Source organism: Gossypium hirsutum, chromosome D03, assembly GCF_007990345.1.
Source record: "Gossypium hirsutum isolate 1008001.06 chromosome D03, Gossypium_hirsutum_v2.1, whole genome shotgun sequence".
NCBI lineage: Eukaryota > Viridiplantae > Streptophyta > Magnoliopsida > Malvales > Malvaceae > Gossypium > Gossypium hirsutum.
In genome coordinates this window covers 16,768,028-16,840,116 of record NC_053439.1, presented here as the reverse complement: position 1 = coordinate 16,840,116, position 72,089 = coordinate 16,768,028, and the positions used below count along the sequence as shown (strand labels likewise).

Below are 72,089 nucleotides of genomic sequence, written 5' to 3'. Positions count from 1 at the left end.
CGCACAATGTGACTATCATACGGGAATTTCAGGACACTCAGTAGAGAATCATACTACTTTCAAGAAGGTAGTAGAAGGACTTATCAAATTGGGTGTTGTCAAATTTGATGACTCACCTAGCACAGAAAGTCCGTTGCCCAATCATGATGATAAATGAGTGAATATGTTGAGTGAAGGTACAAGGGAAGAAGTCAAGACTGACATTGCTGAAGTAAAAACTCTATTGAAATGGGTCTGGAAAGAGATGGCAAAAAGAGGGTTAGTTATTTCAGGTTTTGAGGAAGGGTATGAGATGGGAAATTATTGTGAATTCCACCATAAAACAGGGCACGAAATCCAAAAATGTGAAGGATTCAGGGCTTTGGTTCAAAGCATGATGGATAACAAGGAGATAAGGTTCTATGAAGATGCAGAAAAAAGGAGGAGTATATGTGCGACAGAGTCAGGAACAGGGACTCTGAAAATAAATCATCCTATGGTTATTATCTCACGCCCTAAGAGTAATGAGGCTAGGGTTCATGTAACACCAAAAATTGTAATCACAAAACCGTCAAGTTTCACATATAAGGATGACAAAATGGTCTTGTGGAATTATAGATGTAATGTGACAATCCCAGGAAAAGAAGTTGAGGGCAATATGGTAAAAGAATATCAGGAAAGGGGTTCTTATACACGTAATGGGAAGCATTATGACATTCAAGCAGAATTGCCAAGAGAAAAGACTCCGATGGTATAACAGAGGAAAGGGAAGGCAACGGAATCTGAGCCATTGGTTAATGAACCAATAAAAGAAGAAGAAGCAAAGGAATTCTTGAAGTTCTTGAAACATATTGAATACAGTATTGTGGAGCAACTGCACAAACAGCCAACCCGTATTTCAGTTTTAGCTTTGCTCTTAAGCTCAGAAGTACATCGAAATGCACTGATGAAGATACTAAATGAAACATATGTGGTCAATGACATTTCAGTCAATAAGTTGGATCGGTTGATCAATAATATAAGTGCTGACAATTTTATTTTCTTCAATGATGATGAAATACCGTTTGGAGGTAGGGGTTCTACTAAAGCTTTATACATTACTACCCGATGTCGGGGGGACACATTACCGAGGGTTTTGATCGATAATGGATCCGCATTGAACGTATTGCCTTTGTCCACTCTTAATCGACTACCTGTGGACAGTTCACATATGAAAGCTTGCCAGAATATAGTAAGGACATTTGATGGAACAGAAAGAGGGGTTATAGGAAGAATTGAAATACCACTAAGGATTGGCCCAACTACTTATGAGGTGGACTTTCTAGTAATGGATATTAAGTCATCCTACAACTGTTTATTGGGGAGACCGTGGATACACTCAGCAGGGCAGTACCTTTATCGTTACATCAGAAGGTGAAGCTAATATCAGAGGGTCGATTGGTAACAATAAATGCGGAGGAGGATATCATTGCGATGGTAACGGGTGATGCACCTTATGTAGAGACCAATGATGAGGCAGTGGAATGTTCTTTCCGGTCTTTGGAATTTGTGAACGCAACGTTTATCACTGAGGGAAACAGAATTTCGGTACCAAATATATCCAAAACTACTGAGAAGGATCTACAGTTGATGGTAGGAAGAGGAGCTTCGCCAGGGAAAGGGTTGGGAAAGTACCTTCAAGGAAGGATTGAAGCACCCATGCTGAAGGGAAGACTGTGGTGTATCTCTGGACTTCTTGAGAATGGTGGAACAAGAGGATAAACAAATCCTACCTCATAAGGAATCATTAGAAATTGTGAGCCTAGAGGAAGGAAAAGAGGTGAAAATTGGGACTGACACCACCACAAAGACAAAACATGACCTCATTGAATTTCTCCGAGAGTTCAAAGATGTTTTCGCATGGTCATACCAGGATATGCCAGGGCTAAATACTAGCATTGTGATACATCGTTTACCTATAAAAGAAGACTGTAAACCTGTTCAACAGAAGCTCAGAAGAATGAGACCTGATGTTGTGTTGAAAATAAAAGAAGAGGTCAAATAGCAGTTTGATGCTGGGTTCTTACAAGAGGCCAAGTATTCAGAATGGGTAGCAAACATCGTCCCTGTTCCCAAAAAGGATGGAAAGGTATGAATGTGCGTGGATTATAGGGACTTGAATAAGGCTAGCCCAAAAGACAATTTTCCGTTGCCACACATTGACACTTTGGTAGATAACACAGCTGGCTACTCATTATTTTCTTTCATGGACGGCTTTTTTGGATACAGTCAAATAAAGATGCATCCTGAAGATATGAGGAAAACTACATTCATTACCCTATGGGGAACATTTTGTTACAAAGTAATGCCCTTTGGATTGAAGAATGAGGGAGCAACGTATCAAAGGGCAATGGCCACCCTGTTTCACGACATGATGCATAAAGAGATTGAGATCTATGTTGATGATATGATTGCAAAATCTAGAACTGAAGAATATCATCTCCGAGTATTGAGGAAATTATTCCTAAGATTGAGAAAATTTCAGCTCAAGCTCAACCCAGCAAAATGCATATTTGGAGCCAGATTAGGAAAGTTGTTGGGCTTCATAGTCAGTAGGAGGGGGATTGAGATTGACCCATATAAAGTTAAAGCAATACGAGATCTGCCTCCGCCAAGCACTTAGAAAGAGGTCCGAGGTTTCCTAGGAAGGTTGAACTACATTGCTCGGTACATTTCACAATTGACTGAGAAATGCGATCCAGTATTTCGTCTTCTGACGAAACATAATCCGGAAGAATGGGAAGAGGAATGTCAAAAAGCTTTTGACAAGATAAACCAATACTTGGCTAATGCTCCAATACTATCACCGCCTAGTCCAAATAGGCCATTAATATTGTATCTAACGGTGTTTGACAATTCCATGAGATGCGTCTTGGGCCAACATGACGAAACGGGAAAGAAAGAAAGGGCAATATACTATCTCAGCAAGAAATTCACTAGTTATGAAATGAGATACTCATCAATTGAGAAATTGTGTTGTGCTTTAATTTGGGCAACACGAAGACTAAGGCAGTATATGTTGTATCATACGACTTGGCTGATTTCAAAGTTGGATTCTTTAAAATATATGATGGAATTAACTGCTTTAAACGGGAGAATGGCTAGATGGCAGATCCTGTTCTCTGAATTTGACATAGTATATGTAAGTCAGAAGGCCATAAAAGGGAGTGCAATAGTTGATTTCCTGGCTAGTAGAGCGTTGGAGGACTATGAGCCTTTAAACTTCAATTTTCCAAACGATGACTTGATGTATATGGCAAACACTGAAGAAAATACTCAAAGGGATCACGTGTGGAGATTAAATTTTGACGGAGCTTCAAATGCTACGGGTAATGGAATTGGGGCAGTCTTGGTATCCCCGAGTGGAGATCATTACCCTGTGGCTAGCAAGTTGGACTTTGATTGCACAAATAATATGGAAAAGTATGAAGCATGTATTATGGGCATTCGTGCAGCTATTGAATAGAACATCAAAATGCTAAGAGTGTGTGGGGATTCCGCATTTGTGATATACCAACTCAAAGGGGAATGGGAAACTAGAGACCCTAAGTTAATCAGTTATAGAAAGCTAGTCCTCGAACTGGTTGATGAGTTTGACGATATCACCTTCTGTTATCTCCCACGAGAGGAGAACCAAATGGCTGATACATTAGCTACTCTAGCTTCGTTGATTCAGGTAAACAGATTAGAAGTAATAAGGCCTATTCAGATGAGTGTCCTACAGTATGTGAAGAATCGGGAGTACCCTAGTCAAGCAACGGAGAATGACTAGAGAACTCTGAGAAGAATAGCCATTGAATATATCTTAGATGGGGAAGCGTTGTACAAGAGAGGAAAAGATTAGGTGCTGTTAATATGTGTAGATGTCGTGGAGGCTAGAAAGATCCTAGAAGAAGTCCATGAGGGCATTTGCAGATGTTATTAGGCATTTGTGGATGTGTAGATGCTCTTAAGATACATGTACCTCCTTACCTCTACACGTTATGACTACTCCGTGGCCGTTCTCCATGTGGGCATGGATGTTATTGGGCCAATATTACCGACAGCTTCGAATGGGTGAAAGCTGCTTCATATGAAAATGTCACGAAATTGGCAGTTAGTAAATTCTTGAAAAAGGATATCATTTTTCAATATGGGATGCCTGAAAGAATCATATCCGACAATGCGTTGAATTTGAATAATAACACAATAGCGGAGGTTTGTAGTCAGTTCAAGATCAGTCACCATAACTCGTCGCCATATCGCCCAAAAATGAATGGTGCAGTGGAGGCAGCCAATAAGAATATTAAGAGAATTGTGGGGAAAATGACTGAAACCTATAAGGATTGGCATGAAAAGCTATCATTTGCTCTCTTAGCTTACCGAACATCTGTTAGGACCTTTACTGGGGCAACACCATTTTCTCTAGTTTATGGGATAGAAGTCATTTTACCCATTGAAGTGGAGATTCCTTCTCTTCGGGTATTAGCTGAATTAAAATTGGATGAAGCAGAATGGGTTCAGTCTCGATACGACCAGTTGAACTTAATAAAAGGGAAAAGGTTAAAAGCCATCCAACATGGTCATATGTATCAAAAACGGATGATGCGAGCCTATAACAAAAATGTTCGCCCCAGGGAATTCCACGAAGGGGATCTGGTGTTGAAGAAAATTCTTCCTATATAAAAAGACTTTAGAGGAAAATGGATGCCAAATTGGGAAGGTCCTTATGTCGTAAAGAATGCATTTTCTGGTGGAGCTTTGATTCTAAGTGTGATGGATGGAAAAAACTTGCCAAATCCTGTAAACTCAGATTCAGTCAAGAAATACTTCACTTGAAGGAAAGGGACCAAAGTGAAAACCCGCAAAGGGCGCTTTGAAACCAAAGGGGATTTGAGTTGAAAACCTGAAAAGGGCGGCTCAAATATTGATCAGAATGGGGCATGAGGTGATCAGAGCAGTTTAAATTTTGATCAGATTGGGGTATGTAAAGATCTTGCTATACCTGAATCAACAGGAAAGGGTTTGCGACATCTTGGAGCATTGACAGAGTATTGTAGATCTCCTAAATACATGTCAAACTCATAATGGTCTTCAGAAAGTTTGTACAGAGAAGTTCAAGCTGCGATATCTGGGGCATCTAGTTTTTATACTATTCATATTTGCTTCTTTGGAATACTTCATTCTTTTTCAAGATACAAGTCAATTCCTCTTTTATTCTCAATATCCTTGATATTTTATTCATTGCTAGTTATGCTCTAAAATCAAGTCTATTTCTATCCATTGTTGTGTTCTCTTTGCGAGCATGTTGCATTAGAATAAAAGATTAATGGACTAATAAAACTTTCACAAAGGAAGTTCTGCATATTACTCGAAAAAGTTTCTAAATAATATAGTAACCTGAAACAGAACTTTTGTTTAGAACGAACCAAGTTTAAAGGTCAGAAATCTAAGAAGGAAAAGTCTGAATCAAGACAATCCTTTTGGATTTTGTTGACAAAACATTGATTGAACAAAATAATCATGAGTTAGTAAGAAAAGATCTCTTTGGTAGAAAATTCTTTATGCATAAAGTTTTGATGTGGCACTTTGAGAGTGGTACAAAGACCAAAGAATTACACGTTTGGCATCCTTAAATGGCGATGGGAAAGGATTGAGAAAAGACCAGATCTCCTTATTTTGTAGTTACATCTTGTGAATGAAGATACAACTTTTTGCGACCCAGAGGATTGAACTTGTAGGTTACAGTGGGGGCAATTTAATTAAATGTTTCATTGAAGACACCGGCCAAGAAGGAACGTGTTGAAGCATGGTCGTACAAAGCCTTAATAAACTTTGAGCAATGATAACCTAAGTGATAAAGAAGGATCATTCTCGAAAAAAAATTCTGCATTCATGCAAACACCATTCACACATGTCTAGTTAGGAGCATTTGATTCATTTTGATAATGCAATCCCAATCATTAGGCATAATTAGGTTCATTATACAGGTCATGTTCCCCAGAGAATAGATCAGTGAAGATAATAGATATTGTCTTCCTACATCGACAGCGAAGCAGATCGAAGATGGCGGATCTTATCTCCCTAAGATTACAGTGGAGCAGATTGAAGCCAGTAATCCTATTTCCCTGAGATCATAGTGGAACGGATTAAAAAAGTGATCTTATCTCTCTGAAGTTACAGTAGAGTAGATCGCATCAGGTCTTATCTCCCTGAGATTACAGTGGAATAGACCGAAGAATTACAGATCTTATCTCCCTGAGATTACAGCGGAAAAGATTGAAGCCAGTAATCCTATTTCCCTGAGATTACAGTGGAGCGGATTAAAATAAAAGATCTTATCTCTTTGAAATTACAGTAGAGTAGATCGCATCAGGTCTTATCTCCCTGAGGTTACAATGGAATAGACCGAAGAATTACAGATCTTATCTCCCTAAGATTACAGCGGAGCAGATTGAAGCCAGTAATCCTATTTCCCTGAGATTACAGTGGAACAGATTAAAATAAAGGATCTTATCTCTCTAAAGTTACAGTTGAGTAGATCGCATCAGGTCTTATCTCACTGAGATTACAGCGGAGCAGATTAAAGCTAGTAATCCTATCTCCCTGAGATTACAGTGGAGCGAGTTAAAATAAAGGATCTTATCTCTGAAGTTACAGTAGAGTAGATCGTATCAGGTCTTATCTCCCTGAGATTACAGTGGAATAAACTGAAGAATTTCAGACCTTATCTCTTAGATAATGTAGTGGAGTAGATTAAAGTCACAACGGCGAATCTTGCTTCCCTGACATTACAGTCAAGAAGATTAAAGCAACAACAGTGAATCTTACTTCCCAGATAATGCAGCGGAACAAATTAAAGCTATAATGGTGAATCTTGCTTCCCCGACATCACAGTTACGAGTTACAAATCTGATCTCCCTGACATTGCAGTGGAGTGGATCGAGGCATCGATTTCTATACCCCTAAAGATACAGTAGGATGGAATGAGGCAACTCGAAGTAGAAGAGCACCAAGGTCCAACATGACCAGGCAAAATTGGCTATTTTCTAGAGTCTTTGCTCCGTTCTCGTTACACGATAACAAGCAAAGAAGGGCAGCTGTAATACCCAAATTTTGCCCGACCCGAACCCAAGTAGTAAAACCCAAATATAAAATATATATAAAATAAATATAATAAAAGTCCAATACTGTCTAGTATTACAAATTTAAATCCAAGCTCGGATTACATTAAGCCTCAAACCCACTAAACACCAGTCTGAAAATTATCCCAAACAATTAAGGTCCAACATCTAATACCCAACCCAATCAGCCAAATACCGAATCTAACCCTAATCAGGAAACCCTAGACAGAAACAACTTCATGCGCCGTAGCCAAGCCTTCCGCGCGTGACCAGCCTCCGTACACCCCAGCCACGCACGCCTCCGTACGGTCGCCTCTGTACCTTCAGCTTGGCCAAATACCTGCAAAAAATGCACAAAAATAGCAGCAAATAGGAAAATAATAGAATAGGGGGAACCTTTTATTTATTTTTTATTTTTCTGTAAATTGGGCTATAAGAAGGTCATTCGAACACTGTAAACGGATTACGCATTCAGAATACAAAAATCAAATACCAAAAGGTGATTTCCGAGTTTTTTTTTCATTTTTCATTCTGCTAGTATCAGTTTTCTTTTTTCTCTTTTCTGTGTTCAATAGTCATTAGTTAAGAGAGAAAACAATAAAGAGGAAGGGGAAAGACGTACCTGGTGAGGAGATCCTGGCCCTCTCTCCATTGTCATCAGAGTCTGGGTTGGGTTCGAAAACCGTTCATATGCCGTTAGTACAAAACGACGCAAAACTCATCTGATGCTAGTTAGGTTTTGACAAAATGAAATAGATTTTTAGGGTTTTGGCATTTAAGTACAAAGATGAAACGCGGCCGTTTGGAGTCAATGCGAAGGCTCTAAAATAATGTCGTTTTGAAGACCCGATCCGAATGGTGACCCGACCCGGGAAGGATCCGCGCATTATGGATCGTTTGGTTTATTTATCCAATAGGTACCTCTGTGTTTAAGGGGTTGCAATTTGATTTCCTTTAATGATTTGAATTTGTACCTCATATTTACTTCTGTTTTCATTTAGATCCCTGCTTAAACGGTGCCGTTTCTGTGATTGATTTGGATTATCCCAATGTTAGCGTTGAATTGCTGATTTGGTCCTTCAGTTTTGAACTAAATTTTAATTTAATACAAATGTGGTTTTCTTTCTTAAAATTCAAAAATATTTTTTAATTATAATAAATCCTACTTTCATATATTATAGTATTTAATATTATTTGTAATATTTATTTTTAATAGTGTTTAAATTTATTATTATAGTTTAAAATGTAATAAATTATTATTTTCGTTTGTATTTTATTTTTTAAATTCATTATACACCAATATTTTGAGTCAATTGTATTTTAGTTTTGTTTTCATTTATTATTATTCTAATTTTATTTAAGCGTCGATTTAAAATTTTGTTGATTATTGTTCTCAATTTCAAAAAAAATAAAATATTTTTCATATTTAATTTTGATTTCAAATTTTTTTAGATAAATTGATTCTTATATTCATTGTTTTTAACATTATTTTAAGATTTGTCTAATATTGTTTTCAAACTTATTATTAATATAATTCTAAGATATAATATATTATTCTTTGAAGTTATTATCAATATGTTTTAAATTCATTAAGTATTATTTTAAATTTTTATACTTTTATTTCTCAATTTGATATATTATTATAAAATTCATCATTTATTAATACACATTTTAATAGATTAGACATAATTTATATATTTTGATGTTGTATAATGTGAGTAAAATTATCGTTGCTACTTTATTTGTATTTATTTATTGCATATTTGGCTACACCTTAGTTCAAGTTTGAATTATTATTCATCGTTTTACATTACCTCCTCCTTTTAAAATTTTGTACTTTTATCATTCTATTTCATATTAAAAAGACCTAGCATTTATAATTCTCGAGAGAATTGTGCTCTAACTTACTGGGTTCCAATTTTTCTCGATGTGTTTAAATAGCCATGTGCTTATTTTATTCAAACCATACAATTTTAAAATAAAGCTTTTGAGACTTCAAAATGTTGGATCCTAACTCACAGGATACGGCATTTTGTTATCTAGATTTTTAAAATAAAGGCGATGTTTGATGTTTAGGAATTTCGAGAAATTGAACCCTAACTTACTGGATTCTAATTTCTCGTTTGACTTAAATGACCAAATAACCTTCTCAAAATACATGAATTTTAAATTTTAAAAATTTGAAAAATAAACTTGATTTCAATGATTAAAATGTTTCACCCTAACTCACTGAGTGTGACAATTTATTTCTTTGAAATGAGTATGTCTTATCATCCAATTCGTTTATTCAAATTTTCTTTTCACATGATCGTATTTTAAAATATTTTCAAAATTTCGACACTAAGACATTAAACAATCAATTCGGTACCAATTTTGGGCGTCACGAGGGTGCTAATCCTTCCTCGTGTGTAACCGACTCCCGAACCAATTTTCTCAAAATTCGTAGACCTAAAATCGTTTTCAAGGTGATCCGATCACACCTCATTAAAGATCGGTGGCGACTCCATTTTAATTTTTTAAAGTCGATCCCCATTATTATTTTTTAAATGAAAAAAAGGTTTTGACAAAACTCAATCTCCTTGTCCTTCTACAAGAGATTACAAAGTGGTTGTGCAATTTTTGAAAAGTCTTTAATGAACCGCCTGTAGAAACCTGCATGACCAAGGAAGGAAGGAATCTCCCTCACAGTTGTGGGGTATGGCAGTGAGTTAATGATGTCAATTTTTGCTTTATCGACAGAAATTCCCTCAGCAGAAATGATATGTCCTAAAACTAATCATTTATCTACCATAAAATGACATTTCTCATAATTTAGAACAATATTAAATTCTAAGCATCTTTCAAAATTTTTTGCAAGATTTGACAAACACACCTTAAAAGACTCGCCATACACAGTAAAGTCGTCCATGAACACCTCAATTATTTTCTCGATGTAGTCTGAAAATATATTTACCATACACCTCTAAAACGTGGCTGGTGCGTTACAAAGTCCAAACGGCATCCATCTGTAAGCGAACGTGCCAAATGGACACGTAAATGTCGTCTTCTCTTGATCCTTTGGTGCCACTGAAATCTAGAAAAACCCTAAGTAACTATCAAGACAATAATAATGTCACTTCCCAGCTAAACGTTCTAACATCTGGTCAATAAAAGGAAGTGGAAAATGATTTTTACAAGTTAAGGAATTCAACTTCCTATAATCGATGCAGACTCTCCACCCATTTTGGACCCGGGTGAGAACTATTTCTCCTGTCGAATTCTCAATTAGGGTCACGCTAGTTTTTCTGTACTACATGGGCTGGGCTGACCCAATTACTGTAAAAAATCGGATAGATCATCCCAACATCAAGTAACTTTTGAATCTCTTTCCTTACCACTTCCATCATGGGCGGATTGAGACACCTTTGAGCCTCTTTTTTGGGAATAACATTATCCACAAATTGAATTTTGTGCATGCAATTCGAGGGGCTCAATCCCTTAATGTCAGCTATTGTCCATCCAATTACCTCTTTATAGTCTCTAAGAACTTGTACCAAGTTTTCCTCTTCTATCTTCGAGAGTTTACTAGAGATTATTACCGGTAAGGTATTTCCTTTACCGAGAAAAGCGTACTTCAAATGGTCCGAAAATGGTTTTAGTTCCAACTCTGAAGCCTGAAAAAAAATGGTACAAGCTTATTTTGTGAAGGAGATAATTCAAAAAATTTACCTGGATTTTTTCGTAATTGCGATGCCTCCATATGAGCCACTATTTCATGAACAGACTCTTCAAAGGTTATCCACTCCTCTAGTTTTTCCATGGCATCAAAGTCTAGACTTCTGCAAAGAACAGTTCATAATTCATCCTTGTCATGATATTCTAAATGTAATTCAGTTAAAGGATTGATTATATCAATATTAGAAACATTAGAAATCATGCTAGGGCAATTCATGGCCTCATAGACATTGAATTTCACCACTTCCCCATCGAACTCCATCGTGAGTATCCCACTTCGCACGTCAATTTTTGTTTGTACGGTACTCAAGAATGGCCTCCCAAGAAGTATGTCTGATGAATTAGCCAAATTGTCATCCTTCATATCGATAATGTAGAAGTCTGCAGGAAATATTAGCTCGTTTACCTTGACAAGAACGTCCTCAACACTCCCTCCGGATGCACCACGGATCTATCTGCAAGCTGAATAATTACACCTGTTTCCTTCAAAGGACACGCGTTAAGTAGTTTATAAATTGACAAAGGCATAACATTAATTGATGCGCCTAAGTCACATATTGCTTTTTAATACCGACGCTACCTATTTTACAAGATATGAAAAACATACCTTGGTCCTTACATTTGGGTGGTATTTTCCTTTGTAGAATGGCGAAGAAATGATCTCCAACACTTACCTTTTCATTGCCCAGGAGTTTTATTTTACTTATGCATAATTCTTTTAAGAATTTTGCGTATCATGGAATCTGCTTAATCGCATCGAGAAGAGGTATGTTGATTTCTACCTTTTAAAAGGTGTCAATAATCTCCTTCTCCTCTCGCTCCTTCTTGCAGTGGACAAGTCTTCCAAGAAATTGAAAACACGAAAATTTACACATTTTTACATACCCTTTTTAACTTAAAATCATACAGTTTAGATAAAATTCTTGTCGAAAAAATAATTAATTTTTACAAAATAATTAAAGTGCACTTAAAATATGAACATTTTGAATTTTAGTTAGTTTTATAATTAATTTTGATGAATTTTGGTTATTTTCAACAGATTTGCACAAAAGGAGAAAAATAGCTCGGCAGACACTGTTAGAAGTATAAAACCGAGAACTAAATTTAAATTATCGAGGCAAACTAAATTTCATCCTAAGATAGTCCAAAATTATATGTATTAATTCATAATATAATTAATATTATATTATATCCAATTTAATTTGGGTTAATAAATTATTATTAATTAATTATGAAAAAGTGGTCCAATTGAACTGAACCGAGTGAACCGAACCGACCAAGAAATGGACAGCCCAAAAACCGTCCCAAGAGCTGACCCAAATCAGCTTCTTAGCTGATTATTTAAGCTTGCAAAGAGGCCCTTGAAGACTTGTTCAAGTTGCATTCAAACCCCTCCACAATTGGTGGCTTTATAGATTTGCCCCAAGCCTAAATTAGCAAAGTTGAAACTATCAACCTTGCCACATGTGTGAGTGGCCAAGGGAGGGCTCTTTGGCTGATAATTTTAGCTATTTTTAGCAGCCTTCCTCAGCTATAAAAACCCCCTTAGGCTGGTCATTTGAAAAACACACCTCAAGCATTCACATCTTTCCTCTCTTCTCTCCACTTTCTCTCTTCTTTTCCATTCCAAAATTCCCTTGCTTTCTTATCGATTTCTCCTCTTGGGAAAGGGGAATTCATCAGCTATTTGGAGTAGCAATTAAGTGTTCATAGCAGCCTTGGTCGACGAGGACAACAGAGAAGGAAGAACGAAGCAACTAGTCAAGCCATGGAAAAACACCGGATTTGATTCTTGTTCCCTATCTTTTTAATTTTTGTTGTTGTTAGCTTAACATATATATGAATATTTATGTTGTTGGAATGGTTGATTTAATCAATTTAGCTTGAATTTAATTCGTGTTAGGTTGATTGCATTTCGTTTGTTAAAATTATTAAAATTGTGTTATGTTGTTGTAGGCCTCGGTAAGATGCTTGATTAAGTAAAACCATGAATAAGTTATTCTTGCATTACAATTGTTAGGTAACTAATGAATTAATTATTTAAACGGATTGAAATTGTAATTAATGGACATAGTACTTAATCAGTGTATGTTTAATCATCTAAGGTAGCTGAGGGTTAGATTAGCAACAGTATCTGATGATACATTTGCCTTGCATAACTTGCAAGATTATTGTGATTAAACTATTTCAAGGTAAGGATACTTTGTTACCTCACATAGTCTTTTATGTGCCTATTAAATCGAGTTAATTGTTTGAATTGACATAGGGATATGTACAAGAGATTATTTCAATTTAATAAGTATGTATGTGCAATAACATATTTTCCTATTAAGATTTGTTTAATCGGTTGAATTGACATAGGGATATAGTCAAGAGATAAATGGATTTTAGTAGGTGAGTATGTTCATAAGTTAGCAAATTACCGAGTTGCCGTGAACTTATTTGTAACAATATAAACATGATTTTAATAATTCTAAGTTAAGAAATGTAATTAATCTCACACAATTATGTCATCTTGATTAAAATTGTATTTTGAAATAGTGCATTTGAGATTTATTTATTTAGTTCACTTAGTTTAAAATCTTAGTTTTTAATCACCCTCTTCAAACAAAATATTTTTCTTCACCAAAGTGTTTTAAATAGCATTCATAAATAATTCTTTTCACAGTCCCTGTGGGTACAATAACTTGACATTTACTTGTCACTTTATTACTTGTTGCGATTGTATACACTTGAACATTTCTGTCGTTCCAAGTTTTTAGCGCCGTTGCTGGGGATTGCGTTTTAAAAAAATCATTATTTATGAAGTTGTTAGTTTTGCATTTTGGTTTATTTTCTGTTTAAATTTTATAAATACTGCAAGAGTGACTGTTCAGTCAGTCTATGTTGTGGGCAACTTGCACACAACTCTTTGTATCACTCTTAGTAATCGTAGAGCGATTTAGTCTCTTTCTGATGCATTCCCACGATGTCTCTCCGTAGTTCGACCGCTCGAGTTGCAGGGAAGAACCTGTCAAGAAACAAATGAGACATGTCAGACCATGTGTTGACAGATCCTGAAAGTAAATAAAATGGCCACTCTCTAGCAGAGTCGGCTAATGAGAAAGGAAAAGCACGAAGTTTGATTTGGTCTTTGGTTACTCCCTAAGGCTCTATGCTTGTACACACCATATGGAACTCTTTAAGGTGGGTGTGCGGATTTTTGTTCTATAGTCCACAGAAAGTGGGTAGTAAATGAATCAAACTCGACTTTAACTCGAACGGTGTTTCTCCTGCCGGATAGGTTATACATAAGGGTTGTTATTCATCCGGTGCCACTGCGAGCTGGCGTATCGTCTGTTCGACCATCTCGTTTGGTTTGTCGAACGAGAAAATTTCCTCAGTGTAAGATATGGTTTTGAATCTTGGATTTCATCATTTACCACGTCGAATGGCTTTTTTCCGCAGTTGTCGAGCCAGTTTCTCAATTTCTAGTTCAGACTCTAAAGTTCCCAATTCTGATCTGGTCATAAGGTAAACAAACAAAAATTAGAAAAATATATCTAATCCCTAGCAACGACGCCAAAATTTGATGGGCGTCAAAACCACAAAAAATAATTCCTACAAAAATAACTCTAAATAGTAGTAAAAGGTGGTAGTAGGGTCGATTCCATGGGGATTGGTGTTATAATCAACTTTCGCGTTTAACTTGTGATCAGAGTTTTTGACGTGTTGATAGTCGTGGCTACAGCCGTGCCCACGACTCCAAATGGACCTATTAAAAACTAAATAAATAAGTCAGGGGAGTTTTGAAATGAGGAGTTTTCAAATGTTTAGAAACTAAATAATTGAAACAGCAAAAATAAATAATTAAATAAATTAGAAATTAAATTGAAAATTAAATTCAGATTTTTTAATCAAAGATAATAAGCCTTAGCCCTAACTCGGTAGACTTCGGATTAAGAATCGATCCTCAAAAATCAATCTTCTCCTCCAAACGATAAGCTGGTTATAGTAGTTAAGAACGTTCTAACCACCAATTCTTTCTCTCGTAGCTAGTCCCCGTACGACCTGCAAACCAACCCTTACCAGTTATCTAACCGAGATACACGTGCTCCCGATTCAAGATTCCGACAGCCTTGCGCTTTGAAGAACCCAACTCGAATTAACAGCCTCAACTGCTTGGGTCATTTAAATTCGATCACTTCTTCCTTGATTTTTTCTTAGAGATCTAAATACAGCACCGCAGACTCATTTCTCCAACTGTCAGCAAACACGACTCCAACCCAACATGCACTTTTTGACTTGAAATCGAGTTAAATTTAAGGGATGAGTTGTCAATCCCTATACTTAGGAAAAATGTGAATACCAATTGGAAAGATTTTTAGCTCGAATACTTATCTCACGATTCCCGACTGGAAAGAACACCAGCCTAAAGCTAAGATGGAATTTAGTGAATCATGAAATTATTCATGCTTTGTAGACTGTGAAAGGTGATTTGATGATGATTGTGAAGAATGGGAAAGAAAGGTACTTGGAAAGCAATTAGACCAATTTTGTAAAAACAAGGAAATGTAAATGAAAGTAGCAGTATGCTCACGCCAAATTGAAAGAAAAAGAAAATATTCTATTCAATTCCAAATTGAAGTCAGAATGTAGAATTAAGTGTGTCCTTCCTAAGTGCATTAAGGCCCTATTTATATACGTGGAATTTACTAATTTTGGCCTTAACCACTTTAAAATAAAATCAAATAAAAATAAATAAATAAAAAAGATTTTTTTTCCTATTTTTGGCTTTTACAAAGTCAAAAAATCTAATGAGTCTTTGACTTTCTCCACATTTTTTATTTGACCCATTTTATTGATTGTGTTTTAATTTGGTCCTTTCTGCTCGTTTTTGTCTCTTAGCATCCCAATTGCATCCCTGACAAGATTAAAACATAAAAGCACTAATTTAGCAGGGATCAATTTAGAAATAAACCGAATTAAACACAAAATGTCATGCAAATTAACATGTTATCACCCATTTAAATTGTGCCCTCTATAAATCCAAAATCCATGCTAAGATCAAAATTTTTTTTTCATCATCCAAAGCAACGGACTGTAGTGTCCATCTTGGTGTTGAGCCTCTTAGTGTATACTCAAACCTTCCATTCGGAGTAATACTCTTTTACCAACTTTAATAAGAAGTAAAAAAAGTTAAATAATCTCAAATTAATTTAACTTAATTGAAATTAATCTATATATAAAACACTAAATAAATAAAAACTTCCTACAAAGAGTTGCAAACAGTAGCATACGAAAGGCAACAAGTAATGGAGAACTAGGGAAGTAAGCATTCAATTTGAACAACAACCAACAACAATAAATAATCATTTGAAGAAGCAAAGGAGCCAACGAAACAGAAAATAAGAGTAATTTTAGTGGTCGGAGGCTGAATTCTGGTATTATGGATGAGGCTTAATGGTTATCAAAGTTCTCGCTAATTTAATCCACAACTAAGATAATTAAAAAAGAATCGTGTTGATAATGTGTTATAAAATAAATAGGCAGAAAGTAAAGAACAAAAAGAATGAGAGAGTAAAGAGAAAGCGTATTTTATTGATCAATAACAATATTTACAAAGCTTCTCTAAAGTCTTTATTTATAGACATAAGAAGTATAAATGAAGTAGAGATTTACTTCTAATGACTATTAGAATTTAAAGTACATCAAAACTTATCTTGATCTTGATGGACATCCACTTAATAAAATATTCATATCAAAGATTTTATTTTATCTTTTTAAATGCGATAATTGTTAGATAAAAATTAAAATTATGATTTTTTTAGTTTTCAAATATAATATTGTTTTAAATAGATAATTATGTGTTTTACAATATTTTAGATTTCAAGTAAACTAAAAATTGATAAATTAAAACTAACTAATAAATTTAAAATTTCTTGTTCTTTTTGGTAAACAAAGTCTCATAAAAAATGTTCTTGAAATTAATAGCATGAGAAAGTTAAAAAAAATTGGTTAAAATAATAAATAATTGATAATTTTTTTTTCTAAAATTTTAATCTTGATAAGTTAATTTGTAATATATTTGTATTTATAGTATCTTCATGATAATATAAATTTTCTTATTTATAATTAATGAATATATAAATAAAAAATTAAAAGAAAAATGTATTAAATTACAACCACATTTTAAGATAATCAATAATACTTGAACATTAATTTCAAAAAATGCGAAAGTAAAAGATGTTTAAAAATAATAATACATGTTTTCATGATTAATTAAAATATTTATTTTGGTGCTCATGTTAAAATAAAAGTTTAAATCGTAATTTTAACAAATATTCAAGTAAATAATTAGTTTTATTATAAACAAATAAGAGTGAAAGTAAACAACAAGTACGCATTTTATTAATCAATAGAAATATATACAATGTTTCTTCAAAGTTTATATTTATAAATATAGGAAATATAAATGAAATAAAACTCTACTCATAATTAATATTAGAGTCCTAAAATATATCAAACTTATCTTGATCTTGATGGACATCCACTAAATAATAAAATACTTATAACACTCTCCTTGGATGTTCATTGGCAAATAATGTGCACCGTTAAAACCTTGTAACGACCCAAAAGTTAGTGGTGTCGAAAATAGTGATTTTGGAACTCATTCTTGATGTTCAAGAATTAGATAGTTAATTAAGGTAAAAATGTATCGACCCTAAAGTTATTGGTATTAGAAAATCCCATTTTAAGACCCAAGTTTTGAAAACTAGACTTGTAAATATTTTTATTAAATATTACGGAGTTATATTAGAGGTGAACTGAATTTTGGATAAATAACTTTATTGAATTAGTGATTAATTAAGGTATAAGGACTGGTAAAAATTTAATTACTATAAATTTTATTAGTTAGAAATGAAATAGGAACTAAGTGGTAATTGAACCCCTTTAGAATCTATAGTGGCCGGTTGTAAATTAAAGTACATAAATGTTTTTAAATATTAAACATTAAATAAATCAAACAAATGATAAAACTTGGGTGGGATGAAAGACAACAGGTTTTTTCTCTTTACATTCTCAACTTTCGAACCAAAGAAGGAACACCGGTCTAAGTTGTCTATTTTCAATCCTAAAATTGGTTAGTGTAATTTAGTCTCTCTTTTTCTTTTATAATTTTCATATTTTTAAAATTTCGAAAGCCTAATCTAGCTAACCCATATTTTTTGAAACTATTAAAATTTCAAAATGTTGTCATTGATGAATATAACTAATTTGGTTAGAGTTGATGTTAGAAATGAGAATATAACTAATTTGAAAAGTGAAAATTGTTAATTTTGAACATAGGGACTAAAGTGTAAATATTTTAAAATTGGTATGAAATTTTTATAATTATAGATAATATGTGGATGTATAAGGATGAAGTTGAGATGATTTTTCAAACCGAAGCTCAAATTTGAAAGTGATAGTAATTTCAATTTTAAGGGTTAAATTGAATAAAATGTATAACATTAGGGGACATCCGAAAGATGAAATTGAATTGATATATGCTTAACATAGACTTTTATACGGTATCTGGAATTAATAAATTGAAATGAATTAATATTTAGATTGGGAAATTGAACCAACCGGAGGATAATAGCGGAAAAGGAAAAATTGTGGATTAGTCATCGACGTCTTATTGTAGCTGTTTTGTCTGGTAAGTTCATATGAAACTTACTATGTAAATTTTATTATATGTTTGATTATATTTAATGTTTTTTAGTTATATTAATTATAAAATTGATGATATTGGCTTATAAGGAACTAAAACGTAAATTATAAATTGTACGGTAAGTACGAATAGGTACATGGATGTTGGCTTAAATGGATTATATGTTTAATATTATTAGATGATATGCTAGAATTATATAAGTTTGGAATAGAAATGTGGCATAAATAATTTGTGCCTTATTGAGTTGGAACAATTATACAAATGAGAATGTTGTAAGTTAGAAATGGTACTATGTAGGGCTAATATATATGTTTATTTTGGGATGATAGTTTTGGTTTGAACCTTGATGAATGTTTACTTTTGAAATGGTAAAGGATATATGAAGATGTGTATGTGATGGTAGCTTGTTAAATGGTATATGTATCATTTGAATGGCAAAATTTGATAGATTTATAATCGTTTGAACTTGGTTATATGTTGCATGTACTTAGGAGATGTCATATTATCTTGTTATGCTTAGTTTGGTTGGGAACTTAGTTGATATTGAGTCTATAATGTACTTAGAAAATGTTTAATATGCACAAGTTTATTATCATGCTGTGGTATATATGTGTCGGCTTTTAAGCTACATGATTGAGCATGAATGAATTGAAGAATTGGATGGTTAATTAATTAAGATGGTTAGTTGTTGTGAATTGGTGCCTATGAGATACATTGGTTAGTTGATTATTAGGTTATCCAAATAGGAATTTGTGTATGCTTTTAAGATGATTTTTTAGGTGTCTAAGACACAAATCGAAAAGGGTTTGAGTTTGAGGTATGAAAAGAACTAAAAACATGTGATTTTTGGCCATCTGGGAAAAGGTATTGATACCTTGGTTTGAGGTATTGGTACTTTACCAAATGAACAACGTTTTAAAAATGAAATAATGCCAATTTGGTATAGGTACTTGGCCTTGGTATCAGTACCTACACTTGAATTTTAAAAAAGTTTTTAGTTTGGTCCTCCTATAAGCTCGGGATAACTCCGAAGCTCTCATAAGCTCATTTAAGGCCCGATTTTCATTTAATATTAATTTATGCATGAATTTATACCTTAAATCAATGATGGAATAAATTGTTTCTATATTTGTATGTACTTTGCGAGTGTTACACGAGCTGGGTTTATATGCAAAATAAATCAATGTGTGGATCGTGTAAATGTGCAAGTTGTGTCAAGGCATGAACTGTCACTGTAACATATGTGTGAACTGATTCCATAAGTAGTTATGCACTACCTAATTTTTTCATGTATACACGAACTGGTTTTATCAAGTGTGTGCAAACTAATTCATTAACGTTGTTATTAGTGAACTAACTTGGTATTACGTGTAGATGCGAGCTGTTGGTAAAGCATCTAAGTATAAGCTGAACCATTGAAGTATCCTGTAACACTCCAAACTCGATCCTAAAGAGGATCCAAGAATGGTGTGTCACTATTTTAAAATCATTTTCTTGGAAACCATATCTAGCGTATACCAATTTACTACAGTTTATGCTAGTATGAAATATAAACTAGTTGTCAATCAAAGATAAATAAGATGATACATTTGAGAACCATAAATACTTTACTGAAATTTCATTGAAATCATATTTTTGTAAGCACAAGTTTATATACAATTTTTTTCTTCAACGGTGGACATTTGACACCACCCCCATATCATGCTTAATACAAAATACAATGAGTCTCACGACAACAGTTGTCCTCTGGCGTAGTCTTCAAAGATTCCTTTATTTCGTCAGCATGCCTGAGAAGGAAAGGTAACTAAGTAAGTTTAAAGAACTTAGTGAGTTTCAGAAGAAAACATTGCAATAGTTACATATAATTCAAGTAAGCCTTTTCAACTCAACAAAGTCACACAGTTCGCTAGATGGTGAATATCAAACACAGATAGGCTATATGCCGGACACGATTCCTTTGGCATGTACACTACGCCCATACAGCCATACAAACTACCTTATTTGTGTTAACCACAAACCCTAGTCCATATACAGAGCCATATCAATTTTCATTCATTTTCCTTTATCATGATTTGCAACACTTGCCCTACTAGTGGCAACACGACTATTTTCATGTATCATGATTTGACAGTTCAATGCTCATTTCATTGAAGGCAATGCCATGAATTCATTTCCATGTATTAGATCATGTTATTCATTTTAGAAGCAAGGGTAGTGGTTTAAACACAAAAGAAGGTTCTTACATTTTAACACAAACAGACTAAACCAGACTAATAACAACAAACATTCATCACTCTTGTACAAACATTTCATCTTCACAGAATATGTAGACTTACCGTAAACCAAACATGAACAAAGGCATTACATACACATAGAGTAAGAAGGAACTCACCAGAAAACACAACAAGTTCAAACAACAGGACTCTTGCCCTTATCACGAGAACCTTAAAGAGTGTCTTGAGCTATAATATAAATAGTTAAACTTATCAGACTGTATATCAGAAAACTAAACAAACTTGCAAGTAACATCATCACAAAACCCAAATTCAGGAAGTTTCATTCCTTGCACTGAAAACTAACGCTTAAGTGTGTAGCCCTAAAGTCACATAAATAACCATGAAAATAACCTAAGGTTCATTGGCATTTATCAAGTGCTAAAAAAATGAAAAAGTTGGTTGAGTATAACGAACCCAAATCTTCAAGCAGGTCTTTTGTCTTAGGCTTTCCAAGAGAAAAATACAGAGAAAGTTTGAGAAGAAAATGTAAATACAAGAAAAGATGTAAAAGCTTACTCAAGAAGCTAATACCAACTTTATACAGATAGACACAAAAGTTAGGTTTAGTGGATAAATCTGATTATCCTACTAACCTCCTCGATTCCTGTAATTAAGAACTTTCTATCTCTCATCATGAATACGAGTCTTATCGGTTACGATAACTTAGTTCTATTCTAACCAATTCCCAATTATCTAACTAAATTGTTCAACCAGTATCATAAATTAATAATATAATAAATGATTTTATCAAACTGAGGACTTAACATATTCGTCTAATAGTTGGGGTGGCGTATACTTTTTAGAAGAGTCCGCCAAACCATCAAGCTTGCCTATCACAGGCTTCACCCAATGATGCACTTACAGACTTACATACTTAGTCACAATTAATACCTTACCCACTCAAAAATTGCTCTAAACACCATACCCAGATAAACAATATTTGAACACTAGGATTATGCCGAGCGGGATGTTACATATCCCATAGCTCAGGTCTAGCAACCGGATCGAGCGAGGGGTGTTACAAGTTTTGTTTTCCTAACATGTTTAGATTAAGAATGATAAGCTTGGAAACTTCATGTTATAAGTAAATGGTAGATATGTACATAAAGATATACATATTTACTTAGATTAGAACTGTTAATGCTAATATTATCTTTTTAAATTATAGAAATACCATTGAATGCTTTCTCAGAATATCGATTGTTAATTCCATGGGCATGTTAGATTTAATGCAAGATTTTTGTACATTGTCCTCAGTATCTAATTCGTCGTCCCAGTCTCAGAAATGTTTGTTTCAAACGTTACTTGATTGACATGTACCTAATAGGTTAAGTTTTGTGGTAGCCAGAAGATGTTTTAATTAAATTTTACACCTTATATTCTAGTAGAAATATAAATTGGATTTATTGTATGTTATTAGGTGCTTTTATTAAACAAATATATATTTTATTTAGTATGATTAAGGAATGTTTATTGTTAGATAATTATCATATAAATTGTATAATTAAATTGTGAAATTGATCAGTGTTTCTCTGACAATGAATGTGACATCCTGTTGCTTAGACCCGACGATTGGGTCTGGTAATAGGGTGTTAAATTTAGTTTTATCAGAGCTATAGGTTTAGTTGATTTTCAAACTAAATCAAGCTCGAAGATCTTGTTTAGAGGTACATACTAAGGTTGAGTCGAGTTAGAGCTGGGGTTGGATTTTGATTGTTAATTATTTTGTCTTATATTTGAAATTTTTTGATGAGCTTAGATATGATGTTGGAGAAAAAATAGCAGTAATAATAACCCTGTAAGAAGTGTAAAGCAAGTGAAGATGAAAGCACATGGTGATGATCAAACCGGTACTCAAGGAAGGAACAAATAATATAGATCTTACTAAGATAATCGAGGTATTGAGGACTTACTTCATGTAATAAGGAATTTGCTTCAAGGAATAGTGGAAGTGGTTCTGTAGACTGCAATATTTGCTACAATCAATCAAATTATAAGGTCTAAAAATGTTGACACTTCTTTAGCAAAAAAATTTCAAACCTTCGAAAAAAGAGTCGATACCTTTAATTCACAACCTTTTCCTAAGAAAACTAAGGAGTCTCACGGATCATGGAGATCAAATTTATTAAAAAAAACAGGTTAGAAAAAGAACAGACCGATAAACCGACAGTATTGATAAATGATGCTAAAAGTCTTACAAAAGAGGTGACAATTCCAACATGTGAACACTATGGAAAGAAGCACAAAAACAGATGCTAGAAGAAAATAGAAGCATGTATCGATACGGATCACTAGAGAATTTAGCTTAAGTTTGCTCAAAAAATAATAAGAATGTTCCTGCTAATACTCAAAGATTTATCTCTACAGTTAGAGGTCGAGGAGTCATTATTGGTGAAACAGTAACACAGAGATTCGGTATGTATTTTTATTGGTGGCCAGGAATAAAAAGAGATGTAGTTGAGTTCGTAGCTAAATGCTTAACTTGTCAATGAGTTAAGGCAGAACATCAGGTTCCCACAGGATTACTTCAGCCCATTTCTATTCCTGAGTGGAAATAGGAACGCATCATGATGGATTTTGTAATGGGATTACCATTATCTTCGAGCAAGAAAAAAATTGTTTGGGTGATTGGTGATCGACTTACAAAATGGCTTTTGAATCAGGTTGGGATTGTTATTTACCTTTGGCTGAATTCGTGTACAATAATAGTTTTCAATCAAGTATTTAAATGGCTTCGTACGAAGATTTATATGGTCGTAGGTGTTAAACACCTGTTTGTTGGATGGAATTATGTGAAAGAAAATTTGTTAGGCAAAATTGATTCAAGAAACTGAAGACATTGTTAAGATAATCCGAGATATATTGGAAATACCTGAAAAGAATTGCATAATAAACGTCTTCCGTTATTATAAATTCTATGGCGTAGTCATAGTGTTTAGGAAGTGAATTGGGAACTAGAAGAGATGATGAGATCTCAATAACCCTACTTCTTTTCAGTTAAATTTCGGGGACAAAATTTAATTAGTGAGGGAGAATTGTAACGACCCGATGCCAGGGGCGTTAGAAAGTGTAATTCCGGTTCTCTATTTTATTAAATCAGACCCTTTAATGCTTTTATTAAATGAGGTTAGTTTAGTAGCTAATTAATTTTTGGATTAGTGAATTTTGTGATATTAGAAATTATTAAAGTTTAGGGACTAAATAGCGTAAGGGATAAAAGTTGATTTATAAATTGAAATAAACTAAAAGGACTAAAATAGTAATTAAGCAATTATTTAGTGTGGTGGACGACACGAATAATGTATGTTGTATATATATTACTTAATATATATGTATGTTATAATAAATTATATAAAATTTATGTAAATTATATTATATAATAATAATAGTTATAATAATAGAAACATATAATAAAAGAAAGAATAAAGAAATAGAAAGAGGAATGCATGCAAATTAAAGAAAGAAACAAAAAAGTTCGACGACTTCAAAATTTCAATTTTTTAGTCAATTTAGTCCCTTATACTTGTAATTTTTACGTTTTTGGAATCCTGGTACTTAAGGCTACCCGGCCCACGTCGTAATTTTTAGTATTGTTCAAGATTTTAGAAGTTGACATTGTTGAATAGTTTAAGTATTAAGGATTAAATAGATAGATCTTTAAGTTAGAAATGTAAAAGGGATAAATTGTGGAATTAATTTTTGATTTTGAACATTAGGGACTAAATTGTGAAAAATTAAAAATTAAGGGGTCGAATTGGAAAAGAGAAAGTTAAATGTGGTCTAGAGTGAAATTAGTATAAAAATATGAAGTTAAATGTGAAGGTTAAAATTAGTCTCAGTTTAGGGACTAAATTGCAGAATAAGTAAAATATAGTGTGAAAATTGAAATTTAATGTGAAATTGAAATGTGTAATTTTAATGTGATGTAATTGTTTTATTCTGTAGCTAACGTTGTATCGGAATCCTCGAGTAAAAAGGGAAAGGATATAATCAACGTCGAATAGCTCGAAATTCACGATTTGTGTTTCTATAATCCGAATTAAATAGTAGATTATTGCATATATAATTGTTTGCATATGGTAAGCATTTGAGGTGAGTACTTTGGTACTTTGGGATTGAATTAAATTAATAATTGAAATGAAATGGATTGATTTTGTATATTATGAAATATATTGATTATGAATATATGTGTATTGGGAAAAATGTGATTATTATCAAATTGAATATATGCTTATATGTGATGATATACATTCATGAACTTGAGACATTGGTTGTATGAAAAGTGAAATAAATCTCTATTAATTGTATCAGGCTGAGTTGGATATAGATGGCATGCCATAGGATAGAAAGAGTTCAGGGATTACTTTAACCTAGAGTCGATGAGGCACTAGGTGCCAATTTGCTTTGGTTTAACCGATGAGACACTGGGTGTCAATTTATATAGCACTGGGCACAGTTATTACTTCAGATTTATCCGGTGAGGCACTGGGTGCCAAACTGGTATGTTGGTTGGATTCGTGTATTCGTCTGAGTCCGTGTATCTGTCCGAGTCCGTGTCGTGTTAATAGGGGAAAGTAAAATAATAATTTATATGATTGATATTGAAATGGAAAATATGAGAAATGAGTATGAGATGAAAAAGATTGAAATGGCAAATATGAGAAATGATTATGAGATGAGAAATGAAATATGAAATGATGAATTGAGATGTGAAACTTGAATGAATTCAAGTATTGATCAAATATATCAATCATGCCATTGTATGAGATGATGTATTCAAATGTTAAATGAAATGCCATTGATATATACTTATATATTTGATCATGTGAAAATCTTAGTAGATGTGAATAAGGAATGAGCAAAAATTATACTATTGAATTGAAACACATGAACATAGCTTACTTGTTGCATTTTGCATTTCAAATACTTATATCAAGTTTATATTATTCAGATTATAGAAATACCACTGAGTTTTACTCAGCGTGCGATTTTGTTTTCCGTGCGCAGGCTAGGTACTGTTCAATTTATCACCGACTCAGCATCAAATCACAAATCCCGAGCTCAAGTGTGGTGATATTTCATTTTGTAATGGCATGTACTTAGGAAGTCTTTGGTTGATATTTTTTATAAGGTGTGGTTATCTTAGTTGCTAGTGAAATGAAGCTTAAATGTGTATATGGTTGTGGTTGAGACTACGTTAGTATGTTAGCCAAATTTTTATTTGGTATGTGTTAGATTAAAGTTTGGTAGCTTAAATAGTTAAGTGATATTCCAATTATGGTAAATGTGATATGAATGAAAGTCTTGAATGTTTGATGTGTTGTTGATGTATTTGAATATATAAAATGAGGTACTAATGACGGTACATTGGTTAGGCATATTAGGTGATGAATTTAGTTTATTTTGGGCATGTTTAATCGTGTTTAGAATAGGTTAAATGTGTTGTAATTGAGTTGCTTACTGCCTAAGAAAGTAGGAAATGGTAAACTTGAGTTTTAAGGTACTTTTAGGTGCACACGGCCTAGCCACACGGGCGTATGTCGCACACCGGCAACACACATGGGCAACACACATGGGCGTGTGACCCAAGTCAGAGAGTTACACAGCTTGGCCACACGGGTGTGTGACCCCTTTAATCAATTTTTTTGTAACTATTTCCTAAACTTCCAAAATATTTTCAAATTAGTCCCTGCCTGTTTTTAAACTACTTTTAAGGTCTCGTAGACTCAAAATAGGGGCTGTAGGAGTAATTTTTACTCTTTATTGGGGTGGATTAGCAAACCTAAATTAAGTGCATTTCACTAACATCATCAAAGATAAATTAAAAAGATAATCGTAGACAGAGTACGTACCAATACTCTGATGCTAATAATTGGAATAGTCTTGTATGTATTCGAATTCTAACATTCAAGAAGGGATAAATAGTGATAAGAGTGTAAACAGTGGAAGACCAAGTTTAGCATTCAATAGCATAAATCATTCTTCGATTGTATAATATTCTAGTATGATATAATCTGATTGTTTGTGACCTGCCCCTGTATATTATATTCTTAATGGCTAGTATATATATGTGTAATTATGATTGATTAATTGTATGACGTGTTAGTAATTCCTATAACCCTAATCTGACGGCGAAGAGGGGTTAGGGGTGTTACAAATTTTATCTACAAGTATGTTTTGCATCTAAAACAAGTGGCAATTTATCTGCAAATTAGTGGTGGTTTATCCACAAACCAGTGCATAAGTTTGGATGAGTTCTAGAGAACTCATAGTATGGTGTTTAACGGGGGGATTGGACTTTTTCTAATAAATTGAAATTGCATTGACATTCATAAGCATGTGTATACAAAACTGTGAAATCAAAAGTATTATAGTGATGTGTTATTCTGATAAACCGATACTATGAGATTTTGAATTACTATACGAATGTATTTATTCCAAGAATTGTTATCTATTATGATATGCTTACTGTTCTACACTGATTTTCTTGTGATTGGACACACACTGAGCTTCTTAAGCTTACCCCCTTGTTTTCCATCTTCACAGTCAACCCACCAGGTTAGGATGTGGAAACAAAATGCGAAGGGCTCGGCTTAGATAATTTTTCTTATTAAAAATATTTTAGACTTTATATTATAATTTCTACTATTCGGAACTGTACTGTTTTAATTGAACTGTGGCCTGAGACTTAAGTTTAGGGTTTATTAGCATGCATGATATTTAATTTTGAATTTAGGATATTGACAAATGGATTTAGAATTAATTATGCATAAAATAATTCTGATTTTACTTAATTAAAACTAAGATGAATATCACTTTCCCGCTGCTAGACTATAAATAAATTTTAAGTAATAAATAAATTGGAAATTAACTAAGTTTTCAAAAGTAGTAATCGCTATAGGGAGAACATTAAACTTAATTAGTTTTGTTAACTCGTGAGCTTTTCTAAAAATAGGCTAAGTTTTATTCGGATATATAAACAAATGTTTTAAAATGGTTGTTTTATAAACTCCGTTAGCTTACTGGACCATTTCAGTGGCCAATGCAATCTTCTGAATTCAGGCCTAACACCCAAGCCGGATTGGGGAGGTTACACTCATTGTAATACCCCTAACCCATATCCGTCACCGAAATAGGGTTACAGAGCATTACCGAAGTTTACTGATTTAAAACAATTTACACATATCATTTACTATTCATAACCAAAATCAAACATATTCCATCATAATGTCCGTTGAATGGGCCCTCGAGACACAATTTATGCTTTAGAAACAAGTTGGGAATAAATCGAGAACTCAGAGAATTTTTCGCAAAATCTCAAAAATTTTTCTTAAATGTAGAGGACACACACTCATGTGGTCAAGCCGTATGAGCTTGTGTCCCAAGCCATGTGGGCATTCAATGTGAGGCACACAGGCATGTCCTATCCCGTGTCCATGCCCATGTAGCTCTCTGACTTGGGTCACATGGCTAGCCACACGCCCATGTGCTAGGCTGTGTGAAAAATTTAATTTTCAAAAATTAGGTGCAAGAGTCACATGGCCAAGTCACACGCCCATATGCTAGGTCGTGTGACACACACGGTTGAGACACATGCTCGTGCCTCTGCCCGTGTGAGTAATTCAAAGCATTCTATTTCTCAAATTTTAAGATGCAGGGGACACACGGCCAAACCACATGCCCATGCGCAAGGCCGTGAGTCACACATGATTGAGACACACGCTCGTGTCTCTGCCCGTGTGGACAAAATAAGGTCATTTCCAAGCCTTATTTCTCACCCAAATTGCCTTCCACCTACAAAAACACTTAAACATGTTCACCAACCAATTCAAATCATTCAAATCAAGCCAAATTCATGTATTTAGTATGACATAATATCAACTATATGCATATTTGACTTAATGTGTTAACTCAATTTAACCATCAATATAACGATATGCTTTGCATCACTTAACCATTTCAAACACATACCAAGCATGATAAAGCTACACACAAATATATATACTATTACTTCAAAATATAATTATTACAAGCCATTCCAATGGCTAGTTCCAACCAAAATATTTCTTCTTTATGCTTAACTTAGCTTATACATGTCATTATACCAAAAGTTAGTTTGATTATATACCGAGAAGTCCAAGGGATAGTGTGATGTGTCTCCGACCAAGTTCCAACCTTCACGAGCTTCCGAATACTATAAAACAGAGGAAGTAAAACAGAGTAAGCATATTATACTTGTAAGTTTGTATAATAGAAAATTAACTTACCACTCATTTACATTTAAGATAAGCATACAAAATTCACCCAAAGAAATTTGGCAATTTGCCTAAACACATATAATCTCAAGAAACTTGTTAGTCATGTATTACATGTAAACATCAAGAATCAAGGATGAGCTCATCATGTAATAACTTTCATGTACATATGCTTTTCATATCATATTTCCATTTAACATGTGCATTTCCATGAAAAATCATCTTAAGCTCAGTTTAACCATGTCAGAACTTTGCCCGTTGAATCTATTTGAAATATCGATGGATACACATCTAGTACACTCGATATGTACAAAATTGTAATCCGTCAACTCATATTCAGAGGTACCCATTAGGGTACATTATCAGGAAGCACTCTCTTGAGCCATAAAACAAGATGCTCATGTGAGCCATGTAACAGGAAGCTCATAAGAGTTTAAAACAGGAAGCTCATTGAGCCTAATAGGTAACTCCAAAGAGTTATTATCAGGAAGCTCCGAATAGCCATATAACAGGAAGTTCAAGCAAGCCATATCAAGAAGCTTACAAAGAGACTATATCAAGACGCTCATAAAGAGCCACGGTATGTTTGCATTATATGTAGGATCCATAGCGATCATATAACAGGACGCTCACAAAGAGTTACGGTATGACTGCAACACATAGAGGGTCAATACCGATCGGGATGCTCGCAGGAACCATGTAACGGGAAGCTCGAGATGGCTTATAATAGGATGCTCGTAAGAGCTATGGTGTGTCCACAACATTATGCAGGACCACAACCAATACGAGAAATCCTGTATCCATTGAATTTCATTTATTCAAATGGGACTTAACGTTTATAGGGTATTATCGAATATGTGACTGATTTTCATACATAAGACATATTATACAATTCACACATATACAAAATTCAATTCAAACTAATATACGTAATTTAGTTACACAAACTTACCTCGATAATTGTTCGTGTTCATAGGCTACTAATCCGATACTTTTTGTTTTCCTCGATCCAATTTCGAACTAGGTCTATCCGGATCTATATGAGTAAATTTAACTTATTTTAATAAAATTTGCATTCAATTTCATCCAATTCACATCCTAGGTAAAATTACCATTTTACCCTATACTTTTAATAAATGACGATTTTATCCCTAAGCTCGGAAAATAAAATTCATGCAATATAATCCTTATTCCAAGCCTAACCAAAATTTTCATATAACAATAACAATCCATGTATTTCACAAAAAATAGAAATTTTCCATAAATTTTACATATTTTCAATTTAGTCCCTAAATCACAATTTCATGAAAATTTCCTTTACAAAAGTTGTTTATCTATCAACAACCTTTCATTTTCTACCATAAATTTCAAAATTTCAGAATACTCATCCATGGAAAAAATTTTATACTTTGATAAATTTGCAAATTGATCCCCAAAATAGATAGATTAGGTTATTACGATCTCGAAAATATAAAAATTACTAAAAACAGGACAAGAATTCATACCTAATTGAGCCAAAACAACTTGCTTGAACTCACTTTCTTTAGCCAGGGTTTCCATGTATTTTATTTTGGGGAAGTTGATGAAATAAGATGATATTAGCTTATTTTCATCTTTAATTAATTCAATTTCCAATTTAGTCATTTTCTTTTTCTAATTTCCCATGGATGAATCATCATAAATATCTACTAACTCCATTTAATGGTCTAATTTTCATATAAGGACCTCAAAATTTTCAATTTCATAGCTATTTGATCCTTTTAGCTACTAGAATTCAACTTTTGCATTTCCTACAATTTGGTTCTTTCTATAATTAAACATGAAACCGATAAAATTTTCTTATCAAAATTTTCATACATCTTTCCTATCATAATGTAGACCATACAATAATATTAAAATAAATTTTCTTTCTAACTCGGATTTATGGTCCTGAAACCACTGTTCTAATTTCACTGAAAACAGGTGGTTACACTCAAACATTATCAGCACGCAACGCAATGCACCGTATCAACACTCGACACACGATTAGCATGCAACACACCATTTCATTAACATAATTTTAAACAAAATACAACATTTAAGTAACTTCTTATAACTACCACATCATCGTCTTCATTGTAATACGTAATTCTCTTTTCTTGATTGAAGGAAAAAAATCTGGAAACAAAAGTCCAATTTTCTCAACATAAAAATCTTGTACTTGTGTTTAAAAGAAAATAAACTATCAACTTTTTTTTTCATTCATTTTTTGTCTTCTTTTCTTTGTCTTTCTTGATTCAAGGACTTTGAGATTATGTCTTGAAAGCAGAAGGATTTCAGTTAAAAGTTGTGTTTGTAAGTGATAAAGACTTGTTGAGGTGTCATATATTTCTTTTTATTTTATTTTATTTTTTATGATTTTTATAGAGCTGTTTTATAAATTGAACTTTCAAGATATTTATCTTAATTTATTTTAAAATTTTAAATATCTCCTTAATATAATCCTTTATGTTATAAATGTTATTTAATGGATGTTCAACCTTTAATATTTCTTATCCCTTGACCTTCCACCTTTCATCTTCTTTAACATTTAACCTTTCATCTCCTTGTAACCTCTTTTTCTTATTTATGAGTTAGAATTTGAAAATTCTAATCTCCCTATATATATAGTTGAGTATACTACTTGTAAGTATGATGAAAAATTATAGAATGTAATAGAAATCCTCATATTCTCATATTCATCTTTTATCTATTTTTTTGTTTATAATACATTATCAGCACAAGCGCTTACATCAATCTAAAAGTCTTGCGTTTTCCATTAGTTTGGATCAAGGTATGTAATACATTTTATCAAGATGTCCATTATGATAAAATTACTTATGTTTATAATTTGTTTCATTTTTTAAGGGTTCCACTAATCTCGTAATTTGTTAAAAACTTTTAACATAGTCAAATTACTTGTAATTCATTTTATGACTAAATTGTTGTAATTATTTGGATTTTTTTATCTATTATGTTATGATTGAAAGTTTTTTTAAGGGGTTACTAACGTTTGCTTGAATGTTTGTTAATGAACTACTTATATTTATATTAAATTTATATTGTAGCGATATCATTAATGTCGAACCTCGCAAAACTTGAATTTGTGGCTCTTGATATAACTGGAAAGAACTATTTATCCTAGATGTTAGATGTTGAAATACATTTAGATGCAAAAGGCCTTGGTGAAGTTATAAATGAAGGAAATGAAGCATCTAGTCAAGATAAGGCCAAAGTTTTGATATTTATTCACCATCACCTCCATGAGGGACTAAAGACTGAATATTTGACTGTTAAAGATCCACTTGTCCTTCGGAATAGTCTAAAAGAAATATATGATCATCAGAAACTGTAATACTTCCTAAAGCTCGCTACGATTGGCTGCATTTGAGATTACAAGATTTTACATCTGTGAGTGAATATAACTCAACTATGTTTAAAATCACTTCCTAATTGAAATTATGTGGAGAGAACATAATTGATGAGGATATGTTAGAAGAAACATACTCCACATTTTACGCAAATAATGTTGTCTTGCAGACACAATATCGTGAAAAACGTTTTAAGAAATGTTCTGAATTAATATCTTGTTTTCTTGTGGCTGAGAAAAATAATGAACTGTTAATGAAAAATCATGAGTCACGTCCAATTGGCTCTACTCCATTCCTTAAAGCTAATGTGACATCATATAATGGAAAGGATAAATGCCACACTAGCAGTTGTGGTCGAGGACATGGACGTGAACGAGGTGGTGATTTTAGGAGAGTGTGAGCATACGTGCTACACTTACATGGAGATAGCATACTACTTTATGAGTCATGTGGTGTATTTTGGAGATCCATTTATCCAATGAGTATATAATTTGCCTATATTTCATATTCACGAATTGCCAATAGATCACTGTGTTGAGTATGAAAATTGTGTTATATGTGAATTGTTAAAATATGTTTTAACCCTAACATGTTTGGTGTGTATATATTTGTGTTGTATGCATGTATTCACTGAGCTTTCGCAAGCTCACCCTTTTAATTTACCTTGCAAATAAATAGTTTCCGGGTTAGTGACGAGGGTGGTAAATCGGTGATCCATCATAAGGCATTTTTTAGAGTATGTGTCTTGAGATTTTAAACTCTGAAGGAAGGCAATGTGAGTCATTCCAAGGGATTAGTACTAAAACTAGACTTAGACTTTTTTTAAACAAAAGTTCAACAGGTTGTAAACGAACATTACGAACTGTTTATTTTTTCGGGGGGGATTTTCAAACACTATAATTGTTTACTTGATTTCCAATTTAGATGGTTTTAATTACTTGCTTAATGTGATGATAATTAATTTAACTAAAAAAATTTTGCAGCCAAGTATTAAGGTACGCCTTATACCTTTTGATTGTGTGAATGAAATGATTAATTTAGAAAAGCATACACTTAGGTCTAATTTCTTATATGAAATATTTTGCAATTGCGTGGTGTCTATGGTTGGTTGGTGTGGTTCATAAAGTTTTAAACGGAGAGTCATCTCAGTGGCTAATGTGATGTTTCGAATCCGGGTTGGACCATCCCAGTTGGGTTTGGGTCGTCACAGGAACACTGTGATGTGCAGATTTCTTCTAGTTGTTGATTATTGCTAATATATATTTAATTAATTTTTTCTCTTTTTTATTATTATTTTAGTCTAATGCATGAGAATCATTTTTGCCAAAGGTAATTCTCATGCAACGGGAAAAATGTAGATACTTTACTAATGTTCCAATCAATAGTAATTCTGAAAAATATTGTTCCTTGCATGAGCGTCGTTGGAAACAACTTTTTTTGGGAACGTGATGCGATCCCAGCCGCATCATTTTACGACACAACTCGACGCCATCGAGATTGGCTTAAACAAGAGGGGCCTAAGTGCAAAATGAAGCTTAATTTTAGTTTTTTTTTCATTTGTGTGCAGGCCTTAATTAAGCAAGCTGGGGTTGGAAACCATTGCTGGAATAACCGAACAATCAAAGATGTCTGATTCAAGTGTTCCATGCAATGGCCTATAAGCTCATTCAGTTCGTTCATAGCTCATCAAAGCTCATTGAGCTCAACATTAATTGGTTTTAGCTTGTGCATCAATTTGCTGAAAAATCCAATTCGGTTTCAGCTGAAATTTAGCTTTATTTAATTTTGCGTTTTGAGCTACTTAGTTGCTGGAATAAACTTAAATAATATTTAGTTTAAGTATTAAATGTGTCTTAAGTTATTTAATATGTCTAAGTATTTTTGGCATTAAATTTGTCTTAGTTAATTAATTTGTATTAATTTGCACAGCCATTTAATTTTTCTAAAATCTATTTAATTTTTCTTAGCTCAAACAACTCTTTAAAGTGTCTTAGACTTAGACAACTTAATTGAGTTAGTTAATGTGTCCTTACCGAATTTTAGTTCATTTTTTAGGTGTAACAGCCCTGTTTAGACCCTAGTCGGACAGTGGTTTCAGGACCACAAATTCGAGTCAAAAAAATATTTTTATATTATTTTGTGTGTTTATAGCATGTGAATTAATATGTGTGAAAATTTCGTGAATTAATTTTATTGATTGGTTGTCTAATTTGATAAAAGGACTTAATCACATAAAGTGAAAATTTTAAGTTCTATTTGTTAAAGGCATCAAATTGATATAAAATGGAAATCTGGAGCACTTGTATCTCAATTATACCATTAATAATAGTGGTGTACACTATTGGACAAGGTTAGGGGAATTTTAATGATAATGCATTAAGGGCATAATGGTAAAACATGAATTATTGTTAATAAAATTAAAATAAGACAAAATGTTCATCTTTCTCATGCATTCCACCACCGAATATTGAAGAAAGAAATAGCCATTCAAGCATTTTAGGTTTCGGCACACTCATAGCTCAATTAAGGTATGTTTTGAACTCGATTTTTGAGGATTTTTAAGTTTTTGAGATCGTTGCTTTGTATTCTAGCTAGCTCGTGTCCTAATTTTTGAATTGGTTGATGAATTTTTGAGTTTCCATTGATGATAGCTAGATGTTTTGGTTGTTTGATGATGAAAAATAAATATTTGTTGATAGATTATTAAATTTTGTTAAGTAATTTTTGATAAAAATCCAAATTAGGGATTTATTTGTGAAATTTGTAAATTTAGGGGTTGAAATGTGAAATAAATGGGCTGCTATAAACCTTAGTAAAATTTTGTGAAATTTTGCGTATTTTGTGTTATTTTGAAATAGGGACTAAATTGAGAAAATATGAAATGTTAGGGGCTAAAGTGAAAAATGCCCAAATTATGTATTTTTGAATGAATTTGAGTGAATATGATATTAAACAAGTCAAATTTGAATTAATTTAGATCAAGAGAGAAAGAAATTGGATTTGGATCGAGGGAAGTCGAAAGTTGTCGAATAATCGTTCTGGTCTGTTCGTCTCCGTACGAGGTAAGTTCATAAGTAAATAAATATTGTAAATTTTGAATGTATATGTTTTAAATATGTCGAATTGGTATATATATTTGACATATTGCCGAATTGTTATAAGCATAGTGTGACTTGTATCGAGCTCGAATCGATCGAATTACGACATCTGAAAGCCCTGTATAAACCATAGGAATAGTTAGGATACATATGTCATGACATAGGATTCTGATATGAAATTTTGTGTAAAACCACGTCTAGGATGTTGGCATCGATTTGAGACTTTCGTGTATGACCCTGTCTAGGACAGTGGCATCGATATTTGATTACATGTAAGACCACGTCTGGGTCGTTGGCATTGTACGAGCTTCATGAGCTATCCGAGTATCCTTACTGATTTTGAATGGTTCAACAGGCAATGTCAAGATGAGACCGAATGTGAATTTGAGTTAAATGGCTCAGGTACGTATAAGGTTTAAATGTTCATGAAAGTAAAGGTAAGTAAAGTACTTACATGATTATATGAATTTGCAAGCATGATAAATGTATATGTGGTAAAGATTTGCTTGATTGGCCTTGTTAAATTGAATTATGTATGTTATTGAAATAATTTATTTGCTTATAACTTACTAAGCTTTCCAAGCTTACTTTGTGATTTTATTTATTTTTTTATAGATATTGAAAGTTAGTGTGAGCTCGGAGATCGTCAAGGAACATCGTCACACTATCGATCGCTATTTCGGTACTTTAAAAGTTTGTACTTTTGACATATGGCATGTATAAGCTAGTTTCGATATGGTTCATTTCGAATTGTGTATAAGTAGGCATGTAAAAATGGCTTGATGGTGATGTTAATTATGATGTGAATCATCCATATATTTAGCTTATTTTGAAAGTATGTTTTAAAGTATATCTTATGTGATGGATGGTCTTATAATTCGACTTAAGTAATGAGGTAAATGATGGATGCACCTTTGAATTTTGATATATGTTTATAATTGCCATGGAATGACTATGCTATGCCTTTGAATTTGGCTATTTGGTATGATTTATTAATGATCTATGTGTTGATGTATAATTAGCCTTGTGAGTTGGCTTAAAAATGGTGTTTAGGTTGGTGTGTATTCAACCTTGTTACTTAACTCATTTTGGGGAATATGTTACATTGTTTAAGATGTGGTTATAATTTTTTAATGATTTGGAAATGTTCAAATGAATAATTTTGGTAATTGGTTGATTATGTATTCGGTAAATTGTTAATAATGAAATTGCTTTGGTCATTTGTGAGATAAAATATGGTATAAAATGTGTATTTACATTCAGCTAATGACAGGTAGAATTTATATATGTTTTGTGATGTCGTATGTATTTGACCAAATTAATACGGTTGTCTTGTTGGATAGGTGATTGATTATGTGATGATGGAAATTGGTATAATATTGGGTGATGTTTTTTTTATAAAGTATGAAATGCGCATGAATTGGTATGTTTTTGGCTGGAATTTATGTGTTAGATGATGCCTTGTATATATATGTTGTCCAATTTTGTTATGTTTGGTTCAGGCAAAAATGCATTTCGAAATGGTTGCATTATTATGGTCCGAATTGGGCATAGTTTGGATTTGTTTTAGCTGCTTATTTGAATGAGATAAATAGTATCGAAATGTGTTGTTAAAAATGGTATGTTTGATAATTAGCTAATGGAATATACATACAAGTGAATGATGTGAAATGTGTGCTTAGTATATGAAATAAAGTATGCTTGATTTTAAGTTGGATCATGAAATTTGATGGTTATAAGGTTTGAATTATGCTTTATAAAGCATATGTAATATGACCTTGATGCATGAATAGTCGATTCGACACTTTGATTAAATAAATAATATTGACATGTTTGAATTTTGAAGCATGGATTGTTTATATATTATAAACAATAAAGCATGATTGACTTTATTTGATTAAGTGTTTAATATATGTGAATTTGACTTTTATAATTGAGTAGAAGGTTGATTTTCGAGTTTGAAAACTATTAAAAGAAGTTGTTATAACTTTGAGCATGTTTTGTATTAAATGACTGTACTGAACTGTGTTTAGATCGGTAATGTTTCGTTACCTTAACTCGGCGACGGATACGGGTAGGAGTGTTACATTAGGTGACCATTCAGCTGAACCCAGCTAGTGCATTGATTGGCATTAAAGAAAGGAATAAATTTAAGACCATCAGTTGTTATGAGTTTCTCCAAGTGACTGTTTGAGAAGTTCAATGGACAATGAGCTTTTCACAGAAGCCCATTCAGTTTCCAAACATTTTCAAATGATGGTGGCTGTTCCAATTCGTCCATTCACACCTTTTGACCGTTTACATTCAAGCATTCACACAAAGGGGGTTGTTCGTGTGCCAAATGACATTAATTTTTGGCTGTTGTTCATTTGGCTATCCAAGGAGAAATTAAAAGGCTATTATTCCTCTTTAGCTGATCAAGCATTGAATCAAGCTAATTCAGCTCATTAGAGTTAATTATTAGCTGAATAGGAAGACCAAAATGTTGTCCATTGTCATTTCTTATGTTAGAGTTTATCAAACGTCTTGTAATTTTTAATTAGCTCAATTAAGTTCATTAATAGCTCAATTAAGCTGAGTGTGTGTGTCTACTCGGCTGGGGTTTGTCTCATGCTTATAAATACTTTGTTTTCAGCTAGTTGTAGGGACCTTTTGATAAATTTATGAAATATTTCATACTTTATGAGCTTTTCACTCTTATTGTTCTTGGTGATTTGATTTGACTTATCCAGCATTGCTAGTGACGTCATCCTATCTCCGTTCTTAAATTTATCACTTTCGAGTGTGGTGTTCACCTATATCGTAGGTTCCTATCTTCCTAGATAACGAGTCTCGGTCCTATCCAACTATCCATTATCCACCTTAAAACTTATATGAATTGGGTCCTAATCACTATTACGGGTACGTTCGTGTTTTAAGATAATTATATCCACCTTCCATCATTTTTAAATTTGTTTATCCACTGCCAAACAACTATCTTTTTATAACTTAGCCATTTTGTTTATCCGAAACGAGAACTACTTAATTTGACGATCGGGCAATCAACGACTCAATTACTCCCGTAAGCGAGTTTGTATCATTTGGTATCAGAGCTTTTCAAATTAGGTACATTTTTATTGTTTTTGTACTCTTAGAATTAAAAAAATAAAAAAATTGAAATTAAAAAAAATTCGAGTAAAAAAAATTATGCATATAAGTTGCAAAATTGCAAAATTAGAAGTTTGGTTTTGAGTATTTCAAATCAAAGAAAAGCTATTTGGAAAATTTTAATTCCCGATCTTTTGTGTTTGTTTTTTTTTTGAAGAAACTGTTTTTACAGCCACACTCTTTAATTTTTTTCTTTCAGCCTACCTAATTACCTTAACATCAATCTTTGTTTCTTAGCCTTTTGAAGCCAACCCACAAGTGCGTTAATAAGTTTAACGAAATTGCTAAGAACTTTGAGAGGTGAATCCGAGAGGTAAAAGGCACGAGTGAAAATACATTAAGAGGTAAAAGCCAATATCCAAGCACAAACATGGGTAGAGAGCACATCTTAATTTTCTTTGCGAAAGGATTTGTGAGGTTTGTGGTAAGATTCATTTTTCTATTTAATTTATCTTTTGTTTTCTAATACTTTGCTGAAACCATGGTCCAAGAATTTTCTAAGTTTGACTTGCCCCATGCTGTCGTTGACGAAGCTTTTGACATCAAAATGATTCCAACCCTTCAAAGCTTGGAGAATGAACCGCAATGTAAGAATCTATTTCACACTCGCTGCCGTGTCCACGATAAAGTGTGTTGCATCATTGTTGATGGTGAAAGTAGTTTAAATATGGCCAGTACTAGAATGGTAGAGAAGCTTGGCTTACCCACTACCAAGCATCCGTACCCCTATACATTGCAATGGCATAATAAAGAAGGCGAATTTACGGTCACTCAACAAGTGCGTGTTGCCTTATCCATCGGCAAGTATCAAGACGAAGTCATGTGCAATGTGGTACCTATTCATGCCTGCCATTTCTTACTAGGAAGGCCGTGGAAATTGAAACGAAAGGTCATTTATGACGGCCATACCAATAGGTATTCCTTTAAGCATCAGGGGAGGAAAGTAACTTTAGTACAGCTCACTCTGACGCAAGTCTACGAGGATCAACTCAAACTGAAAAATTTTGTTGTAAAAACAAGTGAGGTAAAAGAAAAACGAGAAGAGAAAAATGAAAAAAGAAATTGAAATAAAAGAAAATGAAAAAGAAAAAAGAGGAAAGCGAGAGAGAAACAAAAGAAAATGTGAATGAAACGAGTGCAAAAGAAAGAGAGCTCAAAAAGAAAATGAGTGAAAAAGAAAGAGTGCTTGAAAAGAAAACAAGTGAAAAAGAGAAAGAGCTTGAAAAAGAAACGTGTGAAGAAGAAGAGAGTGCTCAAACACAAGGGAGGAATATTTTTGCTAACCCCCATTCAAACCTGCCTTGTGATTTCTCTTCGTTTCAAGTTCGTAAACTTCCACCTAAAGACAAGTTCCAATTCCATTACCTACGCAACGAACAACGGTTTCAATTGATTGAAGAAGGTAAGATGGAAAGTCTGAACATTTTTGACATTTCTACAGGTAAGAAAGGTAAGGACTCTATTGAAAACCAATCGAAGTGGAACTCTTTAACTCTCGTTACCAAGCCTGTTCATACCGTTGATCTTAAAAAAATTGTTTGCGAAGACTTGTTTAGTTGTTATGCATTGATTGGAAATAATGAATCTGTTTTGAAGGGTAACTTGCATAGCTTCTTTCATCTTTTGCTTTGTGTTAAAACGCATGATGACATGAGTTTCGTTGCTGAACCTATTTCGAATAGTGTCACAAAATGTTTCTATCATCATTTGATTCATGTTGATTCAAATCACATTAAATTGCAAGATGTTGCGGACGTTGATGACATTGCTCCAATTATAAGTTAGCAAAACATGATTGTCGCATGTGATCAAAGGTATTCATGTAAAACGCCAAATCTGTTTGGTTTTGATTGCTACGTGAATTCTTTCAATCAATGCGATGAAATTTTGTGGATATCTTGGTTCATACGAAGATATTTTGAAAGCCATGATTATTTGTACATACATGCGATCAAATCTTATTTGTCTAGCATGATTACGTTGTTTATGGACTATGTCTTTGCATTATTTTTTAACATTAGTGACCGAATCATGTGTTTAAACCTGGAGCATGTTTACCTAAGTTGTTGGTAAGAGAAGGTGAGTATCGTAGTTTTAATTTGTCTAAGCATGTTGGTCCCTTCTATTTGTTCCATGTTTTATCTTTTGTTTCAAAAACAACTTATGTGAACTCAGCTGGTTTCCAAAGTCAAAATAAATTTTTGGATTGCAGGAATTATTGTTCTACATTTTGGTTAAGAGTATTTAAGCTTCTCTTGCATGTTTATAATTTTTGATTATTTCAAATTCCTTCTTTGTTACCAGCCATGAAATCTTCATGTCAGATTGAGAAGGTAAGAGAAAACTTTATTTTTGATCCCGGAGATTATTGTTCTATATTTTTGTTCAAGGAATTTGAATGAAGAAATTTTCTTTTCCAAGATTATAATTTGTGAATGTCTTGTGATTCTGGTTTGTTACCATCGATAAAGTTTGTGATTCATTCTAAAAAGGTAAGACCAACTCGTAACTTGTATTTTGGCATTGGTTCATGTGTTCCATTCTTGAGTTGGATACTAAAAAGTTGTTTTTTGCCCATAACTTATAATGTCTCTAATTTGTTTTACTTTTTTGAATTGTTGGTGGTTAAGAAATTCGTGCCGCATTTTGGGATGAGTGAATAATTTTGTGTGTTAAAACTGGGAGTTTACCATTCTGGTTCGACATTGAAAGAGATCAAGCCTTACAAATTTTGTGAAGATAAATGTGAGCACAATGTGTGCTTAATTGTTGTTTGGACTTTAAATAAGAAAATGAAATTTGTGCATCCTGGTTACAACTTTGAATTGATTCCTGTTTCTTTTATGTGGTTGTACATAAAATCTTGATTCATCTTGGAAAGGTAAGGCCAACTTATGTTTTTGATCCCGGCATAGGAACATATGTTCAATCTGTGCATAACATTTTAGAAAGTTCCTTCGAGTTCATCATCCATGTTGTCACTAACCTTTTTTATTTTCGTGAAGGTGACACTTTGAAATGGATTCCTTCTAAAGAGGGAGGGCAAGCAATTAATCTGTTTCATTTTCGAGTATTGTGTAGTTTCCAGGTTTGTGATGGTGAATTTTTTTTCGAACAATTGGCCCGATTTGAAGATAAATCGTTTTCAAGAGGGAGGGTATGATGCGATCCCAACCTCATTATGTTACGACACAACTCAACACCATCGAGATTGGCTTTAACATCGAGATTGGCTAAGTGAAAAATGAAGCTTAATTTTAGTTTGTTCATTTGTGTGCAGGCCTTAATTAAGCAAGCTAGGGTTGGAAATCATTGTTGGAATAATCGAACAATCAAAGATTTCCGATTTAAGTGTTCCATGCAATGGGCAGCTACAAGCTCATTTAGTTCGTTCATACCTCATCAAAGCTCATTGAGCTCAACATTAATCGGTTTTAGCTTGTTCATCAATTTGCTGGAAAATCCAATTCGGTTTCAGCTGAAATTTAGCTTTATTTAATTTATGCGTTTTGAGCTACTTAATTGCTGGAATAAACTTAAATAATATTTAGTTTAAGTATTAAATGTGTCTTAAGTTATTTAATATGTCTAAGTATTTTCGGCATTAAATTTGTCTTAGTTAATTAATTTGTATTAATTTGCACAGCCATTTAATTTGTTTGAAATCTATTTAATTTGTCTTAGCTCAAACAGCTCTTTAAAGTGTCTTAGACTTAGACAACTTAATTGAGTTAGTTAATGTGTCCTTACCGAATTTAATTGATTTTTTAGGTGACCATTCAACTGAATCTAGCTGGTGCATTGATTGGCATTAAAGAGGAATGAATTTAAGACCATCAGCTGTTATGAGTTTCTCCAAGTGACTGTTTGAGGAGTTTAATGGACAAGGAGCTGTTCACACAAGCCCATTCAGTTTCCAAACGTTTTCACATGATGGTGGTTGTTCCAATTCATCCATTCACACATTTTGACCGTTTATATTCAAGCATTCACACAAAGGGGGCTGTTCGTGTGCCAAATGGCATTAATTTTTTTACTGCTGCTCATTTGGCTATCCAAGGAGAAATTAAAAGGTTGTTTTGACTCTTTAGTTGATCAAGCATTGAATCAAGTTTATTCAGCTCATTAGAGTTAATTATTAGCTGAATAGGAAGACCAAACATGTTGTCCATTGTCGTTTCTTATGTTAGAGTTCATCAAAGGTTTTGTAGTTTTTAATTAGCTCAATTAAGTTAATTAATAGCTCAATTAAGCTAAGTGTGTGTGTCTATTCGGCTGGGGTTTGTCTCATGCCTATAAATACTTTGTTTTCAGCTAATTGTAGGGACCTTTTGATAAATTTATGAAATAATTTAGACTTTGTGAGTTTTTCACTCTTATTGTTCTTGGTGATTTGATCTGACTTATCTAGCATTGCTAGTGGCGTCATCCTATCTTCGTTCTTAAACTTAGCACTTTTGAGTGTGACGTTCACCTATACCGTAGGTTCCTATCTCCCTAGATAGTGGGTCTCGGTCCTATCCAGCTATCTATTCTCCACCATAAGACTTATATGAATTGGGTCCTAATCACTACGGGTTCGTTCGTGTTTTAAGATTATTATATCCACCTTCCATCATTTTTAAATTTGTTTATCCGCTGCCAAACAACTATCTTTTTATAACGTAGTCATTTTGTTAATCCGAAATGAGAACTACTTAATTTGATGATCGGACAATCAACGACTCAATTACTCCCGTAAGCGAGTTCGTATCAGAACTACTCTACATTGGGAACAACTATTTGGAAATAACTTTGGAAGGTTGGCAAAATTCTTGGGTTATTCTACTTTTTGGATGGTTTGGAGAGCATGGCTTAGAGGTTCAAATACAAAAATTGTTAAGAGCTTTTTCTTAACCTTTCTTTGGCAATGCAAGTGCTTCTTTCTTATTTCTTTAATGAACAAACGTTTCATTGTCACTTAAAAGCCTTTCATTGTTAAAATACTTCAAGTAGGTAAAATTTTCATTAAATGTCATAATACCCATCACCTATACAAATTACTTTCCATTTCCCATGTTCAAGTAACCGCACTACCCACCATTTTAGCATGTTCATGTGCACCTTTTCTTCATAACTTCCTTTTCCAAGGCTTACAAATAGAAATTTGAGTGTCTCATTCGGGACTTTTTGATCTTTTGGCAAACTCAACTCTCTAAATATTCTCTCAGCAAACTTCTTTATACAGCCACAACAACCACCGCAATTTTTATTCTTCTCAACCCTTATTGCTTTCATCACCACCACCTTTAACCGCACTAATAGAGATTGGGAATTATATATGGAAATGATATTTGTAAGAAATATCTAGCAAACTGTTAAAATCAAAAAAGAATTTGTAGAGTAAGGAGTAATTTTTATATATTTTTAAATATATATTTTGTGGAATGAGATTTCAATTATTAGAATATATTAGAATACAAACTTTTATTAGTAAAATATAATAAAATAATAAATTAAGTTTTAAGTTTTTACACATTTAATATATTTATATATATTTTTAATTTTTTTGTAATTTTAATAAATAATTTTAAAGTTATTTTAATTTTGCATTCATCCAAAATAAATCTAAGTAAATGATTGTCCAAATTCATATATTCAATTAATTTTTCTAAAAACAGATTTTGTCTTTTGTAAATTTTTTTTAAATTTTTCGCTGACATCAACATGTCACATCAATACATAATCACGTGGTAGTTATTGGTGGTTTCCATCCGTCACGTCAACAAGATTAACTATCAAACTTGTCAATTAATGATTTCCGTTAACGACAATGACCAATTAATTTTTTTTAGGTCAGAGATGGCTCAATTAAATGATTTTTTTATAAGGGCTCAATTATTTGTTTTATTAATTTCTTTACTAAGGGATTTTTTAACCCTTAAACCTTTAAAATATAAATAAGGGTTAATATATATTTGTATATATATATATGAACTTGAATTTGGCAATTTATACATATTTGGAACCTAAACTCTTTTTTGGACCTAATTGGTAAGTAAATTTGAAAATTGTTAGCTAACTTGGTACTTTCTTTAGATACTAAAACGATGTTAAAATATGGGGTAAACTACATCCATGGTCACCTTTGTTTACCTCAGGTTACATTTTAGTCATGTATGTTTGAAATATTATGTTTAGTCACTTATGTTATCGTGTTGTAACATTTTAGTCACTGAGTCGTTAATTGTCATTAACAGTGTAACGATAAGCTGATGTGGCACGTGAAATCATCATTTCAAACAAAAATTTTAGGTTAAATTGTATAATTGGTCCTCATATTTTTTCGTTTTGAGCAATTTAATTTTTTATGTTTTTTAAACTTTCATTTTTTTTCTTTATTTTCCATTCTCTTCTGCTTCTATTTCTGTTTTCCTACCTTTTTCATTTCTTTTAACATATCAAGAAGTCGAATTGGCAATGAAGTAAGAAGCAGAAAGTCGAGAGTCATCAAAACCTATAAACCCATACCATCTACTAACTATCAAAACCCTCCACCACCACCCATCATATTCATTTCATCCGCTAACACCTTCACCACTACCATGACCTCATTCATGACAAACCCAACAATATCATCCCCTCACAAAATAAACCCATATTTATATCAATCAAGAATCCAAGTAAATAATAATTAATAAGCCGTAAAAAATCATAAAGAACCAAAAATTAGACAATGACCGGTGACCGAGGAGCACATATAAAAAAATCAAACCGATCTAATGGCTGGTGACAATGATTCGATCTTGGGTAGTCCAAAAGTTGGGGATTTTTTAGATGTTTTTGAAAGGAGGTCATTGTAGTGGCGAAGGTGTTAGTGGTAAAATGAAAATGATGGGTGGTGGTGGAGGGTTTTGATGGTTAGCAGATAGTAGAGGTTTATGGGTTTTGGTTATAGACAATGATGACTTTCAACTTCTTGTTTCTTTCTTCACTACCAATTCAACTTCCTGATATGTTAAAAGAAATGGAGAAGTAGGCAACCAGAAGGAGAAGCAAAAGAGAACGGAAAATAAAGAAAAAAGTAAAAAAGTTTAAAGAACATAAAAGAAAAAAATTGAATTGCTTAAAACAAAAAAAATATGGGGACCAATTGTATAATTTAACCTAAAATTTTTGTTTGAAATGATGATTTGTAACATCCCTAACCCGTATCCGTCGTCGGATTAGGGTTATGAGGCATTACCGAACAAAATATAGTTTATCACGATCATTTGTTAAATTCATGCACAAATTATACTGACTTCTTTACAATAGTTATCAAATTCAGATAGCAACCATTCACTCATTCATATAAGTCAATTTCATACATATATATAAAGCATATAACCAATTAATTCAACATGCATTATTAATCATATTACTAATACGAACCATGTATCAAAGTCATTAAAAAACACGTGCTTTATAAATCCAACAGCCGAATAGACAAAAATGCTTTGGCCGAACCTAGGTCTTCAACTATGGCTTTCTCCCTTTTAATTTTTGGTGGAGCAAACTTAAGAAAGATGATGACTTTAAATTTTTATGTTATTTACTTAAGATTATCTACTAGTTTACCTTTTTATCCTTGATATTAAACCATTAAAATTCCACTAACCATGCACATAAATGTCCACCCACTTTTTTAATGGTTTAATTACTACATAAGGACCTTAATTAATATTCCATAGCTATTTAATACCTTTAACAAGTAGAATGCAACTTTTACATTTCACGCGCTTAAGTCCTTTTTCTCAAATTGAGCAATTAAACAATAAAATTAGCTCACGAAATTTTCACACATATATAATCACATACTATAAACACAAAAAATAATATTAAAATAATTTTCCGACCTCAGATTTGTGGTTCCAAAACTACTGTTCTGATTTAACTAAAACTGAGCTGTTATAGATGAACGTGCTACGTTAGATTACTGTTATACCGTTAATAGAAATTAACGGGTCAATAACTAAAATGTTACAACATGATAATATAAGTGATTAAAATGTAATATTTTAAACATAAATGACTAAAATATAACTTAAGATAAATAAAAATGACCATGAGTATAATTTACCCTAAATATGTTGACGTGACATTAATAAATAGCATAGTAACACGTTATAAACTCACACTTTGACATATGGCAAAAAAAATATATATATATATATATATAATTTAGTTGTTTTTTCACATGTCATGTATATAAAAAAAAAACCAAAGAATAAAAGATATGGAACCCCAACGAACTCTCTCATTACTGCTGGCAGGCGGGTGTGTAATACCTGGCAAGGCCACAAAAGTAAGCACCGACAGTCATACCAAAAACCACACCTAGAGATTGGATTTTAGGAAGCAGAAATCACATACGCTCCATAATTGAGTCATTAATGTCACTACAAACAATCATTCATAGTGGACCTTCAATTTTTGTCAATATTTTCTTTCACTTTCGTTCTGATTGTATTCTATTCGATGCTTTGGGTTAGACAACAATCCAGCTCTGTAATATATGATTTTATTCATTTGAGAAATTTGTGAAAATGCTTCTTTCTTTATTCATTTGTTTTTATGCTTCTTTCTTTCAATTTAAAATTTTTAATTTTTAATTTTTTTTGAATTTTAAAATTTAAGTCTGATTGTTAATATTGTTAATTTTTTTTAAATGTTAGTGTGATATTTTAAAATAGTAAAAATACTCACTTGATATCCATATAACTAAAAAATGACATTATAATTAACCTGAATTTAATAAAATAATTTTAATGGTGTTAACAGTTGGACTTGACTTTTGAAATTCGAAAAGTAGAGAGACTAAATTCTTATAAATAAAAGTATAAAGACTACATTTCAAATATGTGAAGAGTACAGGAACTTATGGCATATTTCAACCTTTTTTATACACATACTTTACTTAAATAGATACAAAGTTGAGAAAAATTCAATTGGATTGAAGAAATCATTATTTTTTTAATTTTTAATTAATCAAATCAAGTTATTTGATTCCTTTTGAATCAACTCGAATATTTTGAATAACTCAAATAATAAATTGATATAAATAATCATTGATTCCCTGATAGTTTTGAATATATACGAATCAGTCCCTTTAAAAAAATACAAAATATTCAAAATATTTATAAAAAATTTTTTCCACAATTTTATAAATATATATTAAAAAATTAAAATTTATTAAAAATTTACTGAAAAATCTTCAAAAAAATTAAAAATGATAAATGTGAGGCCCTTAAACGAGTAAATTTTCAAACCAACTTTATCATATAAAATTTCCTTTCTTTTTTCTTATTTTGTTTTAAAAGAGTTTTCAAATATACATTGTGTTTATATTCTTTAACTTGGAATTTAGTCATGTTGTCAATAAGATTTATGGTTTTTTTTTAATTTAACTTGAACAAATTTATTCAACTCATCTTGACTTAAATCTCATATCACTCGACTTGAATTGAATATTTTTTTAAATCGAATTAAAATGATAAAATAGGACTTGTAAATTCACTTAACTCAAAAAAATTTCACTCAGCTCCATACTTATATATATTATATACTCATTGTGGAGTGTGAATATGATCTACACTAATCTAAGCTTGTGGTTACCCAACATATTGGTTTCCAATTTTACTTAAACTTACCCATCTTTCTAAATAGTTCATACAAACCTGTCTTATATTCAACTATACTTTTTTTAATTAATTAGGTTGTTTTTCTATTTTTATTATAATTTTATCTGTTTCTTTTTATTAAAACTTTAAACATTGATAACTCAATATATTTTTAATATTTATGTTTGATTTTTATGTGATATAAATTAAATAATATATAAAATCAAATCAAATAATATATTATGAAATTAAAAACAATTTGAATCCAACTAGGTTTCCACATTGAATGCTGGACTCAAGCTTAGATTATGTTTTAAACAAACTTAATTTTGTTATTAAAACTCATTTTAAAACTTAATACTTTTGTTAAATATTTTTGAATATTAGATCGGTTTGAAGTTTGAACTGATATGTAGCAGCTCTAATTGATAAAAAATTATAGAGATATTTGTACTAAGATTTAAATTGTATTTTGTCCTCTCTACTTATAAATGAAAAAATTCGCCTCCTCTATACATTAGAAACAAAAAAAAAAAGAAGAAGAAGCAAATTTTGGTCCTTTAGTCAAAATCCCATCTATTTGTGTTGTTAAGTACCGAAGATTTGGTGTTTTTTTTTCATTTTTTTATGTAAGTGATGTGAAATTAGAGGATGAGTAGGATACTAGGATTAGGTAAAAATACCATGTAAGCCCTTATACTAAGAGTTTGATTACATTTTGTCCCTCTACTAAAAAATGAGTAAATTAATCTTTATACATTAGATCAAAGAGTAAACTGGTATTGTTAAAAATTCTATCCATTTCTACTATTAATTACTGACTTGGATAATAAAGTAACTAGACAGTGACATATGGTGTGTCATATGTACCTCATACTGATGTAGCATTTGTCACATCACCATATGTTTTAAAAAATATATTAAAAATGATAAGAAATTATAGAAAAATATTTAAAATAATATCCTAAATGAACTTGGACAAATAGAAGTTCAAATGAGCCTAGACCATAATTTGTCTAAATTCATTCTAGAACAATTGCTTAAATAATTATAAAAATATACAAAATTATAATTTTTTATAAAAATATTAATATTTATAAGAAATTATAAATATTTTTTTAAAATTTTAAAGAATTAATAATAAAAATATCACGAAAGGTTACATTATATAAGTGTATATATATTTGAATTATAAAAAAAATTAAGAATTATAATAAATTTATAAAATAGGATTCATTAATTAAAAATATCAACTCGATTAAAAAAATTTAAATTCGTAAATAATTTTTATAATATTTACTAATTTTTACAAAATTAATAATTATTTATAATTCTCAATAATCTTGAAATAATTTTCTATAATATGTTATATTTATTTAATAATTATTTAAAAAATCACTCTAAAATGTGATACAAGATATAATTTTTAAATAATTATATAAATTATTTATTTTTTAAATATTATCACGGCAACATGAGGTTCACGTGTAATTATATCATGTTTCACTGTATGATTGTTTCAATAATCACATCAACACTTAATAGTAAAAATGTATAGAATTTTTAATAGGTTTATTTTACTCTTTGATATAACGTAAATAGATTAATTTATTCATTTTTTAAATAGAAGGAACAAAATGCCAAATAACTCCTAATGTAATGGCCTTACTTTCCCTGTCATTGTTAAATAATAAATTTTGAACATATTTATATTTTTTTAATATATATGGATTAATTTATTTATTTTTAATAAAAAATAAAATACTTTAGTCGTATTTTTCAGGGTAAAATACCAAAAAAAGCCGTTTTTTTTTAATTTACCGAAATGGACCGATTTTTTGATTATTTACCGGAATGGGCCATTTTCCGGGAAATCGCGTCGACGTGGATGAACAGTTTATGTTTTTAAGCTTGGAAAACTTTGAAAGGCCATAACTTTTCGCTCGGTTGTCCGATTGAGATGATTTTTTTTATTTCGAATAAATTTTCGAGATCTACACGCTGACAAACCTGCCAAAGGCGGTTTGCAGCAGTTTTCGTCGAAAAAGATCCTTTTTTGCCCCTAAATTTCGATTTTTTCGGTTTAAAATTGAATTTTGAAACATTCAAATCATTATTTTCCTTATTTATTTGAAGTAAACACCGGATTTTTTTTACAGAATTGTCTTATATCATCCTATTATAGGTATAAGTCAGCTCATTTCACTTTTGAGAAGTTCCCTAAAATTTTCCATTTTATTCAATTTAGTCCGTAAAACCTAAATAGTCATATTTTTAAATCTAAGCTTCGTTTTTCAATTCAAATTCAAATTCATCCTTCCATAACATTCAAATATTCTTAAATACAAAAATTTCATGCTAATTTTGAAATAATTACACTTTCGTCCCTATACTTTTAACTAACAAATTATACTTTACAAATTAGTCCCTATTCATCTCTAAGCAGTTTGTTAACGCGTAGATCTCAAAAAGTTATTCGAAATAAAAAAAATCGTCTCAATCGGACAACCGAGCTAAAAGTTATGGCCTTTCAAAATTTTTTAAGCTAAAAAACATAAACTGTTCATGCCACGTCAGCAAATCGCGTCCTAGAAGGCGCGATTTGTGTCCACGTCAGCAGGTCGCGCTAACGTGGACGCGATGTCCTGAAACGTACCCTGACATCGCGCTTATGTGGCCGCGATTTCGCGAAAAATGACCCATTCCGATAAATAATTAAAAACTCGGTCCATTTCGGTAAATATTGAAAAAAAGGACTTTTTTTGGTAAAATAGCCTATTTTTCATTCCATTTATTTTAAATTTTAAATTTCAAATTGAAGTTATTTAATTTCGAAAGTCTTAAAAGCAAAATTTGAAATGCTTCATTGATAACAACCAGGAAGGATGAAAAATTTATTTCTTCAATGATTAAATGTTTGCTGTTTATTTATTTATTTTGTTAGTCTGTTGTAAGATTATATCAGTAAATTAACAATTTTTTTTTGATGTTTTTCTATTATTTTTATCAACCAAAATTTATCTATTTTTTCCCTTATATTATTGCTGGAGTATTTTAAAAATTCATCTGCCAATTGATAAATTGACAATTTATTTACTTTTTTGGATGAATTGACAATTTTTTATTTATCATTTTATATTTTCTAGCACTTAAAATGAAAAATAAAAAAGACCGGCAGATATGATGGCCCATCACTCAGCTAAGAAAGAGAGGGGAAGAATCGGAGAGAAAAGACCTTTTCTTTGTCTTCCTCTGAAAATTTTCATCTCCCTCTGTTGAATTTCGCCATTTTTGTGTCTTTCATCGTTTCTTGTTTTGCATCCTAACCCTCTCTTCGTTTCTCTCATTCTCAGATAAATTTTTCTGCCCTCAAAATGATAAAATTTCATTGAAAACCCGATTTTATATTGTTTTTTTCTTCCTTTTTTTTGCCCAAAGCAAGTCTTCAATCTCGGATTCCTAGATCTGTTGGAATTCATTTCTGGGAAATACCCATATATTTGATTTACACAGAAGATATCTATCCATTTGGTTTTTTGATAAAGAGTGTGAAATTATGGACGAATTTGGCGTTTTAACAGAGCGTTACGGCTTAAAACCGCAAGGAAAATCGGTTCCGATGTCGCAGGGCAAACGATCCACCGCCACCGCCGCTGCTACCGCAACCACCGACTGGGGTTTCGGGTTCGATTCAGGCTCGAACCGAAACCCCATGTCGTTCTCTTCAAAATCCTCGCGGAACTCGGGTCCCAGTAACGGTTCTTTGCTCGACGATCACGACTTTTTCCCCAAGCAAAACTCCCGTAATTTTTTTGGTTTGGGCGACGATTTTGGTGGTTTTCAAAACGCCACGACGAAGCAATCTAATACAAGTAATAATAACAGTAGTAGTAACGGATCATCTTTCGATTTGGCTTCAATGTTATTGAATTCAGGCTCAATATCTTCATATGCGAATTCGTACGTTGTTGATGATTTATTTGGAGGAATGCCCGTCTCACAAAATGCAAATAACGATGATGATTTTGGATCCTTCGTCTCTTCCACCAGGCAAAAGGGTTCTGCCGGTGACTTGCTGGGTGATTTTAGTGGCGTGGCGGCGAAATTGAAGAGTTCTAGCAGGAATGGATCGTGGGATTCGGCGAATAATGAGGCTGGTGTTGATGATTTGATACCCGGGTTCGGTGCAAGCAGCCCTTCAGTTAATAGGTACTTATACTTGCTGAAAATGAATATGATTTGTTCACTAAAAATTGTATATATTTTCTGCGTGATTAGTGTTGATTTGAGTGTTAAAGTTTTAGCTGAATAATTTGCCGTTTGATTCTTCTGTATTATTAGTGTATTGCTGATAATGGAGATGGGTAATAATGGTTTTTAGTTAAGAAATCAAGCATTGGTAGAATAATGGACAATAGTTGTTTTCATAATTGTGACTTGTAAGAGTTGTTACTTTTTTCTGATACAAAATTTGTATTTTGGGGATTAGTTTGGATAAGTAGCTCTGAAGTCTTCAAGAATACAATATGAAAGATAATTTTATGGATCGGAATAATAATTTTTTCATGAATCATGGACAATGTTATGGCTGTGTGTAGATGTTCGGTCAAGATCAATATTGGCAACAAAAAGCTCATGATTTCGGAACTATTTATTTTCTCTCTTATTTGCTTCTTAAACATAAAATTGTGACTGCTTGCAATCTATTACTTGCTATACATTCATAGGCAATATTGCAATGGATATTGTTGAGCTAGTGGTCCTGGTTAGGAAGGAAAAGATATTGAATCAGTAATCTTTGGACCCTGTTGTTTTGTATTTGACTTCAGCGATAACTATGATTTTGTATCACACATTTGGTGCACATATTTTCTGGTGGATGTTATGAAGTAGCTGCATCAGAGGAACCTTTTGTTGTATGTAGAATTATGATGTTTGTATGTAGAAATTAGAATTTCTTATTTGCTTATTTTATTTTATTTTTCTTTATGTAGGACTAATGTTAAGACAACCAAGTCAACCAGATCATCAGAGGAACCTTTTGTTGTATTAGACTCTGATTTCGGCACAGAATATAATTTCTCAGAAACGCCCACGGATCCACTGGGAGAATTCAGCATTCTTAATCGATCTGGAGGAACAAAGCTTCGTGGTTCTTCAAATGCTTCACAATCATTTAGGTCTCCTCCAAAACCAGCACAAGTTTCTAAAGAAGAGAAAGGTTGTTCTTCATCCTTCAGAAAAAAATAAAGCTCAATTTGATAATTCTTTTTTGATTCCATCATTAGCTTATTGAGAGCATTCTTGATGTAGCCAAGAGTTCTGGTGCATCTCTGATAGATGAACTTCAGGACTTTGCCATGGGGAGAGCGCACAATAAGTCTAGTAGATCTAAAGAAGCTGAAGATGCTACGAAAAAGACTCAATCAAATGGAGAAGATGACCTGGAATCCTTTTTTGGTGTGAGTTCCAGATCAAATAGTGCACCAAAGACAAGGGCAACTACTTTGGTGAGCACTATAGATGTAAAAGTACACCACTTATTGAAAACTGCGGAACTTTTCATTGATATCGCTTCTTTCTTTATGTTCTTATTAGGACCCTATATTTGATAAAAATATGCACAACAGACAGCAAAAGACATCTGCAGGTGCACCATCCACTGCAAAGAAGGCTTCTCCTGTCACTATGATGAATGGAATGGATGACCTCTCTTTTATTTTTGGAGGTATTTTATGTTGCTGAAATATAGAAATGGACTATGTCTAGCTATGGAAGTTATATTTGTACATTAGCTCTTTGATGTTAATCTTTTTTATAATTTTTGTTTCCAATAGCTGCCTCAATGTCTGGAGAATTTGAGGAAGTTGCTGGGGAAAGTGAAGAAAGACGAAGGGCCAGATTGGGACGTCATCAAAGGACCCAGGACAGAGTGGTGCGTATACTCTCACCTTAAAGTTTATTTTTGCTCTTTCATTATTAGGCGTCAATTAGATTAGTAGCAGTGTTGTCAAGGATGCTAGGCTTATTCAAGGTGCAAAGTCCTCTATATAGCCCGAGGCGCAAAAAAAGCACTCGCCTGAGTAAAATAAGGCGCATGCATATACATATAAATACATATTACATTGTATTATGGTTGGTCTGTTAGTTAATAAATAAATAAAAAATACATTACTTTCAGGTCTTCGCCATTACAATAATGGTTAAAAAAAAAGAAAGATATTAATCTTTTGCTTGGAATTTATATTACCAAACTTATTGCAAAGAAATTGCAACAGGAAAATAAAATAGAGGAGAAAAAGAACTAAAAGAATAAGAAATAATAGAATTGATAGAGGATTAGAAGAAAGGTTAAAATATGCTTGTAGTCCCTGTACTATTCGAAAATTAGGAATTTAGTCCCTGTACTTGCACTTCCAAGAGTTTAGTGCCTCTAATTTTTAGATCTCAAAATTCAAGTCCAACTGTTAATACTTAGTTAAACTTTTTTTTGTGTGTTAAAATCAGGTTCATTACAATATCTTTTTTTAATTATATAGCTACCAAGTGAGTAGTTTTTCTATTTCAAAATATCACAGCAATGAATTTAACAAAAAAAAAAAAGAAACAGTGTTAACCCGTTAGACTTGAATTTGGAAATCTGAGAAGTAGAGGGACTAAATTCCTAGAAATATAAGTACAGAGACTATTGGTACATATTAACCCAAAAAACCATGTTTACCTTTTGCTTCGTAGTGTCTGTATCGGGTTTTAACTAATAAAGTTGAGGAATAGTAGGTCTATAATTAATAAAATAAAGAAAAATAATAATATTTTGAGTTTTAAAATAAAAAAGAAAGAAAAAAAGAAAAGTTAAAAGTCAGCTTAGGAATTAGTAATATTTCAGGTTTTCTTTAGAAAATAAGAAAAGGAAAAAGAAACTTAAAAGTTTAAAGTTGCTTCAATGGGTATTTGGGTTTTTTCCCTTAAAATATTTTTCTATTGAGTGGGTTTTGAGTTGAAAAAAAAAAAAAAAAGGTTGCGTCTCCACCGCTTCACTCTATTATGTGGGGGTATTTGAGTTTAAAAAGAACAAAAATTAAAATTGGCTCACTGCTTCACTCAAGCTAGCTTTTTTGTTGCCTAGCTTAGAGCCCAAAGCGCAGTAAAAGCACATTAAGGCAAGCACCCAGTAAAATCGCTTCGCCTAAGAATGTTAAAAGCTTAATGTTGATTTTTCGCTCTGCCTTAACGCCTAAGCAAGCCCCTTAACAACATTGATTAGTAGAAGTATAAGAAGAAATTTACTGGTAAGGAAAGTACAGTCTGATGTCAGCAAAGGTATAAGTTTCTGATTTTTTCACTCATGCTCCCTCACATGTATAAACACACAAGTAAATACTTCATAGCCTGAGGCCTCCAATAGGGTGTTAACCCAAGCACAAGGCTAATTTTCCAGGACAAAATTTCAAAGAAATGCCAATCATCTAGCTCTTCCATGTATATTTGAGTAGTTTTCACATTGCTGCTAACCTGAATCGCGGACCCTTTAGTTCCTTTCGTAAGACTTACCTATGTCACCTTGATCTTGGATATGCATAATGTGCTGGCAGAAATGCCAGGCAAATACTTACCATGGCTCCTTTATTGCTATACCATTCTCTCTCTCTCTCTGTATATATATATTTGTATGTGTGTTTGTGTATTTTAAAGTTTGTATATTTTCCTTGTAAAACATAGTTCAGCAGTTCTAGGTTGTTTTTGTGCCAGGCAAGAGCAGTTGCTGATATGAATCAGCGTGATCGTCAATCACAGAATGAGCAAGAAGAGAGATATGTAAGTAGTTCAGTCGATGCCTTAATTGTAGATTAGACATGGGGTTTCTTATTCTTCTTGGCTGCATGCGCTTTACATGCTTTTGCACCATTTCTTTATTTATATTTTATGAATTCTTGAATTTTAAGGAGTTTGTTTTTTGCCTTGATTTTGATAGAGGATTGCTGAAGCTATGGATTTTGAGATAAAACGCTGGGCTGCAGGGAAGGAAGGCAATATGCATGCACTGCTTTCATCAATGGAACGGGTGTGTTACTCATCATTTCCTATTCTCTGCTTTTTTCTTCTAATAAGAAATTATCTGTGTAATTTTTTGAAATAATTATTGAATATCTAGAACATTTGGCTTCTTGGTTCGCATAACTAACCTTTTACCTTAACAAATAGGTACTTTGGCCTGAATGTGGTTGGGAGCCAGTTTCATTGACTGATTTGATTACCTCTGGCTCAGTCAAAAAAGTTTATAGAAAGGCCACATTATGTGTCCACCCTGATAAGGTTCAGCAGAAAGGTGCCACTCTTGAACAGAAATATATTGCTGAAAAGGTTTTCGATATTCTCAAGGTACTGTATGAGTTTCACTGTCATTTACAAGGAATCATTTTTAACATTAGTTGTATCCTCAATGAACACATTGCGTCCTTTACGAAAAATGAAGTTCAAAACTCTGATTTTTGGTGTGGTGGGTCTAGTCAGTCTACCAAGTAATTAGCCATTGTGATGGTTCTTTGAGTAAAACTTATTTGAAATGGATTGATTTTTCAATTGAGTAGACTTGTTTTGTAATCATTTTAATACAAACTATAGTTTTGGTTATACATGGGTGGTTCTAAACTAAAATATAGTTGACAACGGTTCTTGTGGCTTTTGGATTTTAATTTATATATATGCATTGAAACAGGAAGCTTGGAACAAGTTCAACAAGGAAGAACTTTCTTAAAACCTGTAAAGTATAAATAGCTCATTTGAAGAATCGAGCTATTTTTAATTGGGAATGGTTCCTTCTTGAAACAGAAGGTGCAAGAACAGCCGTAGCAGTGTTATGGGTTCGCAATGATGACACGGTCCAAACTCACGGGAACTTTTATCAAGGAATGAGGCGATTTGGTAAGGAGTAAATTTTTTTTGTTTTCGTGTATGACTGTAAATTAATATACGTTAATCAGGAAGCAAGTAGATTTCGCAAAGTTTACGGAACCTGCACCATGCCATATGTTTCATTTATTTTTGCTTTTATAGACTTCTCTTCTCTCTCTCTCTCTCTCTCTCTATATATATATATAAAATATAAGAAAATCGTCTTTGTTGTAATTTCAGATCAATTGTATTAATTATCATTTTCTTTGTTGAATAAATTTAATGCCGAGCGTTTGAATTTGAAGGGAAGGCGAACACCCTGACCAGCAGATAAGATCTCCAAGCTTATAAATGACTACTATAACTACTCCATTGTTTCAATTTGGTCATAGGTAGCTATTTTCTTGGATCTGTTTAGTATTTAAATTTTAATTCTGCATTGATAGCTAATAACATAACTAGATAACACGGTGGTAAACATTAATAAACAATCAATCCTTTTTTTATTTATTTAAAGTAGATAGATTTATAAAATAAATTTTAAATGAATGAATTTGGATAAATAGTTTCACATGGATTTGGAAAGCTATTTGTGATTTTGTATATTTTAATTTTTTTAATGAAATCACTTTTCTTATATTATTATTTTAGAACTAAAATCTAAAATCTAAAATATCTTTTTAAAATATAACATTTTATTAAAAATTATAAAAACTATTTTACGAACTTGATCAAAGAATGCCCAGATGCAAATGAATTAATTTCGATACGGCTTTTTTGATAATTATATATTAACTATATAATAATAAGATAAAAACGAAAGGTTTTTCAGAATTTTTTTTATTTGTAATTTTTTCAGAAAAAGGTATTTTTAGATAAGTTAAAAATCTTTATTTTTTTAGTTCTATTTTTGGGATAATCTCTCATTTTCAATAAAAATATGGACTTTGTTTCATTTTTGTTTGGATTTTGTTTTGTTTATCCCTCCATTTTGTATACCGTAAATAGATCATTCATTTGTTAGTTTAATTCATCTTGTTTTATAAGTATTTTTCTTTGTTTTGCTTCAATAATTGTGAGATTTACTTAACAAATCTCCGGTTTCAAACAACTTACCATCTATTTTTTGTCTTCTTATTGACTTTGGTTGAAGAAGATTCTTGATTTTAATAGAGGTATAAGCTTATATCTTTTGTCTAATTAGCTTTTAGCGCTTATATATTTTGCCAAATCGATCATTATTCTTTTTTAATTAAATTTGGCCCTTAGTCTTTTTTAAAAGGTCTAATTTGACCATCAACCTTCGAGTTGGTTTTTTTTTAACAAAAATGCTGATTAAAACCTTAAAAATTTTTGGTATAATGATAAATTTACATCTTAATATTGACATCTTTTGTCAATTTGACTTTTTTTTTTTTGAGTTAAATTTGGTCATTAATCTTTCAAAAATAATTAAGCCACTATTTTTAATGGAAATGCTAACTAAACATTAATTATTTAACAATGTTAGCATGACAACCCGAATGCCAGTTGTGTGTACTTCATGTTAATATAATTTGTCTTATATGTCATGCCAACATATAATTTAAAAATTATAAAAATATTCAAAACATAAAATAAATCTAAAATTATAAAAAAAGGTATTTGGTACATTATAGTGTACTTTTTTTTGTTCCATAAGCAGCCTTAAAACATTGCCATGTGTCCCTTAAATATATATATATATAAGCAAAAATACCAATTGAAATAATAAGTTCAATTGAAATTTTTTGCTTCATCAATCATTACAAACGGTATTCACAAAAATAGAGCGGCTGGACCAGAGTAGAAAAGAAAAAGAAATCGATTCATCATCTTTAGAATTAGGTCAAGAAAAACTTTTGGATCTAATACAAGAATACAAGAAAGGCTGCCTCACAAATATTGATTAGTAGAAATTTTTTTATTCCTTGCTCTTTTTTCTTTTATCTATATCTAGTACTATCGACTACTCTTACTTGTTACTAGACGACTAAGCAATTCCTTAAAAAAAAAAAGAGGGCTTCCAACAAAAAACAAAACCTCTTGTGCGACTATGAAAAAAAAGTCAATTTTTATATTTCACATCTAATTGACTTGCGGAAATATGGTAATTTCCTTCATGAATTATTATAAACCAACTCGTTGGATTCACAGGTTACCCAATCTTCCGCTTCTAGGCCCAAATCAATATATATATTAGTTTTTAAAAATATTTTACTATACCCTTATAGGACACTTGTCATCACCTTGACCCTTGTGGAGTCTAAAAAACTTCACTAGAAGTGTATCAAAGATTTTCCCTTATAAAATTAAAAAAATTTCATAAAAATTCAAAAAAAAAACATGAAGTTCATGTAGACTGTCATGCAGGTTGACATGTTTAAAAATTTAAAGTTTGAGTCAAATTTTCATTTAAAAAACAACAATTCGGTTCTTTTTGAAAGGTTGATGATCAAATTCAAATCTTTTTAAAAGGTTGAACGTCAATTTTAACTAAAAAAATAGAAAAAGGGTCACATTGACAAAAGAAGTAAGCATTAAGGGCTTAATTTGTAATTATGCCAATATTTAAACTTGACAGCCACATGACAATCCACATTAACTTTATGCTATTTTTTTTTTGAATTTATGAACTTTTTATAATCTTTTTGAATATTGAATTTATTTTATATTTTAATATTTATAATTTTTAAATTGTTGACATGACATATAAGACAAATAATGTCATGTTAGAATGAAGTACACTTGGACTACCACATGGTTGCTATGCAAACATTATTAAAAAATTTATCATTATGCCTTTAATAAATTATCATGAGTTTTGAGAGAAATATTTAAGAATGATGGAATCTAATGCCCTTAGTGTAGTGATTACGTCTATAAACTTGTAATTTTTAAAACAAATTGGTTTAATAAAACTCCATCATATCATTAATATCTTTTGTATATTGTCCTCAATGGATACGCGAAGTAAAATGAAAGCAAATATTGGCTAAATGATTATCTAATGTTTAACCAATACTAAGTTGCATTACGTGGTCGGATCATAATGCGAGAAGACGACTTATATTAGTTTATAATCTAAACACATCCTTGGTCTAATTGAAATTGAGCAAGTCAATTAAAAAGACTAATATGTCATCTATCAAGTCCAAATAGGGAGATACCTTGTCTTAGGTATTGAAGTGGACTACTCCCAGAAGATAGAGACATAGATGTGACTGACTGGACTGGCAATACATCGGATAAGACCAAGTAGAATAGATCCTATATCCGTTTATGGATTTATGCACTTGTGACGTTCATAGTGTGACTTACCTTAATCCAGAGGAAGTGACGGATTATGTGTGTGTAACTCATATACTTTGATGTATTGATAGCCTATATTCAATTAGTAATAGAGCCAAAAGCCGGTATGTTGGGTATACGATTTCTACATGACATAGCTTCACTTACAAAAGTGAAATTTATAGCCTAATAAAGATAAATGATATCCTCTCATTGATATTACATGATAGATGGAAAGTATCGTGGCCACAGATCATTTTTCTTAGGATAAATGATTTAGTTACTATTTGTTAGTAATTGACTTTTCATGAAGAAATATGTAATGGTTACCATGAGATAAAATAGGATCATATTTGGAGAACAAATTTATCTCAAAGAGATTAAGGATATTCTATGAGTGTAACATGCATATAACAAGTTCATTGGATAAGCACTTACTAAAGTAGCATTTGTAAGGGTATATATAATGGGGAGAGCTCAATAATGATGCTTTAGTAGAATGACTTCATGACTAAATAATGTTGTAATTAACAGATAAAGAGTCGAAACTTAATTAAAAATTATTTTAGCCCTAATTATATATGTCTAACCGGTCCCCCAGTCATCTCGATATAACGTTGATGCTTTGCATTAATTAATGAAATGAAAAATGTGAAATGGCGAACTAGGGAAATAGATCACATGTATCACTATCTGCAGTGAATAAGAGATGCCTCACGAATTAATTTATATATTTGAATTATTATTTAATTAATTTAAAATTAAATAATTGAAGTTTGAAGTAGAAATTAAATTAATTAAATCATCATAGTTTCTTAAGAACAGGTTAATTAAATTAATTTCCTCATTAATTCTAGTACGATAAAGTCGTCATGACTTTAACAGAATTATAATTGGATAGAGAAATTAATTAATTAATTAATTGAATAAATAATATTTTGGACATAAGAAAATATTTATTGGGCTTGGAAAAATTATGAGTCGGTTTAAAGACTAGTTAGCGCTTATAAATGACCCGATAAATGACAAGGCTCGGATAGCTCGATTTAATAGAGAGGGGCGACAAACCCTGATCTTAGTGATGGTCTGCCGTAGCCAATCCTATACACTTCCCATGGGATTCGTTTTCCTATTAAAATGTTATTATTCAGATAATTCTTATTCTACTAAAATTCTTGCTATTTTCTCTATAAATAGAGACAAATGATAGGTCAAATAAACACCTCTCATGCGTTGACATTCTGTCAAAATATAGAAAATTTATTTTCTAAACAAATTCTATCTTTTGACAGAGTTCGTCTTTTGGTCTCTAGCCTAAAGTTTAATTATAAAGTTTTCATCGACTTGCGTATAGAGCCTACACTCTAGCAAATCGAGGTCGAGGATAGTGGAGAAGATTGAGTGGTCAAAAGCCAGGAACGATTTAGCCCACATCGTACAAAACTCAGGTACAATACAGAAAAATGAGTTTATTGCTATAAAAATCACAACTGCTTGGTATCAAAAGAAATTTTTTAAAATTTTACTATGCACTATTCCATTATTTTGAAATCGATTTTTTCAACAATTAGTATTAGAGCCAGGTTGTGCAATATTTACGTGTAAACCCATTTATCGGATTCTTGGAACTTTCTCTTGATTAAATTTTGATAAGAGGTGACATTCTTGAATATATACATGTTTTATGGATCGTATGTATGGTTGTTTAAATTTATTATTTTATATTGTTATGAAATAATTTTGCCAAAGGTTGTGGTTCCAATATTTAGATTGGTTACATTTGTAATACCCAAATTTGCCCGGCCGAAAAACAAACAGAAAATAAATCAAATATAAAACCAAAAAATAAATAAAAAAACAACAAATAAAGTCCATTGTCCATTTACATCCAAATAAATCCAAGTTTTTAGCCCAATTACCGAAATTAAAAAAACAATAATACCTAAACCCAAACTAACCCAAATACTAAATCCATATCCAAATACATAGCCCAAATCATTTACCTAAAAAATAGCCCGATTATAATGGCCCAAACGGCCCAAATTCAAAAACCCTAGGGGTTTCTAGATTTTCCTGGTGCAGCAGCAACAGCAGGCTTCTGCTTCTGCGTCATAGGCAAATTCGAACCAGATCCCCGCGCGTGTTGCACCTCCGCGCGTGTGCGCCATCTCCACGCCAGCATGTACCTGCAAAATACACACACAAGAGCAGCGAAAGAAATAACAGAAACGGAGAACGGATTGGATTTTTAGATTATTATTATTATTATTTATTTTGCAATTTTCGGCTATAAAAAAGCCATTGGAATACTGAAAACGATGGACACAGAAGCAGATATTGAAAGAAAAAAAATATTCAAAGGAAAAACAGAGTTTTAAAGGTGAATGAAATTTTTCCTTCGCATCTGGTTTTTGTTTAGTTCATTATTTGAGTAAAAAAGGAATAAAAGAGAGAGATTAGAGAGCAAAGAGATTACCTGATAGCCGGACCGTCGCTCACTCCGTCGTAATCAGAGTCGGGCGAGGGATCGGAGAGCCTTTGAGTGGCTGGTTTTCTTTGAGTGGCGCAGAGAGCATTCACGGTTTAGGTTTTCCTTTTTTTTTTAAAAAAAAATGAAAGGTCCGCTGTTCTTAGGGTTCTTTTAGTTTCTTAAGTACATCAATAAACGGCGCCGTTTGATGCCAATATGATGGTTTCAAAACGGCATCGTTTTGTTGATCAGATTTGAGCATCTGAATAGTAGTGTTTAATTGCGATTTTAGTCTCTCAACGTTGAATCTACTATCAATTCAGCTTAAATTTTTTTGCCCTTTTTAAATTTTGGTTGCAATCTTAATTTAGTTTTTTTTAGTACCTATTTTATATATATATATATATGTAGTTTTTTTATTTTAACATATTTATCTTCAAAAAAAATCTAATGTTATTTTAATATTTAAATTTAATGTTGTTTTTTAGCTTATTATTAGTGTGATTTTAAAATACAATATGCTATTATTTTAATTTGTTAATTAATATTATTTAAATTTATTATACATTGATGTTTTTAATCCATTAGGTATTTTGTTTTAAATATAATATATTATTATCTATTCCGTCATTAATTATTTTTGTGTATTTTATTAGAACTTAACGTAATTTGAACAAGTTTTTGATGTTTTATCTTATATTGTTTTTTAATTTTCCCTTTTAATATATATTCCTATATGATAAATATTTACATAATAATATTTTTTATGATAATATTATTCATATAAGCATATAGCTTATTAAATTATTTTTAGTACATATCAATGTTTTAATTTTATATGATTATTAATTTTAAGAGTTTTTTAATATATTTACATATGTCTTTTAAATCAATTTTATTTATATGTAATTAACTTCTTTTAAAATTTTATGATGTATTTTACTTTTTTTTTTATATATTAGTATGTATGAACTTTTTTTTTTATATTTTTATATATATTATCATGTCTAACTAATAAATGTATATTGTTTACTTTAAATCTATTCCTAATTTATTCCAAATACTAATTATTTAATATTTTTCGAGTTTATTTTTGAAATCATGTATGTAATTTATCTTTGAATTTCTGTACAAAGGATATATCGATTATAATTTTTTTTTCATTGTTTTGAAGTATTTTTTTTTTGGAAATTGATTATTAATTTATTGGATGCTTAATTATTAATATTGGTGTTTGTATAATATGATTGAAATTATTATTGTTATTTGTACTTATCTTTCGCTTGCTTGTTAATTCTTAGTGTATGTCTGGGTTGCTATTTATCTTTTACATTATATTGCTATTCAATCATGTCTCATTTGTAACAATTGTATTTTATTAAAGCACTACAAACATTCGATTTCATAATTTTCAAAAAAGGCCTGGTGTTCATAGTTCTCGAGAGAATTGTGCCCTAACTTATTAGGCTTCAATTCTTCTCGATGAATTTAGATAGCCAAGTGCTTATTTTGTTAAAACCATACAATTTTAAAATAAAGCTTTTTAGATTTCAAGATGTTGGATCCTAACTTACTGGATATGGCATTTTGTTATCATGATTTTAAAATGAAGGCAATATTCGGTGTTAAGGAATTTCGAGAAATTGAACCCTAACTTACTGGATTCTGATTTCTCGATTGACCCAAATAACCAAATATCCTTCTCAAAGTATATAAATTTTTAAAATTCTAAAAAGGCAGACCTAATTTTGAAGAATTGAACTGTTACACCCTAACTCACTGAGTGTGACATTTTTATTTCTTTGAAATGGGAATGTCTTATCATTCCATTGGGATATGCAAGTTGGCTTTCTAAAGGATCTTATTTCTAAAATCTTTTCAAATTTTCGAGATAAAAACATTAAACAATTGATTCGGTACCAATTTTGGGCGCTACGAGGGTACTAACCTTTCCTCGTGCGTAACCGACTTAGGAAAGAATGGTGGACACATAATTTAAACCGAGGTGATGAACGGACGAAACCAAGAGGCACGGAAGGGTGGGGCATGTCGCCCTAACTGGACGTGTGAATCGACATGGTCAGCGTATCACACCCCAACCAAGGGTTATGAGTGGTAGAGGCCTAAAGGCATTTTTCCTCTCAATCGAACATAGCAGTCAATGCCTAGTTATTTGACTGGCAATGCGAGATGTGTATGTAGCATGCAGTAGCTGGGGCATCGCACCCTAGTAGGATTGGCTAGCACTGATCGGCACAACTGGGCACTGAAAGGGCATCATAGGCCATAGGTGCGATTACTAGGCCTTGTGCTTAATAGGATCGACATCAGTCGACAATAAGTGGCAGCAAGTCGATCGAGTGGCACCGGATGCCAATATTGTAGGATAGTCAGAAGGTGCAATGAGGTGATCGGTGGATTGGTGTAGGCGGTGATCAACAACAACAATGACAGTGGCTGTAATGACCCGATTTTAAGTGGTGTCGAAAAATGCAATTTTGGAACATTATTTTCGTAAACCGAGTTTAAAAGGATTAAATATAAAGATTAATGAAGTTGATATGAAAATTTTTTAAAGATCGGTTAAATAATTTAACTGGTAATGGTGTTAATTAAGCTCAATGACTAAATTGTAAAATCTCAATCCTAATCCTAATCGCAATTAAATTTTAATTTAGAAAAGGTTTAAGGACCTAAATAGAAATTATCCAAAGAACCAAAATGTTGGATTTGGTGACCAAAATGCAATATTTTCGTTTATGTACACTTGTAATTTTTTTGAAAATATTAGTTAATAAAATAATTCATGAATTGCGTCAATATACTTTGTATAAATGTCCTTATGTGGTTTTTTCATGTAAAGTAAAATAAAAGAAAATATTTTGGCTTACTCGTTGTCTAATGTTTAAACTAATACTAAGCGGTATTACGTGGTCAGATTGTAATAAATAAATATAACTTATATTAGTAGACGAACCTAAATATGTCCTTAGTCTAATAAAAAAATGAGCAAACCAATTGAAAGACTAATATGTTGTCTATCAAGTCTAATTGGGGAGATGCCTTATCTTGGGTATCGAAGTGGATGACTCCCAAAAAATAAAGACATAAATGTGACTGACTAGAATGACATTGGATTGGACCCAAAAAGAATAGATTTTGAATCCGTTTATAGATTTATTCACTTGTGGCATTCAAAATGTGGCATACTTTAATCTTGAGTGGATGACGGATTATGTATGCGTGACTCGTATACTTTGATGTAAGTAAAAGCCTGAGTTCGAATAGATAAGGAACTAAAAGTTGGTGCATTGGGTATACGACTTTTGCAATATATAGCGTCATTCAAAACAGTGAAATTCATAGCCTGAGACATGGATAAATGATGTCCTTTTTGTCATTACTTGGTTTATGAAAATTAAACGTGGCACGGGCCATTTGTCTTTGTGATGAATGACTTGAGTACATTTGATTGTAATTGAATTTTCATGAAGGAAGATGTAATGGTTACCATGAGATAAAGTATGAACATATTGGAAGAGTTGATTTATCTCAAAGAGCTTAAGGGTATCCTATGAGGGTAACACACTTATGACAATGTCATCGGATGAATACTAATTATTGGAAAAATCCCGGTTTGAAAATGGTTTTCTTGCACAGCGGAAAATTAAAGTTTTGAAAGTCGACCCAATTTCTGATATTTATAGGAATAAACCTTAATCGAATTCGTACATTTGTTTTTGGCTTAGCGGACGTTCGTTGTTTCCAACTTTCAACCAAACGATTTTCTACGCTATTCCCGTACCACGAACTACTTCGAGTGTGGCTCGAACCAATTAAATCGAAACATAGAACTGGAAAGAGATTTCTCTTCTTTTGGGGTGAAAACAAAAATTCTCTCTTCTTTTGGGTTGAAAACAAAAATTCTCTCTTCTTAATAGAAATTGAAATAATTATTATTTCAAATATATATATAATAGTTGAGATGAATTCTCTCTATTTTTCGGTAAAATAACAATCTCTCAAAGTTGTATTAATAGCTCTACCGATGCCATCTATTTATAGGAAGAGAAGGTAGAACCCTTGTTGAGTTTTAGTGGTTTATTTTAAAGAGAAAAACATCCTAATTAGAATAGGACTAGGGTGGACAATACACCCTAGTATTCCTACTAGGGTTGCCACCCTTTTCATGTCCATGAGGGGTTTTTGGGCCTCTCTCACATCGGGTCAAATTACGAGTATTTCTTGGGCCTTTTTGACCTAGTACTCTGTAATGTGATCCAATCCGATTTAGTTTTTCTATTCCCTAAAATAAAATTTAATATTTATATATAAAATAATTTTCTCATCCCTATTTTACCCATGGTAAAATTTTGGCGATTTTCCCCCAGTAAAAATTCGAGAAAATATGTTCAATATTTCACAACTCAACATGTTCACTATGACCAAATGATTTATTTTTTTTTGAGCTTCAAAACAGTCCAAAAACATAAACTCATTCTTCCGATCATTTTTAAGTAATACATATAGGATTGCAAATGGATCATTTCCATTTCCATTTTTAGAAACCTACGTTCATTTCCAAATGATTTCATTTCTCTATTTTGGAGAAAACCATAATCATTCATGAATGTTTCTCATTTCTCTTGTCCTATTCATTCTGTTCATTTCTATTCAAACACGCAATTCATTTATGGTTTCAATGAGCTAACGGAGGGACTGATTGGACATATGTAGTTGAGGCTAAAATGATTTATAATTAAGTTCTGACTATTCGCCTATTAATTATAAATTCATTTAGTCACAAATTCATTCCACTATAGTATCGTGACTAAGCTCTCCCTAACGACATACCATTACGAAAGCAACCTCTTAGTGCTTATCCAATGACCTCATTATAAATGTGTTACCCTCATAGGATATCCTTAATCTCTTTGGGATAATATCCGTTCTCTCAGTATGATCCAATCTTATCTCATGGTAACCATTACATTTTCCTTCATGAAAAGTCAATCACTATTAAATAGTGAACAAGTCATACATCACAAAGACGAACGACTTGTGGCCATATTTACTTTTCATCAACCATGTAATGCGAACGAAAGGATACCATTTACCTATGTTTTGAGCTATGAATTCCATGATTGTGAATGACGCTACATAATACAAAAGTTGTACACCTAACGCACCAGATTTCGATTCCTTATCTATTTGAACTCAGGCTTTTACTTACATCAAAGTGTACGAGTCACACATACATAGTTCGCCATTCACTCAGGATTTAGGTATGCCACACTATGAACATAATAAGTGAATAAATCCATAAATGGATTCAGGATCTATTTTGCTTGGGTCCTATATGATGTATTGCTAGTCTAATCAGTCACATCTATGTCTCTATCTTCTGGGAGTCATCAGCTCTGATGTCCAAGATAAGACATCTACCCAAATGGACTTGACAGACGACATATTAGTTTTTTAATCCGTTTGCTCATTTTTTATTAGACTAAAGACATGTTTAGGTTCGTCTAATAAAATAAGTTGTCTTTTCGTATTACGATCCGACCACGTAATACTGCTTAGTATTAGTTAAACATTTTGACAACCAATGAGTAATATTTGCTTCCATTTTGCTTTGCGTGCAAAAACCATGTGAGGAAAATTATACAAATTATATTAATGTAATCAATGAATTTGTTTTATTAACCAATTTGCTCCAAAAAATTACAAGTTTACAAACGAACATACAACACTCAGGGCACCCGATCTAGTAGTCTCCCACTTGCCCTAGTGATGTAGATGATTCATATTTCGCATTCCCATGCTCTCCACGTGTTTCTCAAAAATCCTAACTGGTAGAGTCTTTGTAAACAGGTCTGCAAGGTTGTCCTCAAATGCGACCTTGAGTACATCAACGATTTCTTCTACAACTGCCTCCCTTATGATATGATACTTTCGACCGATATGTTTTGTCCTCTTGTAGTTTCTCGTCTCCCTAGTATTAGCTATTGCCGTACTGTTGTCACAATATAGTGTGATAGCTTTTTTTCATAACAAGAACGACTTCAAGTTCCATGAGAAACTTTCGAAGCAATATTGCTTCTTTGGTAGCCTTAGAAGCAGCCACATATTTGACGTCTATAGTGGAGTCAACACTACAGTTTTGCTATACATTTCTCCACACAATGGACCCGCCACCACCTAGGACAAAAACACAGCCCGATGTCGATTTCCTTGAATCCCGAAAAGTTTGGAAGTCAAAACTAGTATATCCGATAGGAGTAAGGTGTCCTCTAAAATACATAAACATATAATCCTTTGTTCTCCGTAAATACTTGAGTATATGTTCAATTGCTTGCTAGTGCCTTGGTCTATGATTCGCCTGATATCGACTTAGCAGCTCCACTGCAAAACAAATATTTGGGCGTGTGAGTTAGTTGTGTGGTGAGTTTTATTAAAAGGCGATTTGGTAAATTGACCCTCAGTTATGCTTAATTAGATGATTAATTACTGATTGCAAATATTTAATTGAGTTTTGGTTGGTTAATTTTGTAAGAATATTGATATATGTTTAAGTGATGAATTTTTTGTTAAGTGTTGGTAAATGAGCATCTAGTGATTTTATGTGCTTGATTTGATTGATTATAATGGTGAACTAAGAAAGCATGCTAGAGTTTTTGGTTCATGGTATGTTGATATTTCAATCGGTAAACGAACATTGATAATAGGTAATTTGTATGCTAGATTTAATTTGATGTTAAAAAGGCTATGTTACATGATTCACATATGCATTTTGGCACTTTAAATTGAGCACATTATTGACTAAAATTATGTTATGATTGATTGATTATATTGGCGTTCTAGCATGGTAGATCCATTGGATATAGTTGGCATGCCATATTGGATATAGTTGGCATGCCATAGGATTTGTGAGTAGTCACCATATTGATATGCCTTTTTGTGAGCAATGAGGCTCTAGGTGGACTGATTTGGAATAGATAAGGGAGTGTTGAGCTTGTGTCTCCACTCAATGGGACTGGTTTGAGGCAATATAAGGGAGCGTGAAGCCTCGACCCGCTCAATCCAGGACTGATTCTGATTTTGATTGGGAGTAAGGAGATCCGTTTATCCTATGTATGCTGATCCGATTAAGCCATGATTGTATATGCCAATATAAATGTATGAAATGTTATATCCTAAATTGATGATTATATGCCATGATTAATTATGATTTTTGATACATGGTTGAGCATATGACATTGAACTATTATGGATTGATATTGTGATTGAAAATTTGTATTTGATTGGTTTCAATTTAAGCATGATTTGGGTGCTAATTTACGCGTTGTTTTATTAACATTCACTGAGCTTTTTAAGCTCACACCCACACATTCGTGTAGTTACGGGATTGAGGAGCTGAGGAGCCGAGCAAGAGAGTTCCAAGAGATTAAGGCTTGGTAGAGATTTAGTTACACGTTTTAGAAATATTAATCGGGCATTGCGGAACTTTCAGGACTTAGTTTAATTTTAGTTGTAATTGGACTTGGACATTGGACATTTTTAATTTTGGATGGTTTTATAATATCATATATGCATGTTTGAGTTTGATTATTGAATAATTTACGGTGTATTGTTGCTTGATAACACAATGATTGATAACACGATGTGTGAGGCATGATGTTTACACTAATCATTGTTTAAATGAAGCTTCCATGGAGTGGTTTACTAGCGACTAAGGTATGCCACTTGTTTGAATTAACTGGTGGGTGATATGCATGAAATTGAATGTTTAATTCTATTTAATTGATACTTAATTGGTGTTAATAAATTCAATTGAAGGTGTATGGATATGTACGATATTTAATTGTAGCTAAATTAGGTTTAAAATTCAAAATCGGGTTTAAAATCAAATTTTTCGCACAAAAAAACTATAGTGGACTGTTATGGGTTTGAATTCTGGTCTTTTTAAATTGGTTCTCTGGTATGTTTAAATTACAAACTAGTCCTGTAACTTGATAAGTCTAATTAGAGCCTTAATTAATAAGGAAACTCGATAAAATTTTAGGATTAGACTTGTAATTGATAAAATTTGTAGAAACGCACTCAATTTAATATTCAGGTATAGTATTGATAGTTTGAAATTGTTACGATTTAGTCCTTAATGATAAAACTTGAATTAGACATAGAAAATAAACTCGGATTAAGATGAAATTTTTAGGACTTACAAAAATTGACTAAAAGAGGATTGGTAACTGTATAGACCTAAATTCAGGTTAGTTTAACTTATAAAAAGTTTAATATTGGTTCACAAATTGCTTCTACATTAATAAATAACTAATAAAGGGATAAGATTTAGGTGTTATAAGGTCAGATTGTGTCTTGGGAGGTCGTTAGCCGGAGAGTTACTGAGGTGACTAATGTAACGCTTTGAATTTGGGCTAGTTCGTCTTGGTCGGGTTTGGGTGTCACACTACTGTTGAAACATAAGGAACATTTCCCATGTTCTCTCTTTCTTCTGCTATCTTAGGACAGCCCTATAAAGAGATGAAATCCTAAAGCGGAGGGTTCATTTCCCTTCTTTGAGTCAGTCATTGCATAATTCTCCAATATCTTGTCTATGAATGAAGCCTAAGACAATGCTATCACTTTGTTCTTTCGATCCTCCAGGATTCGAATACCTAGAACAAAATTAGCTTCTCCCAAGTACTTCATGCTAAACTATTGGGTTAACCAACATTTAACCGATGACAATGTCCCTACATCATTCCCAATGAGTAGAATATCATCGACATATAGAACAAGAAATACCACATTTCCATCCCCGAAATGTTTATAAACATAAGGTTCATCTACATTTTGCTCAAATCTAAAAGTCTTGATCGCTTGATCGAATATTTGATTCCATGAGCAGAACGCTTCCTTAAGTCCATATATGGATCTAAGCATTTTGCAAACTTTATGCTTGTTTCCTTTAACTATATATTCGATGGATTGCATCATGTAGATGCTCTCTTCAAGATAGTCATTTAAAAACACTGTCTTGACATCCATTTTCTAGATCTCGTAATTGAGAGTTGTCGC

General features: G+C 32.2%; 1 protein-coding gene and 1 long non-coding RNA gene across 3 annotated transcripts; one reads left to right on the top strand and one right to left on the bottom strand.

Moving 5' to 3' along the window:
• Window positions 1-51,450: 51,450 nt before the first annotated feature.
• Window positions 51,451-57,533, top strand: LOC107949485 (auxilin-related protein 1). Of its 2 annotated transcripts, none has more exons than XM_041089833.1 (9): window positions 51,451-52,546; window positions 53,332-53,558; window positions 53,651-53,847; window positions 53,936-54,065; window positions 54,175-54,272; window positions 56,087-56,152; window positions 56,310-56,399; window positions 56,540-56,716; window positions 57,054-57,533. In XM_041089833.1, the coding sequence occupies exons 1-9, from the start codon at window positions 51,894-51,896 to the stop codon at window positions 57,090-57,092; spliced, it is 1,677 nt and encodes a 558-aa protein (XP_040945767.1). In that variant the 5' UTR covers window positions 51,451-51,893; the 3' UTR covers window positions 57,093-57,533. The 2 variants fall into 2 exon arrangements, with proteins under 2 accessions (XP_040945767.1, XP_040945766.1); XM_041089832.1 differs by having other exon boundaries at window positions 51,511-52,546; window positions 56,057-56,152.
• A 4,855-nt stretch (window positions 57,534-62,388) lies between these two features.
• On the bottom strand, window positions 62,389-63,183 carry LOC107949486 (uncharacterized). Its single transcript, XR_001697759.2, has 2 exons — window positions 63,015-63,183; window positions 62,389-62,724 (listed from the first exon to the last, which is right to left on the bottom strand). It is a non-coding gene; the product is annotated as an uncharacterized lncRNA (long non-coding RNA).
• Window positions 63,184-72,089: the final 8,906 nt, after the last annotated feature.

Bases quoted from the DNA above. Each gene is read 5' to 3' on its own strand.
- LOC107949485 (XM_041089832.1), top strand. From the start codon at position 51,894: ATGGACGAATTTGGCGTTTTAACAGAGCGTTACGGCTTAAAACCGCAA. The intron at 53,848-53,935 runs GTGAGCACTATA...TGTTCTTATTAG, and splicing joins AGACAAGGGCAACTACTTTG to GACCCTATATTTGATAAAAA. The intron at 54,066-54,174 runs GTATTTTATGTT...TGTTTCCAATAG, and splicing joins CCTCTCTTTTATTTTTGGAG to CTGCCTCAATGTCTGGAGAA.